This window comes from Gastrolobium bilobum, unplaced genomic scaffold, assembly GCF_033153095.1.
Source record: "Gastrolobium bilobum isolate Gb01-03AN ecotype WA unplaced genomic scaffold, APGP_CSIRO_Gbil_v1 utg7104, whole genome shotgun sequence".
Taxonomy (NCBI): domain Eukaryota; kingdom Viridiplantae; phylum Streptophyta; class Magnoliopsida; order Fabales; family Fabaceae; genus Gastrolobium; species Gastrolobium bilobum.
Window position 1 is genome coordinate 452,733 of NW_026898416.1, and position 68,255 is coordinate 520,987.

At 32.4% G+C, this 68,255-nt stretch overlaps 2 protein-coding genes and 3 pseudogenes across 2 annotated transcripts; 1 reads left to right on the top strand and 4 right to left on the bottom strand.

Moving 5' to 3' along the window:
* Positions 1–6,134: 6,134 nt before the first annotated feature.
* LOC133316084 (glutathione S-transferase T2-like) lies at positions 6,135–12,615 on the bottom strand. The gene is made up of 8 exons (XM_061517783.1): positions 12,549–12,615; positions 9,852–10,352; positions 8,887–9,000; positions 8,720–8,780; positions 8,501–8,554; positions 8,031–8,110; positions 7,203–7,408; positions 6,135–6,899 (listed from the first exon to the last, which is right to left on the bottom strand). Exons 1-8 carry the CDS (start codon positions 12,613–12,615, stop codon positions 6,678–6,680), a joined length of 1,305 nt encoding a protein of 434 aa, XP_061373767.1. The 3' UTR covers positions 6,135–6,677.
* A 2,027-nt stretch (positions 12,616–14,642) lies between these two features.
* On the top strand, positions 14,643–16,826 carry LOC133316075 (uncharacterized; annotated as a pseudogene).
* A 505-nt stretch (positions 16,827–17,331) lies between these two features.
* LOC133316085 (subtilisin-like protease SBT5.4) lies at positions 17,332–29,860 on the bottom strand (annotated as a pseudogene).
* Positions 29,861–34,713: 4,853 nt separating this feature from the next.
* On the bottom strand, positions 34,714–37,374 carry LOC133316086 (polygalacturonase QRT2-like; annotated as a pseudogene).
* Positions 37,375–65,676: 28,302 nt separating this feature from the next.
* On the bottom strand, positions 65,677–67,823 carry LOC133316087 (polygalacturonase-like; the record flags this gene model as incomplete). Its single annotated transcript, XM_061517784.1, has 5 exons — positions 65,677–65,901; positions 66,030–66,215; positions 67,168–67,347; positions 67,449–67,574; positions 67,662–67,823. Coding segments are annotated over 5 exons (879 nt in total), but the record flags the coding sequence as incomplete, so codon positions are not given.
* Between the last annotated feature and the right edge of the window lie 432 nt (positions 67,824–68,255).

Consider the following 68,255-nt stretch of genomic DNA (forward strand, 5'->3'; position numbering starts at 1 on the left):
GGTAGGTCCCACCCATTTTTGTGTGTGTTGCATGAGACAAATTTTCTAATGCAACATGAGAAAAATAAAACCCATATATATTTTCTTTAGGCTTTAACGCTCAATAATCTTGCAGCATTGCAACCCCTAACACCAATGACTAAACGTTAGTGTATTTCTTCCATAATATAAGTCATTCTATTGAATCATGACTATTTTTTTATATAATACAAATAGATAAGGTCTCAACCAAGAATATATGACCCGTTAATAACTAAATTATAACGTAACTAATTTTCATTTTCATGACAATAGAACTACAATAGTATCCACAAGCCATTCTTGGGTAATATATATGGAAATCACTAAGATTTCCCTTCAATAATATTCTGCTATATATAAATAAATAAATAAATAAATATATATATATATATATATATATAGGAAAATAGAAATATAATGTTTTAGGAAAGTTGTTAGGTTATGTTGTAGAGATATGGATTGTGGGACTTACACTTGGTTCTTATGAAAATCTGAAATCAAAAGTGTTTAAGTCAATTTAAGTTGAACAAAATAAACCTGGCTACCAGCCAAATTCAAATTTTATAGGTTTGTCCACATTCTTTAATTGGGTGTTGTAGTCGAGTAAAAACCATGATTACACTATCATGTATTACATAGTAGAAAAATCAGTGTAAAACCATAAAATATCAAAGGCATCAAGTCTTAAAACAAAACACATGCAAAGGCATAAAGAAAATCTTCATCCTTTATTACCACTTAACAATGTCTAAATTTCCAATGATGATATCTTCACCAAATGTCTTATTGCATTGTGAGGCCTTTGGAATTACACCATGTCTCTCTAACCCGATGAATTCACATGAGTGAGTTTTGTGCAGTTGTCGTTCTTTGTTTAAGAAGACTAATACTACATTTGGATTCTCTGTATGCACCAATAAAAAAACACCAGTAAGAAAACTCAAGTAACTATTTGTCAAAATATATCTGTTATGCATTATGCAGAGGATAAACGTGAGATAATGCATGAAATTGAATGACATATATACTTGCACAAATGAGCTGGTTACCTTCTTTAACCGAAGAACTGGTTTCGTGAAGAACGAGCTTTCTGTGCTGTGTGATGCACAATTTGGACATATTATCTTCTGCACGATCCAATGAGAAAACAGACATTATAGATATATATATATATATATATATATATATATATATATATATATATATATATATATATATATATGGATTTTATTTTGCTCATGTTGCATGAGACAAATTGTCTCATACAACACAAGTAAAAGTGGGTGAGACTCACTTTTTTATTTTCTTTCTTTTTTTTAGTAAGTCTCACCCACTTTTTCTCATATTGCATGAGACAATGTCTCATGCAACACAGAAAAAAGTGAGTGGGTAGGTCCCATCCATTTTTTTGTGTGCGTTGCATGAGACAATTTGTCTCATGCAACATGAGTAAAATAAAACCCATATATATATATATTTTCTTTAGGCTTTAACGCTCACAATCTCGCAGCATTGCAATCCCTAACACCAATGACTAAACGTTAGTGTATTTCTTGCATAATATAAGTCATTTTATTGAATCATGGGTATTTATTTTTTTTATTTTTGATAACAATCATGGGTATTTTTTATATATAATACAAATAGATAAGGTCTCAGTCGGGAATATATGGCCAGTTAATAACTAAATTATAACGTAACTAATTTTCATTACAATAGAACTACAATAGGATCCACATGCCATTCCTGTGTAATATATATGGAAATCACTATGATTTGCATTCAATAATATTATGCTATATATATATATATATATATATATATATATATATATATAGGGAAATATAAATATAATGTTGTAGGAAAGCTGTTAGGTTATGTTGTAGAGATAGAGAGTGTGGGACGCACACTTGATTCTTATGAAAATCCGAAATCAAAATTGTTTAAGTCATTTTAAGTTGAACAAAATCAACCTGGCTACCAGCTAAATTCAAATTTTATAGGTTTGTCCATATTCTTTAATTGGGTATTCTAGTCGAGTAAAAACTATGATTACACTATCATGTGTTACATAGTAGAAAAATCGGAGTAAAACCATAAAATATCAAAGGCATCAAGTTTTAAAATAGAACACATGCAAAGGCATAAAGAAAATCTTCATCCTTTATTTCCACTTAACAGTGTCTAAATTTCCAATGATGATATCTTCACCAAATGTCATATTCCATTATGAGGCCACTGAAATTACACTATGTCTCTCTAACCTGAGGAAATCCCATGAGTGAGTTGTGTGCAGTTGTCGTTCTTTATTTAAGAAGACTAATACTACATTTGGATGCTCTGCATGCACCAATAAAAAAACACAAGTAAGAAAACTCAAGTAATTATTTGTCATAATAAATCTGCTATGCATTATGCAGAGGATAAACGTGAGATAATGCATGAAATTGAATGACATATATACTTGCACAAATGAGCTGGTTACCTTCTCTAACCGAAGAAATGGTTTCGTGAAGAACACAAATGAGCTTTCTGTGCTGTGTGATGCACAATTTGGACATATTATCTTCTGCATGATCCAAAGAGAAAGCAGACATATATATATATATATATATATATATATATATATATATATATATATGGTTTTTATTTTGCTCATGTTGCATGAGACAAATTGTCTCATGCAAAACAAGTAAAAGTGGGTGGGGCTCACTTTTTTGTTTTCTTTCTCTTTTTTTAGTAGGTCTCACCCACTTTTTCTCATATTGTATGAGACAAATTGTCTCATGCAACACAGAAAAAAGTGAGTGGCTAGGTCCCATCCATTTTTTTGTGTGCGTTGCATGAGACAATTTTTCTCATCCGACGTGAGTAAAATAAAACCCATATATATATTTTCTTTAGGCTTTAACGCTCACAATCTTGCAGCATTGCAATCCCTAACACCAATGACTAAACGTTAATGTATTTCTTGCATAATATAACTCATTTTATTGAATCATGGGTATTTTTTTTATATAATACAAATAGATAAGGTCTCAGTCGGGAATATATGGCCAGTTAATAAATAAATTATAACGTAACTAATTTTCATTACAATAGAACTACAATAGTATCCACAGGCCCTTCCTGTGTAATATATATGGAAATCACTATGATTTTCATTCAATAATATTATTCTATATATATATATATATTGGGAAATATAAATATAACGTTGTAGGAAAGCTGTTAGGTTATATTGTAGAGATAGAGATTGTGGGACCCACACTTGATTCTTATGAAAATCCGAAATAAAAATTGATTAAGTCAATTTAAGTTGAACAAAATCAACCTGGCTACAAGCTAAATTCAAATTTTATACGTTTGTCCATATTCTTTAATTGGGTATTCTAGTCGAGTAAAAACCATGATTACACTATCATGTGTTACATAGTAGAAAAATCGGTGTAAAACCATAAAATATCAAAGGCATCAAGTTTTAAAATAGAACACATGCAAAGGCATAAAGAAAATCTTCATCCTTTATTACCACTTAACAGTGTCTAAATTTCCAATGATGATTTCTTCACCAAATGTCATATTCCATTACGAGGCTCTACATTTGTATGCTCTACATGCACCAATAAAAAAACACCAGTAAGAAAACACCAGTAACTATATGTCAAAATATATGTGCTATGCATTATGCAGAGGATAAACGTGAGATAATGCACGAAATTGAATGACATATATACTTGCACAAATGAGCTGGTTACCTTCTCTAAACGAAGAACTGGTTTCATGAAGAAGACAAATGAGCTTTCTGTGCTGTGTAAGGCACAGATTGGACATATTATCTTCTGCATGATTCAAAAAGAAAGAAGACTGTGTAGATATATATATATATATATATATATATATATATATATATATATATATATATATATAGGGTTTCTTTTTTTCATGTTTAATGAGACAATTTTTTTCATGCAACATAAGAAAAAGTGGGTGAGACCCACTTTTTTATTTTCTCTCTTTTTTTAGTAGGTCTCACCCATTTTTTCTCATACTGCATGAGACAAATTATCTCATGCATCACACAAAAAAGTGAGTGGGTAGGTCCCACCCATTTTTGTGTGTGTTGCATGAGACAAATTTTCTAATACAACATGAGAAAAATAAAACCCATATATATTTTCTTTAGGCTTTAATGCTAATAATCTCGCAGCATTGCAACCCCTAACACCAACGACTAAACGTTAGTGTATTTCTTCCATAATATAAGTCATTCTATTAAATCATGACTATTTTTTTTATATAATACAAATAGATAAGGTCTCAGCCAAGAATATATGGCCAGTTAAAAACTAAATTATAACGTAACTAATTTTCATGACAATAGAACTACAATAGTATCCCCAAGCCCTTCTTGGGTTATATATATGGAAATCACTAAGATTTCCCTTCAATAATATTCTGCTATATATATATATATATATATATATATATATATATAGGAAAATAGAAATATAATGTTGTAGGAATGTTGTTAGGTTATGTTGTAGAGATACGGATTGTGGGACCCACACTTGGTTCTTATGAAAATCCGAAATCAAAATTGATTAAGTCAATTTAAGTTGAACAAAATCAACCTGGCTACCAGCTAAATTCAAATTTTATAGGTTTGTCCATATTCTTTAATTGGGTGTTCTAGTCGAGTAAAATCCATGATTACACTATCATGTATTACATAGTCAAAAAATCGGTGTAAAACCATAAAATATCAAAGGCATCAAATCTTAATACAGAACACATGCAAAGGCATAAAGATAATCTTCATACTTCATTCAATTTATTTATTTAGCATAAAACACCAAGGTGAAAAAATGGAAGACACTTGCTCTTCTTAATGCAATTGATGTTGCCTTATAACCATTCACCCTGCCTCGTAAAAAAGGAAAGATTTGATTTGAAAAGATTTCAACTAGTCAAAGAACATGGTTGGTTATATAAGCAAGAAACCATTTGCACATAATTGAAATTTCTTTTGTAAACAAGCGTCATCAATGAGACAAACAATGTCTTCAACCATTTGGCATGTGTTACTTTCACTTCTTCTTTGCGTTACGATACAGGAACCTGCCCAAGCGATCAAACAGGCGAGTTCTTTCACTTCTGTCTTTGCGTTATTACTTTCACCAGTTTTCTTGTTTCTAAGAATGAAACATCTTGTTAGTTTCTTGCGAAAATACTCATCATGGTGTTGGTTGAAGTTCTCTAAATTTCATATTTCAATGTTTAAAAATGTGGCCTTATAATGATTCTTGTGTTGCTTTGTTAGTCCTATATTGTAATCTTAGGATCACATTCTTTTGGTACAAACCCTTCATTAGTTGATCTGGAAAATGTCACAAACTCTCGTTATGATTTGCTTGGATCTCACCTTGGAAGGTATATAATTTAACCATATATAAATACATGAAGTTCTCTGATCGACAAACCAATATGAACTCATTGTATGTATTTTTTCTTACATAGCACCGAGAGGGCCAAAGATGCAATCTTTTACTCCTATAATAAATATATTAATGGCTTTGCTGCAATACTTGATGAAGATGAAGCAGCAAAGTGTGCAGGTATATATGTCGTTCAACTTCATGCATTATCTCACGTAACTCTTTGGCCCTCTCAAGTAACTCTTTCTCAGACTCTCTTTTCTTCTCCCAATTTTTCTCACAAGTGTTTCAACTCACAACTGTTTCAACACTTTATTTTCTCACACTTTTCAATCACTTAGAGCCTGGTTCGATCGTGTCTCAACAAAAGATGGCGGAGATGATTCAACCTCAAATTCCAAAATTGACAAAGACAAACTATGGTAATTGGAGCACTCACATGAAGACTCTTTTGGGTTCACAAAATGTCTGGGATCTTGTTGAAACTGGATACTTAGAGCCTATAGATGCAGCCGCTGAAGCAGCTATGACAGATGCGCATAGAAGGACACTTAAAGAATCACGTAGGAAAGACAAGAAAGCTCTGATACCAATTGTTGGAATTTCAATTCATTTGATACCACTTGTTGGAAATACAATAATAAAGAACACAAACTAACAAAACAAAGAACAATATTATTATATCAAACTTTTACATATATAAAACACAAGTGTTACAACACTAAGACTAATTTTTCTCTCAAGATAACTCTTTCTCAAACTTTCTCTTTTTAACCCAATTTTTCTCACAAGTGTTTCAACTCACAAAAACAAGTGTTACAACACTATGACTAATTTTTCTCTCAAGTAACTATTTCTCAAACTCTCTTTTCTTCTCCCAATTCTTCTCACAAGTGTTTCTATTCACAACTATTTCAACACTTTATTTTCTCACACACTTTCAAACTTTCTATCCACTCATCTAATTCCTAACATACTACATATATGCAGATGTACATGGAAGATTTTAACTTGAACTTCTATCATAACAACCACACACTAAATACAACTTATAGTGATAGGATAAGATTTCCAACTCAGCATGGGTTGGCAATGGATAGAATTCAAGAAAGATTTGGATTCTTCTAGAGTCTTCAAGCTTCTCCAAGTCTCCACAAGCTTCCATGAGTTTTCTTCAAGCATCCATAATCTTCTACAACTTTTGACTTCTATCATATTCTAAACACTTCTAGCATCCATCCCGCCATCTTCCTGATTAGTTTGCTGCATCGAAAACTTCATTTTCAACTTATAGAGAACATTATGAACTTCATCAAAATGAGGCCTCGTTGCATTTCTTGTGCTCTCAATCCACTGCTGAACTTTCTTGTGGGGACCGAGAATACGATCACGATCCTTCTTATCTAAAAGCTGCATCCAAAAATCCTTCTTATCTAAAAGCTGCATCCAAAAAAAAAAGTCACTATCACGATTCCCTTTGAGGAGAGGATCAATATTCTGTCATGCATGTCACATTTGTAGGTAAATAGCTTTTAAGTAGGCCAACATTAACGGTAAGAAATATCTCCTTCCTTTAGCCAAACCAAATTCGAATAGATAACAAGTCACACTATGCTAACCAAAAAACTGTCTACAATTCATCTTTTTTGAACTCACAAGCAAAAATCTTGATCAAAAAAGTAAAACCATCCCCCATGTCATGACACAAAGAAATTTTTATGTTATAGGAACTCCCCCGTTTACCTCTAATTGCATAATTTCGCAAACCAGACTGAGATCGACTATGGACAGTTGCAGGCCACCAAGCAAGTACCGACCATTTCCCTTAAGCCATATGTTCTCTATTTTTGAAAGAGATGATATCAAAATGTTCTCAGCTTCAACAGCTGCTTGTCGGTTTAGTGGTAGACCCAATATCGGAGCTAGTACAGTATTTAGAACAAATGTGGCTAGAACAAAAATAAGAAGACTAGGTCATCAAAAGTGAGGAAGCAGGAAAAAATTTGCATGCAGAAGAAAAACAACATCTTCACCCAAGATCAAAGGAAATTACTCGGCAGAAATTAATACAAAGCATGACATTAAAATCACATGCACAAGAAGAATGTAAATCATTCTCAAAATATATGGCATTACCAGAATGATACAAACTCTAAAGCAAATAACTTTGCCACTGACAGGAAGTCACAAAGAAAGGCTGAACTACTTATATACTGTCATCTACAACTAATTAAATTGTCCAGAGTAAATAGTGCTTGAACATATTTTCTAAAGCTTAACCATTATTTTATAGCTACTTTTAGTCGTTATTTACTTGATTAAACTTCAGTATTTCCAAATGGAACAACAAATTCCACCAAAATCCCAGAATATAGAGCTATCCAATCCAATACACAAGCTAAACATGACATTAATCCCTGATTTATTACATTGAGATTACTGGAATGAGGCCAATATAAATATCAGTTTACGAATTTTCAGGTTAGACTGTTAGTTTCACTTTCAAGACAACAAAGAAATTTGATTACTGAAACCAAATAAACAAAAGGGTTCCATTGAGCTAAGATTCACCTGCCCCACGATGCAAATTCAGGTGATGCCAATCTAAGACCGAGTGAATTTTAGCTCTCCTGGAAATATCAGCTGGGTACCTAATGGAATGAATAGTACAAAAAATGTTAAAAAACAGACAACAGAAGTGTATGTCTTCACAAAATAAGGTATCAATATGTCCATCATGTATGTAACGACTAGCATACACAAAGGCAAATCTTACAGTATGATCCCTTGTTTAAGTTTCATCAGTTTAGTTACGACTAAACAAAGGTGAATATACTGTATGATACACATATAAACTATGTGACTAACATTAGTAGCCAAAGAACACCACTTCCTGAGGTTGCTATGTTAAGAAACAATACAACATATAGCTAATGAAACTCAAGCTCAACCCAATACCCTCCCTACCCTCTGTTCATACACATATCTTGAATTCATAAATAAGTTTGCAATTAAATTTTGTAAAGAAGTACAATACTAACCAATGGTCTGCAACTCCAGGAAAGGCAGAAGCAAGATAGATAAGAATTGCATGGCTGTAGAGAAGAAAAGAACACATACATAAATTAATATGAAAAAGAAGAAAATTCCATATCATGAAATTAGTTAATAATTAATTGTAGCCAGCAATAACCCAATCAAAGAAGCAAAACATAAAGACAATCATAATGAATATTCACATTATACATCAATTGAAGTACCTCTCAAATAGTTTGAACCTTCCATCAACAATAGCGGGGAGTTTCTTGAAAGGATTAATCGCTGAAGGGAAAATCCAAGAAGAGCAATTAAGTGGAAGATGAGTGTGGTGTTTGACAAGTTATGTGCAAAGCAACCATACTAATTAATTAATTAATAAATAAATAACCTTGAAATTCGGGAGATGATTGCTGACGTTTGGATATTTCCACTTTGATATAAAACACAAGTGTTACAACACTAAGATTAATTTTTCTCTCAAGATAACTCTTTCTCAAACTTTCTCTTTTTCACCCAATTTTTCTTACAAGTGTTTCAACTCACAAAAACAAGTGTTACAACACTATGATCTCAAGTAACTCTTTCTCAAACTCTCTTTTCTTTTCCCAATTTTTCTCACAAGTGTTTCAACTCACAACTGTTTCAATACTTTATTTTCTCACACACTTTTCAATCTTTCTATCCACTCATCTAATGCCTAACATACTACATATATAAAGATGTACATGGAAGATTTTAACTTGAACTTGACAACCTATTATAACCACTAGCCATCATCTTTGACCATTCTTGTAACTTTCTAGTCTTCAAATTGAATTTGACAACTTATAACAACCACACATTAAATACAACTTATAGTGATAGGATAAGATTTTCAACTCATCATGGGTTGACAATGGATATAATTCAAGAAAGATTTGGATTCTTCTAGAGTCTTCAAGCTTCTCCAAGTCTCCACAAGCTTCCATGAGTTTTCTTCAAGCATCCATAATCTTCTATAACTTTTGACTTCTATCATATTCTAAACACTTCTAGCATGATGGAGATTAGAGATGATGTGGCAAAATCTAAATTTTATTTCTAACAATATGTATGTTTAATAATGAATATTTTCCTAAGAGATTTTTCTCGGGCTACATTTTATGAAATCTAAGTTATCTCTTCCCTGCATAAGTTCTGTGACTTACAATAGTACACATTCAATGTGTAAGGCCAAAACTCAGAGGTACTAGAAACTTAACTTCTTATAATGGAAACTAAAAAAAAAGCTGATTTTTTTTCGTAGTCGCAAATTTTTTTTTTTTTTTTTGGTAGACAAAAGGCTCAAGGCCAAACAAAAAACAGAAACCTAACTAGGACTACGAACAATACGATCCCTCCCAACTGATGCAAGATCAGCCAGATATAACAGATGGATACCCCCTGGTGGTTCTTCAAAGAAGATCTGATTCGCTAGATCTGTATGATCCAGAAGATAGTTAGTCATCCAATCTGCACAAGCATTTTCCTCTTTATATTTGTGATAAATCCGCACCTCCCAATCTTTTTGAATCCATGTTCGTATACGAGATAACAAACGTACCTCACGAACTGTTGCACCCCCTTTGGTGAGCCCAGTGATTGCCACTAAGGAATCACTTTCAATAATGACGTGTTTGTAACCTGCATTCCAAGCCTCCTTCAAACCATGCCAAATTCCCCACAACTCGGCTCGGAAAGCTGTGCACCTCCCCAGCCGGATAGCATAACCTCGCAGCCAAAGACCTTGAGAATTACGTAACACTCTACCGCAAGCAGCTAATCCAGGATTACCTCTAGCAGCACCGTCAGTATTAATCTTCACATAACCCTCCTCTGGGAATTGCCAACTAACAGTCACGTGACTAAGCCCATTTCTACACTGCAGAAGTTGAGATTCGCGATAAGCATTATCAATATCCCTAACAAGTCGCAAATTTTATTTGCGATGGAATTTGATCATTTGTAATGGATATTGCCCGTCGTAAATAAGCTTTTTTTTAGTAGGGGTAAATTTTTTATGTTGTATTTAACCTGGGTATTTAGAGAAATTAATTCATCCTCTTAACTTGGGAGAACCAAAATATTATACTGATTGACACAATTTTATTTATTTCTGATAGTGCAATAAAATATGAAGTTAATTACAGATTTTATAGCTTGTACATATTTAACTTGAAAACTTTCTCAGAATGGAGCAGATCATAGAAAAATATCAGAGATCTACAGGAAGTCACATAATGGAACGTAATCATCCCTGAGTATTAGGCTCATGTGTTAATATTATGAAAATTAGCTTGCATGAGTTCAGTTATAAAGAAAAGAAAAAAAATTATATATATATATATATATATATATATATATATATATATAAAAGCCACCACATTTAGACTTGTTAATTATTAAATGAAGGATCTCAAAAATAATGTTAAAGATAAATTCTTAATTATCCCTTTACACTGAACAATCCAATAAAAAGATCCGCTATTCCCTTTCCTTTCCTTTTTTTTTTTAATAAAAACAATTGTTTCCTTCACTTAAAATGCTTTGAAGAAAGCAATGAAATTTCATTGGTACATTGATAAAAGTAACATTTTTTTTTAAAAAAAATTATCAAAATATTATGGTTTAAAAATCATTTGCCAAGAAACATTCATAACCATTGATGGAAGTATCATTTTCTCCGGAATACGACCTCATGAACCAGCCTTCGAATCAACTCTACTTTGTTGTTAATCTCTATAATGGATTTCTTTCCAAGAAACAAATATCTTTTTAAAAAAAATTAAAACTAATAAACACATAAACATTTTTCAAAGAACAATGTAGCTTTGAGTTTCTCAATGCACTAGAGAACTTAGAAGCAGAATTTTTCCGTTAATCTTAAAATAAAATTTTTATAATTTAGTTTTCCTTTCTTGTAATTAATTTTATTATTCATTTTATTTTATTTGAGTTAAGCAAATATTTTAAAATTATTAAAAAATTTGCACAACTAATTTTAGATAACCATTTTTTAAATGGATGTATCACAGATATAGTAAAATTAAATTTTCGTCCTTCAATGTGTATAATCAGATTCCCGAACCTTGCTTTATATTTTTAAAAAGACCAATTTGTAAAATATAAATAAATTTTCAATTTTTTTAATCAAATAAAAATTGTCACGACTCCATGTTTTTATCCTTTAAATAGATTTTGGGTCGTTACACACTCGTTAGCCACGAGAGTGCAAGTTTTTTTTTTGTTTTTTTTTCATATGAATTTTATAAATTTGGGCCGTCTCTCTCTCTCTCTCTTGTCGTTTTTTGTTCCAACTTCATCTTTTTTTTCAATATCTTCTCCTTCGATTCTCTTGTTACAAAGCATTTGAGGTATTTTATTAGTGGTTTTTTTTTTTTGTTGCTTTTATCATTCTTATTGTATAATTTCATGTCTCAAATATTTAGACTTCCGCTATAACATTGTATTTTTCTGAGAAGACTGGGACGGGACCATGGTCGTCCCTCCCAAAATAGAAAAAAAAATGACGGTAAGATAAAAAATTAAAAAGAAAATGATAGAAATGAAAGAAAATTTTTTATTTATAAAAAAGAACCACCGAATAAATGATACGCTCGGAGCATGTTAAATTTTTTCTATTTTTCTCGGCTACGGAGACATCAAGGTAAGGTTGTATTCTCTGTTTTTTCTTGGCCTGGATTCAATAGTTTCCATTTTGGTCTTGATGTGAATATCGGAGAAGAATTATGTTTTTTTTATTCATCTCTTGCTCCTTTGATTTTGTTGATCATTTAAACTGGGTAAAACTTAAAGTTTATCATCAACATATATATTTTGCAATGGAATGTTCAGTTTTGATTAGTCATGATGTTTTGGCCTGGCTTGTCTTGTTCTCTCTTGTGCTCACATTTTAATGGATATTCATCAGATTTATTTGGAAAGTCTATCGCTTTCATTTGTGTTTTGTAGTCATTAATTTCCATTTATTCTACTGAAAATGTGTGTTTATGTGTAAATTGGCACTCTTACCTGCAAGGATTTTCAACTTTATAAACTCTGTTGAAGGGGTTGAAAAAGATTCTTCTTTTGCACGCATTGAGGTGGGCATTTTTTTGTGTGATGAAGATGATTTTGATTCCTTTTATGGAGATGACGAAGGTCTAGATAGATGAATTAATTGCAGAGTATGATTGACAGAATGTTCAGACAGGGTGTTTTGACACTGATGGTAACTTATGAGGGAGTGAAGGAGATTTTTCAACAAGAAAGTGCTGAGGCTGAAAAAACTTTTTGTTTTTTCTTCGAAGATTCCAAGAAAGGAAACATTAATTATGAAGATGATGAAGGTCTACTTCCAGATGGTTTAAGAATTCAGGAAGAGTGTGTTGACCTTGATGGTGATTTACAAGGAGTGAAGGAGCTTTTTCAACAACTAAGTGTTGGGGTTAGCGATACTTTAAGTTTAGGCTGTCAACCTGGCATAGAGGACAAGAATAGTCTTGCAGGGGGCCACTCTATTAATACTGGTCGTAAAAAGGAAATCTGCCTTGTCTATATGTTGAAAAGCTGAAACCTTTTGGACATGGAAGTTATTTCTATGAGGACTTGAAGCAATGCAAGTGATTTGCGTGATCCATAATCACTTCTTTGTTCAATGGAGTTAAAGTTTGAAATTCTTTTGTTGAAATACCCTTAGCAAAGTTAAGTAGGTAGAAAAGGAGCTTCAAAGATTAGCAACAACAATAAATTATGGAGGGCCGAAAGGAATGAGAAGGCTTAATTAGGTTCTTTTGAAGTTTTTTGATTGTCTTCTTTGTTGAAGGCAAAGGTGTTGTTGTTGTTTGTTTATTTTAGTATTAGTTTATCCCTTTTTTTGTGTGTGTTTTGTAGGGTGAGTTTCCAAAGAGAGTTTTAGAGCATTTGTGGTGGCTTCCTTATCTGTTTTCTCCTTGGGTTATGTTCTTTTTCCCCTCAGTTTTGTTGTTTGTTTTGGAGGATCTCCCTTTTATTTTCTCCTTCCTATCTATGTGTTTGTGTTCAAATATAGAGTTTTATCTTTTATCTTTACCAAACAATTTACAGCTTCAAAATTGGCCTGTTATCGCAGACCATTTCTTGTTTGCTTTTCATAATTTAAAATTTTGATGTTAATCTTTTTTTCCTGTAGATATTTATTGGCAGCTCCATAACATTCTTATAGAGCTACATAATTTGAGTTACGCATGCTCATATCCTGAGACAATGTTGGGGGGCAACAATAGTAATTCTGTGCTTCCTGTTTTATTGGATGAGACTTAATTTCAGTATCAAACTAATGCAGCATATCAGCTGCAGTTGTTTGTAAATAGTAAGTTTCTCCTTCATTTTGCCATGCAATAATGAAATTAGACTAGGGTATCTCTTCCTTGTTTGTTGGACTTATGCTTTTTTTATTAGAATATGTTTGTCTTTGCTGTTTCACTGTTTATAATGTTGCTTGCTATAATTTTCTTTGCCTGTATTCTTACACAAATACTACTTTATATATTGTACTTAAAATACTGTCCACCTTTAGCCTTATATTTGCCACAGACATGATTATGGCATATTTCCTCTGAAAAAGGAGGAATGCAAGATTCTGGATTATGACTTCTTGTTATTCCATATGTAATTTTTGTGCTTGTGCGATATGTGTGGGCCTTATGTTATGGGTAATGGTAAGTACTGATTTCTGCACCTACTTATCATGCACCTTTAGCCTTATATTTGACACAGACATGATTATGACATCTTTCTTCTGAAAAAGGAGGGAATGCAAGAATCTGGATTATGATTTATTGTTATTCCATGATCCATGTGTAATTTTTTGCTTGTGTGATATGTGACGGCCTTTTGATATGGGTAATGGTAAGTACTGATTTCTGTACCTACTTATCATGCATCAGCTCTAATAAATATTGATATTGAAAATTTTAAACCTCAGAATTCTAATGTGCCCTTTCCATGGCATTTTATAAGCCAAAATGAATGTAACCGAAGGTCCTTCTTCTTGCATGAATCGTGTACAATGTCAAAAGCAATCTCAAATTAACGATGAAACTGAATAACTGATTGTTATTTTCCCTTTGAACCAATCATCCTTAGATGCCTCGTTACAAAGATGAGCCCCCAAGGGTTCGCGTCTACACCGTCTGCGATGAATCCATGTCACTTTCTATTAAAATACCCTTCTTTTCATTTACCCATCAAACTCTTTTTTTTTATTTTTTTCTTTTTCCTTTTCATTATCTCATCGGTTGGAAGCTTATTGTATTCTTTGGTTTGAAGGGTGCAGATATTTGACTGTGAAGAACGTTCCAGCATTAGGTTGTGGGGATGATTTGCTGCAACTGTTTTCATCTCATGGAGAAGTTGAAGAGTAAGTTCGTTTCCTCACCTCTAAAAAATTGCTTCTTACATTCATGTTTTTTGTTTGAATCTTTTTTCTGTTTCCAGGTGTAAGCCAATGGATGCAGAGGATTGTGAGCCATTCACTGATGTCTATTGGATCAAATTCCGCCTTTTCAGCAGTGCGAGGTTTCGTTCTGTGTTTTTTTGCCTTGCCAGATGAAATAGCTATGTTATAAATTTGAGTGTAGGGTATGTTATGTTTGAGATGGTTAAGTTGAGGGAGCATCCTATTGCCATCTATAATTTCAAGTTTGCAAAAAGAAAATTGGATGATTTTGTTTTCCTCGCAAATTGACTGCAGGTTTCATATGCTCCCCATTTCGAGAGCCTCTCCGACACAAAGGATAAATTAGAGGGAAGAAGAAGGGAGGTTTTAGTGCGATTGAACCTTAAGTTAAAGCCTGCAATGGTTGCATTTCAAAATTAGGCATATTATATAGGACACATGTTGGATTCATGTAATCAGACTCGTGCAAATATAAACAAGGCTGCATGTTATAAACCCTGCCCAGAGTAGGAGTTTTATAGCAGCAGGTTGCCTTTTTATATTATATAGGATACACAAATGTTTATTATATGAATTGCTATTACGGCATTTTTATCATTATCTACTTATCCATGTGTTCCTCATGATATCAGCTAGAAGATGCAAAGAGACTACAGCCTCAAGCTCTAGGCCTCTGATTGCCTCAGAACATTTAGATCCTAATGAAAGGTAATTTATTTTCTGTCTGCACACTGCGACTCTGTGCTTTCTGTTTAAGGCAACACATATAGGTGATTCTCTTTTCTCACTGCAAGGATGTAGAATTCCAAGGAAGGTCACACAGTGGTAATCTTCCAATAAGAACGGTTTCCTCTAGTGAGGTTTGTTGCTTCTTTGCCATGCACATACTAAAAATTTTACTCTGATCTACTTACTCTCACTTTTGAATTGAAGGAAAAAATTTGGGTGGGGAAATGAACAATTTTTTTTCTTGTGTTTAATGTTGCTGGAATATTTGCCAGGGCATTTTGAAGTTAATCGAGTTTCTTGTCTTTATTAACCTTGTCTCTGAGGACCAATTGGAAGAAACCTATATTCTGTAGTATGTTTTAAATGTTCAGCTATCTTCATATTTCTGATGGAAATTAATTTTTCACAGTAGTAGTTTTTGTTGCAATCTGTTAGGACCTGGATTGGTGGATCTGATATTATGGTTTCCCCTGTCATTAGATCTCTAACTTGGATGTTATGTGCAAAGCGAAAAGAATAATTGCTTTTTTATCTATTACCTCATACTAACATGTTCTATAAACAGGAATATTTTGCTTCGCCTTCCATGAATCAAACAGTGAGGTTTGTACGGCATAAGCTTGATAAGGTGATGTATTCTACTTCATAATATGTTTTTGGAGTCTTTGTATGGTGTTGAACTTCGAAACAATTTCTTCTTCTCATCCAGATTCGGTTTAGTGGCGAGCATCTACCAGCTGGATCTGCATCAAAGAAAACACGAGTTGATAATAGGAGGAGGATTTAATCTGTGAAATTGGAAAGCAGTAAGTAATCGTGATGTTCTTTCGGTGTCATCTACCAATGGCCATTTAACAAGTACAGCTTCTTTGAGAGAGCCTATTAGATATAGTTGTTCTTGGCGAGTGGTTTTTCAGGCTTCATTCTTGTTAGATCAAAGTTTTCCAATATTTCAAAAGCTGTAGTTATCTTGACCTTGACTCAGATAATCATTATAGGATCAAATGTTTTAGTAACCCGAAAGTTATAACTATTAAATAGAATCTTACTAAAGCAGGATGCGTAGTTCTTTTAGTTGTTTTCTTTCTCTACTGTACAAAAAATAATGTAAGGATTCCATTCCAATGGTTGCCCATCACAGCTTGAGATTTAAAGCGAGATATTAGTCAAAAGGTGACGCTTTTATCATTTGTTTCGAAGCTTGTTCATCTGTTCATCACGTTCAGAATGAGAAAGAGCAAAAATGTGACCTTGAAAAATAAAGAGAATGACAAAGATAGTACCCATGGGGTTCGAGCTAGAGTGATTAAATGTGAGCAAATTTTAATTTAATTTTGATAAATGTTTAAATATTAAATATATTTATTGAATATATAGCCGGATGCTTAGCATTATCTTTTTAAAACATTACCGAATATATGCATTGTAACGTGTAGGATACAAGTAAGTACCCATAATATATATATAGTAAATCAGTAAACCCAAGTAATTTAACAAGATATTTTAGCTCATTATGCAATATGCAGCATTAAATAAAGCAACAACTGGAAACATGTAAGATAAGTAAGTTCATTGATATATTCTCTTGTCAATTTTCAGAGACCTAACAATAAAACCCAAGGTAAATGTAGCATATCAACCTAAACCTTACATTTGTGGAGGCCCAACATCAATAGGGCTCCTGACACGATGATGCTTGCCATCGGTCCAATCCAACAACCCAAAGACATAAACAGCCTTATACTTAGTTAGCGACCTCCTGCTCAATGTAACTCTGAATTCCCTTTCTTCACCCTCTTCTTTGCGATTAATTTTCTCATTTTACATGAAAATATTTTCTCATGTTACATACATAAACATAATACATGAACGGAGTTCACAAAAAAGTGACAAAACAAAAAAATCAAGATGGGTCTCACATTTTAATTGTGAGTATAACATCATGTAAAATAAGAAAACTATTTCCCTTTCTTTCTTTAAAGCTCAGTGTGTTAGGCTCAACTGAAACTAGAACCCCTTGAGGTGCCTTGAATCCTTGATGCGCACTCTATACATGCTTGGGGACCCAACATTGGTAAGAGTACGAGTTACATTCATAGAATGGCGAAGGACAAACTGAGGAATCGTGATTGCTGGATAATTGAAATCTGCTAAACTGAACGACTTTAAACAAATGTAAGGCTTGTCATACAACAGCTTAATCTGGGAACTGTTGTAACCACGAGCACACAAAAGGTTCAAATAATCAACAATATTTAGGTCATAAACAAGTCCAGGGTCCGCAGCACGACCAGGTTGAATGTGCCCTGCACCATAGGCAAATGGATTTGCCTTTTTCAGTGACGAATTCATCATAGAACTTCCCGAGTTATCTTTTATTCTTGCTGCAAAAAGGCATGAATTTAAAGGGTGGTATAAGAAAATAAAAGGCATGCATAGTCTAAAAGGTGCGGAAACAATCTACTTTACCAGTGGTCATGATTGCTGACTTAAAAGCAGCTGGACTCCAATCAGGATGAAGTGATTTGAGCAACCCAGCAAGGCCAGAAACATGAGGACATGCCATCGAAGTTCCTGACATAGTAATGAAAGGAGTTATGCGTTTGTCAGATGTTTTTTCTGTTGCATATGCGGCTTCAGTCAGCATAAGCAGCAATGATGTCAACTCCTGGTGCGGTGATGTCAGGCTGAAACATAAAACAAAAATTGACTATTGCATCTTCACTTCAGATTTAAGAAAGGTGATTCTATTATAATGATCTAAACAAACATTAAACCTTGAGGATAGTTGGCTAGAGAATATTAGGGCCCCTTGATGAAAATGCAGCAACAAATGGAGCTGGCTTTATACCCAATTCAGTTTTCAACTCTAGAAATTCCAGCCAAAGGAAACCTGCAACATATTCATAATATAAAATGCATTGAATAAGCTCAAGTATGGAATAATTAAAAACTAGGGAGCATGAGGAAGAAAATTACTTGGTGCGGCTGATGTAATTAAAAATGTAATTTCCATCCTCAAAGTTAACATGTGCAACAGGAAGCACATGAAGGTCAGCATCAATTTGATACCCCGAGTCCTTGTCATTAGCCAAAATCATTCCAACAGCGCCTGCACTACCAGCTATGTTGAGATATATAGTCCTACATTGGTTGTATGTGCAACTAATGTGGAGTTTATAAGGGCACTCTCACCCTTTGAGCTAGCTTTTGGGGTGGTGTATCCCAAGGTTCTTTACATGGTATCAGAGTCTCGCCGCCCCCCACTTTCTCTTGTGGCGTTTCTTAGCACAGGTAGGCGGGCCTGTTGCATTGTCCACTCTTCAAGCCCAATGGGCTCTCGTGTGAGGGGGCGTGTTGAGATATATAGTCCCACATTGGTTGTATGTGCAACTAATGTGGAGTTTATAAAGCCTTGAGCACTCTCACCCTTTGAGCTAACTTTTGAGATGATGTATCCCAAGGTTCTTTACAAACTACCACACCTTTTTCAATCTTTTCAAAACCACCAGAGAGACAGACCAATATTTTTCCCTTCGCCTCCTTAGGATCAAGAGTTCCTTTATCGCAAAGGAGGCTACAACAAAACAATTAACAAGATTATAAGATAATATCCTCAATAGAAACGGTATTCGAGAAGATCAACTTGATATAATTATTGTTGCATCAGTATCATCTCTGGCATTAGCATCACTGATCAATGGGTACAACTTATTAGATGGTAAGCCAGACTCAGAAATGCTTGCTCCCAAACAATAACAGAACGAACAGGAGATAGGTTAGATGCCACGTGAGCCTCTTAGGCTCAGGATGTAGATTTTTCTTGTACTTGATATTGGAAATGTTAGCAGCAAAATTCCCATAAGGAGGTTAATAATGTGAAAAATGATGAAGAGGTGAATTCGGTAGAGATTGATTCTATGTTGCAACTTAATGTCAAGCACCAATTCAATTCAAAATCTTAAGGCATAGGATAAGGTTATATTAATGATTTTATATCTCTCTAACATATCTCTTTTAAGGTTTTGAATTAAAATAATTCTTTACACTTTACAAAGAAATTAAAAAAAAAAAAGACATAAGTTTTTATATAACAAGAAAGATAAAGTGTAAAAGAAAATATACCTTGATGATTTTATTCACCAAATGTAACATAACTAGTGAACTCTCTATCAAATGTGTTTGCTTTCATCTAATAAATTATAATCGTTGAATAAATTATAACAGTTGATTGATGGAAATTGGTTAGAATCTAAAATGATATATGATTATATATCAATTAAAAGGAGGGGAAGGATATTGTGACAACCAAATTGTGTTACTACCAAGTGACTACCAATCCATCTCACCGTTAGATCGATTATGTTGATCCAACGGTTATATTTATTTCCATCTTTGTATGATCATGATTCCCCATATTTAAAGTGAAAGCATTAAATATGGAAAATCATAACCATACAAAGGTGAAAATAAATATAAAGTATTAAATTTGGGAAATCATGACCATACAAAGATGAAAATAAATATAACCGTTAGATCAACATAATCGATCTAACAGTGAGATTGATTGGTAGTCACTTGGTAGTAACACAACTTGATTCTCACAATATCCTTCCCCTTAAAAAGGATAGATATTTTTCCTATGGATTTCATGCTGAAGTCACTACAGTTATGCCGCGCGTTGGTAGCTGCATGGAAGGACCTTGTGGAAATACCATTTTGAAAATATTCAGAGGGATAATCAGAACCCAAAGAAACCGAAAGCACATCAACGCCATCACTCATGGTAGCTTCGAAAGCAGCCAAAATGTCTGCATCATAACATACACCTCCCGACCAGCACACTTTATAGGCAGCAACACGTGCTTTTGGTGATCCACCACTTGCTGTTCCATTACCATAGCCAAATACACATGCTCCAGCAACAAAATTATCCCAGCAGAAGATAAAGTATATAATGGCGAAGCATTAATCAATTGGCTAAACAGAAAGAAGAACGAACAGAAGGATTGCGAGAAAATAATATTCTTCTTTTCTTATTTTTATTTAACAAAAAACAACTTTAATAATAGGATTCTCCAAGCCTTAAATAGGCAAAATAAAATAACAAAAAAGTAAATAACTATAATAATGTGCAATCAAAGGAGATAAGACACAATCAACGCACATTCAAATATAATCTAAAAATAACAAAAAGAAAAATAATTAAAAATTATTGGAAAGTCCTAAACTATTGAATAAATTATAAAAAAGCTCAATCCAAGTTAGTCAGCTCGGGTGCATTATCTTCCCTCGCTAGGAAACAATGCACACTCAAATATAATGCACAATCAACACACAGTCAAACATAATCTAAAAATAACAAAAAAAAATATAATTAACAATTATTGAAAAGCTCTCAACTATGGAATAAATTATAAAAAAGCTCAATCCAAATCAATAAACTCAAGTGCATCGTTACGTGTACCATGACCTTCATAATCTCGTGCACTAACGAATGGGTCAATTAGTGCTTTACCATTAGATGCCAGAAATCCTTTGTAAAAATATCTTGCTCCAAAAAGTTAGAGAATAAATTGTGAAGCATGATCTCTGTTGATTAATGTGTATACCAAGAAAGAACTGATCTCAAGAAAAATGATCTTTTTCTGAACACAAGCACCATACTTACCCATGTTTTCTAAGAGCATATCCCAGATTCCCAATTATGCATCAGGCGAAATTTGATGCTCAAAGAACTCCTAAAATATGAAGAAGAAAGAGAGAAGGTTTTTACAAATAAAAAAATCAAATATTTAAAGGAAGTATGGTCAAATAATGAGAAAGAAAATTGAAGAAAAGGGACATGAAGAGTAAGGAACCGGCACATGAGAAGCCTTGACATGAGAAGTTTTAGGTCCATATCTTTCATTCTCAACCGTAAGGTTGACCCACTTGAGTGCCTAGAACTTGGATAGATAATTTGATGTTCTGACATAGAGATTACAGATCTGATCAGTTCAAGTTATAATTTAATTTTTAGGGCTGCATGTGGTGGGGATAGATTTCATTTTCAACCACATATGTGATATGTATGTTTGACAATGAATATTTTCCTAAGAGATTTTTCTCGGGCTACATATTATGAAATCTAGGATATTTCTTCCCTGCATCAGTTCTGTTATTAGACATGAGCTCCTTACAGTTTGAGGACTTGACTAAACTTGAAGAAGAATTGGAGAACTCTGTTGCAAAGGTTCGAAATCGTTAGGTAGCATCACTCTATCTTCCTTCTTCTAATAGATTTTATCTTTTTTCCTCAGCTATGATTTGTCTTTGTTCAACTTTCTTGTTAGCATCATTTTCAGCTAGCCTTAGTTATGAGACATTAAAAATTACATAATTTAACTTTTTTTTATTCTATCACCTAAACTTCACCGGATTGTGTTACAAAATAAAGTTTGTGTGTGTGAAAATTAATAATGATTGGAAAATTACTCACGAATTTTCACGATTTCATCTTCAACAAATTGTTTTACAAGATTATTTTTCGTGCAGAATGAGCTCTTGCAACAGCAAATGGAGAATCTGCGCATGAATGTCACATATATAATAACTCTTTTTTATTTCATATACGTTCATACAAGTACAATGGATATTATATACATTCACATATATAATTAATATCCATGATTATTCTATCTCTTCGTAATTTAGGGAAGAATTTTGGAAGATGAAAACAACAATTTGTCCACTTGGTAAGAATATGTACAAACTAATTTAAGTGCAGCTTGGAATTTAGAATCATACTATACATAAAGAAAATCTTCACAGTTTAATGGATGGTGACTTTGTGTTTGTTAACACTCACCAAGATTCAGGAGCACCGGGAAGTGTTGGAGTTTGAGAAGGCTGCAGTGGAAGCAAATAAACCAATGCAGCATCAGCAAGTAATGGATGATGATCACTTCCCATTTTTTGAAGAGCGTAGCATCCTTCAACTTGCTTCCCCTATCCTTCCACACCTTCAGTACACATATCTACAGTTGGCGTAGCCCAATATTCAAGACTCATGAAAATGGTATTTATATGTTAATCGCTCATGCTAACGCTAATTGTGGTTTGGGTTCGATTCTTAGTTTTTCCTCTTTAGTAGGATATATAATTCCAGTTTAAATCCTCAACGAAGTTGATATGGTCTTTTGTGAGTTTAAGTAATGCTCAAGTAATATTAATAGAGGATGATTATATTTACAAACTTTTTATTTACAAATTATACTATGTCTGACCGGTCATACTTGTAATTTGTATAAAAAAAATTGTAAACGAATACTTTAATATATATATATATATATACCATAATACCATTTGTAAATTATTGTTTTTTTCCTTAGAAAGAGAGCATATTGCTTGTTGAAAGTAACTTGTCATATATATATATATATATATATATATATATATATATATATATATGGGATCGTGACTGCTTGCAGATAGATGGAGAGGTGACTTAATTAATGATATCCGCATATAGGCATTTCCTGCTGAGGAGAATATCATGCTGCCATATATATATCCAGCTTGAAGTTGACATTAATACATACATCAAATTAATTTCAGTTGTGTGTTGAACAAATTAATTGAAATGCTTATGTTTGTTTGCATGATCCAAAGAGAAGGCAGAATACTATTGAATGGAAATCTTAGTGATTTCCATATATATTACCCAAAGAAGGGGTTGTGGATATTATTGTAGTTCTATTGTCATGAAAATTAGTTATGTTATAATTTAGTTATTAACTGGCGATATATTCCCAGCCAAGAGCTTATATATTTGTATTATATAAAAAAAAATAGTCATGATTCAATAGGATGACTTATATTATGGAAGAAATACACTAACGTTTAGTCATTAGTGGAGGGTTGCAATACTGCGAGATTGTGAGCGTTAAAGCCTATAAAAAAGAAAAGATAAAAGATATAAGCCACCACAATTAGACTTGTTAATTATTAAATGCTTCTAAAAAATAATGTTAAAGATAAATTCTTAATTATCTCTTTACACTGAACAATCCAATAAAAAGATCCGCTATTCCCTTTCCTTCTTTTTTTTTAATAAAAACAATTGTGTCCTTCGCTTAAAATAAAGCAATGAAATTTCATCGGTACATTGATAAAAGTAACATATTTTTTAAAGCAGCCAAAATGTCTGCATCATAACATACACCTCCGGACCAACACACTTTACAGGCAGCAACATGTGGCTTTTGGTGATCCAACACGGCTCATTAGATAAAGTATGTAGTGCTGAAAATACTATTTTTCTTTTCTTAATTTTATTTAATCAAAAATAATTTGATAATAATAGAATTTTTCAAGTCTTAAATAGTCAAAATAAAATAAAAAATAAATAACTATAATAATGCACAATCAAATGAGATAACGCACAATTAACGCATATTCAAATATAATCTAAAAATAATAAAAAGAGAAATAATTAATAATTATTGAAAAGCCCTAAATTATAGATTAAATTATAGAAAAGTTCAATCCAAGTTAGTCAGCTCGGGTGCATCATACTCCCCCGCTAGGAAACAACGCACATATCCACTAGGATTAGCCTAGTGGTGTGGGGTGTGTGTTAGGTGTTTGTAGTATAGTGGTGTGTGTTCAATTCCCATGTAATGCAAAAAAACAAAAAAACAAAACAAAACAATGCACAGTCAATTATAACGCACACTCAAATATAATCTAAAAATAACAAAAAAAATTAATAATTATTAAAAAGCCCTAAACTATGAAATAAATTATAAAAAAAAAAACTCAATCCAAATCAATCAACTCAAATGCATCATTGTGTGTATCATGACCTTCATGATCTCGTGCACTAACGAACGGGTCAATTAGTGCTTTACCATTAGATGCTAGAAATCCTTTGTAAAAATATCTTGCTCTTATAAGCTTCCTACATTTAATGAAAAAGTGAATAAAAATATCAAACAATTGACGTGTTTACAGAAAAGGGTCCTTTTTCGATTTTTCCTAAATTTGTATGTGTTTGTCTTACAAGAAAGTAACTTCTTTTATATGTTTATTAAATGGGATAAGATAGTGCAGAGGAATTTGCACGAGTAAAAAGAATGAACAGTGAAATTTATCATGATTGTTATTGGCTCCTTCAGAAGACCGAGCACGCATTTTGTAAAAAAAATTGTGTGTTGGATACCGACACATTTTGACACGTGTTCGATATGCTGTCAATTTTTTTCAACACGCGGTATCAAAACGTGTCCCAACATATTAAAATATAATATTTTTTAAAATTAACGTGTCGACGTATCATATCATATCCCGTGTGGATATCGATGCATCATAGTTGACCCCATCCCTTTGTCACTAAAACTCTTCGATTCAGGTCAAACACCTATACAAGTCACATCATTTATTACAGAGCTAATAATTGATGGAAGAACATTCTGAGCCTCCTCAAAATATCATATTAACTATTATAAAAAGCAAGAAAATTAATTTAGTTACAATGGATTATGTGGTGACTGATAAAATACAAAAGATGTTAGCACGCAAAGGAAAATAAAAATACTGCAAAATAAATCAATAAATAAAGTTGATGACTTCACATGCTTCATTCAAAACTACATTATTTGACAAATAGAATCTTACTAGATTTAATTATTAAGTGATTAAAAAAAAACCCTCTAAGAGAACAACTATTTATTTAGACGTTATAAGTTCAAAATAATAATTTGTGAAACATAATCTGGATATGGGACGAGGCCAAAACAGGAGTACTAACTCCCTGCTTGTTCCGCTCGTCTAAGTAGGAAGGAATTTCGTTCCTCACATAAATTTTTCAATTAACCTTTTTTTTTTGGAAATAATTTTTTTTTTTTTCAATTAACCTGAACTAACCTCGTCCCATTATTGATGTTTTATATTAAAAAAAACTTATAAACAATCAAAAATAGTGTTACTTCGTATTAAGATCATATTTATAAGAAAAATAAAACCAAGTTAGTAAGATTGGTTCTTATGAAAATCCGCAATCAAAATTGATTAAGTCGATTCAAGTTGAATAAAATCAACTGGCTACCAGCCAAATTCAAATTTTATAGGTTTGTCCATATTCCTTTTTCTCTATGCTTCGCACGGGTACTGCACTAATTAAGTATTAAAATAGAACACATGCAACGGCATAAAGAAAATCTTCATCCTTCATTACCACATGCCAGTGTCTAAATTTCCAATGATGATATTTTTGCCAAATGTCTTATTCCATAATGAGACCATTGGAATTACACCATGTCTCTCTAACCCGAGAAAATCCCATGAGTGAGTTGTGTGCAGTTGTCGTTCTTTGTTTAAGAAGAATGATACTACATTTGGATGCTCTACATGCACCAACATTAATAAAACTCAAAGTAACTATTTGTCAAAATATATGTGCTATGCATTATGCAGAAGATTAAACGTGAGATAATGCATGAAGTTGAACGACATATATACCTGCACACTTTGCTGCTTCATCTTCATCAAGTATTGCAACAAAGCCATTAATATATTTATTAGAAGAGTAAAAGATTGCATCTTTGGCCCTCTAGGTATTGTGTAAGAAAATACATACAATCAGTTGATATTAGTTTGTCCATCAGAGAACTTCGTGTATTTCATGCACTTTCATGCACATGAGCTAATTGACTTGGATTGGACTTTTCTATAATTTATTCCGTAGTTCAGAGTTTTTCAATAATTGTTAATTATTTTCTTTTTTGTTATTTTTAAATTATGTTTGAGTGTGCATTGATTGTGCGTTATCTCCTTTGATTGATCATGATTATAGTTATTTACTTTTTTGTTATTTTATTTTGCCTATTTAAAGCTTGAAGAACCCTATTATTATTATGTTGTTTTTGGATAAATAAAATTAGAAAAGAGAAATAGTATTTTCTCGCAATCCTTGTGTTCGTTCTTCTTTCTGTTTAGCCAATTCACTACAAGAAAACCGGGTTTTCGGGGCGGTTTACTCGCGGCCTTCGTTTTAACCGCCTCTGTATTATTTAAGCTTAACGCATTTTGTTCTGATTTTAGTTGGGACTTAGAAGATAACGCATTCAACCACTATATTGGATGAATAATAGTAGCCAAAACTCAAATCAGAATTTAGGTTCTCGTTTCTCTTTCTCTTCTACCTCTCTCTCCCCCTCTCTCTTGCTCCTCGACAAGCACCGAGTCTGAGACAGTCTCAGACTCACTGATCTTCTGATTCCTTTTCGTCTTGGTTTATGAGGTTTATTTTTTTTTCTTTATCTTCTTCTGATATCTTTGATGTGGTTTTGTGTTTCTCGTTTCCCAGATCTGAACCTTCGATCGATTTTTGAATTTTTCTAACTATTTCCCTTTATTGTTTCACCGAACCTGCAATTCCCTTTAGGGTTAGGGTTACGTTATATTTGAGACTCATATACTTCGTTGTTCACTCTCTGTTGATTGCTGCCTCAAGGTCAAAGCTCGAAACCCTTCCAAGGTTTCTCTCTCTTTCTATTTCTCTCCTATTTTCCTAGAAAATGCACAGAATCTTTCTATGAAAGTTCAATTTACGCCTACTAATCTCAAAATTTCGTAGCTTTTTTATGATGCAATTTGTGATTGGTTTGTGTAGGTAAGTAATCAATCGGTGGTTCAGAATGGTGGAGAAGGGCAAGGGTAGGAAGGAAGAGGTGGTTACCCGAGAGTACACCATCAACCTCCACAAGAGCCTCCATGGCTGGTAATCTATTATTTTTCCTGCATCTTATTCATTAGGTTGTTGTATGCTTTTTTTTTGCATTGTAAATCGCTATTTATTGGATTGAACCAACCCCATTTCTTTATGCTTTAATAATCCCTTTAATTTAGTTCATGGGTTTAGTGCTAAAGCCTAAAATTTATCATCATATGGAGAGAGAAAAAATAGTAACCAATCCTAGCTAAATGGATCTGAGATTTTCGTGGTTATAGAATAAAAGATTTTAGGAATTTTTTGCTTTTCAAAAAAAAAGATTTTAGGAATTTGTTGTATCTTATTGGGGGATTCAAACGCTGTTGTACAATATGGAGGAATTATTCCCAAAAAAGCCACCACTCATATCTAAGGTACGTGCTTGGGGGTTTCTGTGGGTACATTTGCTTGCAACATAAGCTTATACACTCAAGATGGTCAATGCCCATGAATATTTGATAATAAGTGCTCATTTAATTTTTCTTTCAAAACTTATATTTTATGCCAGGACCATGAGCGGACTTACTTTGATTCTGCTGATTGGGCACTTGGAAAGGTACTTCTGGAAAACATTCCTCTGTAATAGTTGCATAAACTGAATTTTCTGACTCTCCTCTTTGCCATCACATGAAACAGCAAGGCGGTGAGAAGCCTAAGGGACCACTTCTGGTACATGAATATAGTAAGATATACTTAGTATCATTTCTCTCACCTCTCAGGCATTTAATTTTCAATACTCTATGATTTTAAATTGTTGAGCTTATTCGATTTTTTTTTTTTTTGTTGGGGGTGGTGTTGGAATTTTCTGTTCTAAAGCAAGAGATTCTCGTAGAGTAAAATAGAGAACATAATTGAAAAGGGGAGGGAGAAGTGAAACCAAAAAGGGACTGTAAGGGAGGTTGGCTGATGTAAAAAAGCATTCCTTTTGTACCTTTTTTTTGGATTAACGTGGGATGATTCCTTATTAATTCAAGGAATCATAAAAAGGAAACACTAATTTATTCCTTAAGTATGGAACTGCAAAAGAAATAAGCTAATGGGAACATGAAAAGTAAACACTAATAGGCAGTTCTCACATAATAGGAAATCTGAATTACTACTCAAAATAAGTCATAAAGGAAATTATATATTATATACAATGATTTTTAGGAGAAGAACTTGTAATGCACATTATATACAATGACAAATTATGTGCGCTATTTTAGAAATTTAAAATATATATTATATTATATTATATTATAAATATATATATATATATATATATATATATATATATATATATATATATAAAATACAGTGGGTTCGGCCTTATACACGGCTCTTGATTTTGAACCCGACAGAGCAATTTGTGGTGTTGTTGAATTTGGCAAAGTAGTGGTGTTTTCTAAAGCTTATATATGCTTTAATTAGCATATAAATAAACTGAATAGTTATACCTTAAATAAAATGTCTATTTAGTTGTGACGATTTGGTTGCATGTCTAATAAGAACAAATTGTGATGACAGTGAAAAACAATGAGGAAGCTAAAGTTTAATGAGAAAAAGCTTTTGAAGAAGGTTAATTTTTTGGAATGGAAGAGAGAAGGGGGTCACAGAGAGAACCAGATTATGCAGCGTTACCATCTTACTGGACGTGATGATTACAAAAAGTATTATGCATAATTCATGATATTTATATTCTGATGTCAGTTGATTTCCTTTATTTTAGTTTGGCTTTTAGCTGACAAATTTATATTCATGATATTTCAAGATCTTTAAGGGCAACCTACAAGTGATTGATAAGAACGATGTGGGTTCAATTGCTAAATGGACTATTCAATACGAGAAGATCAATGAGGATGTTGAACCTGCATATGGCTACTTGGATTACTTAACCAAGGTTACTAAAGACTCTGATGTTGAACCTGCATACGGTTCAAACCGCCGCTAAGATTAAAATAAACCAGCCGCTAAAACCCGGTTTTCTTGTAGTGATAGGTTAGTGTTTTGGCATTAGTATTTATATATGATTAAATTATATACCTTCCAAGGTGAGATCCAAGCAAATCATACCGAGAGTTTGTGACATTTTTGAGATCAACTAATGAAGGATTTGGACCAAAAGAATGTGATCATAAGATTACAATATAGGACTAACAAAGCAAAACATAAATTATTATTAGGCCACATTTTTTACACATTGAAATATGAAAATTGGAGAACTTCAACCAACAGCATGATGATTATTAATATAGCTATAATAAAATGCTTTGCATTTCCACAAGAAATTCGTAACCGGTTTCATTCTTAGAAACCAGAAAACTAGTGAAAGTAATACATAAAACTTCAGACAGAACTCGCTTTTTTGATCACTTGCGCAGGTTCCGACAGCATAACGCATAGAAGAATTGAAAATAACACATGCCAAATGGTTGAAGACATTATTTGTCTCATGGATGATGTTTGTTTACAAAAGAAATTTCAATTATGTGCAAATGGTTTCTTGCTTATATAACCAACCATGTTCTGTGACTGATTGAAATCTTTCCTTTTTTAAAAGGTAGGGCGAATGGTTACATGACAACATCAATTGCATTAGGAAGAGCAAGTGCCTTCCATTTTTTCACCTTGGGGTTTTATGCTAAATAAATTCTACACATACAAATTCTATTTAGTGCATGTTTAGGAGCTTATTTTTTGTTTCTATTCTCTCCTGATAAAAAAAAGCTTAGTCAAACACAATTTAAAAAAACTCTTATAATAAAAAGAGTTTTTTTATAATGAAAAAAAAATAAAAAAGTTAAAAGCTTCTAGAAAGAGCTTTTTTTAAGATATATTTCAACATTTTGAAATTCTCATATTTAATTTTTAATTTTACCCTTTTTATTAACTTTTATTCATAAATTTTATTATTTACCCTAATAACAAATTAAAGGAATCAACAAAAAGTTCACCGCATGTTAAGGCAAAAGGAATGCAACAGAATAAACTATAGGGAAAAAAACAATTTTAATCAAAATAAATTATTATAACGAGACTAACAAAATAATACATTCACCTTTGGACAGAACGCACATACCAAGATTAAAGTCTCAGGTAAATCAATCAATGAGTATACACTAACTTCAGAGATCTGTCTTTTTTGGGCAGACAAATCACCTAGACCAATGCACCCTCAATAACTTTATTACATATAAGCTTCCAATTAAAACACACAGCTACCCTTGCTCCCTCCAATTCATGCAAAGCACAATTTGGCAGTTTCGGGCTTTACATAGGCTTTTGATAATATATATATATATATATATATATATATATATATATATATAAGAAAAATTAAAAATTCAATCACTGGACCGTCCAGTGCACTAAGTTCTCCCGCGAGAACTTAGTGCAATAAATATTATAATGGTGTTCTTCAGGTGTTCTCCCGGGAGAACATAGTTATAAATTTTACTATAACTGTGTTCTCGCAGGAGAACTTAGTGCATTGAACCGAATCTTACATCCAGTCACTGTACACTCACTAAATCCATATATATATATATATATATAGTTAGGGACAAAAGACTACAAAGAAAGAAAACTAGGGTTTGAGATATGGGATGTGGAATGATTGAGATCAAGAATCCACAACACCACCACTAGGCAAGTTACCTTCTCTAAACGAAGAACTGGTCTCATGAAGAAGACAAATGAGCTTTCTGCGCTCTGTGATGCACAAATTGGACTTATCATCTTCTCCCGCACTGGGAAGCTCTTTCAATATTGTACTGAACCCTTGAGGTGTGTATGCATAATGTATATATACCTTCATTTCATTTCTCAGATCCCTTGCTTGTATAATTTAACTTTTCATGTAGTTTCTATACACCTTTCATTCTACAATAATTAATTAGTGGCTTTCATTTTTGTGTTACTTTTTAGAATTTTGATTGATTTCTATCCTCAAATGTACTAATATATATCACTATATATATACATATATATATATATATAGTGTGTGTTTCTTTTTGTGCTTGTGATAGAAATTGATATTAAATCAAAATCTAAAGAAATTAAAAATAAATCAACTTACCCAAAAAAAAGTTAGAGAATAAATCGTGAAGCATGATCTCTGTTGATTAATGTGCATACCAAGAAAGAATTGATCTCAAGAAAAAGGATCTTTTTCTGAACACAAACACCATACTTACCCAGGTTGATGCACCTATCATAAGAGTGAGCACTCAAATATAATAAAATAACAAAAAAGTAAATAACTATAATAAAGCGCAATCAAAGGAGATAATACACAATCAATGCACACTCAAATATAATCTAAAAATAACAAAAAAGAAAATAATTAACAATTATTAAAAAGCCCTAAACTATGAAATAAATTATAGAAAAGTTCAATCCGAGTTAATCAGCTCGGGTGCATCATTCTCCCCCTCTAGAAAATAACGCACAATCAACGCACGTTCAAACATAACTTAAAAATAAAAAAATAAAAATAATTAATAATTATTCAAAAGTCTTAAACTATGAAATAAATTATAAAAAAGCTCAATCGAAGTCAATCAAATCAGGTGCATCATTATGTGTACCATGACCTTCATAATATCGTGCACTAACGAATGGGTCATTTGGTGCTTTACCATTAGATGTAAATCCTTTGTAAAAATATCTTGCTCTTATAAGCTTCCTACATTTAATAAAAAAGTGAATAAAAATATCAAACAATTGACGTGTTTACGAAAAAGGGTCCTTTTTCCTAAATTTGTATGTGTTTGTGTTACAAGAAAGTAACTTATTTTATATGTTTATTAAATGGGATAAGATAGTACAGAGAAAATTGCAGGAGTAAAAAGAATGAACCTGTTGCAGTGAAATTTATCATGATTCTTATTATTAATTTGACAGATTCCACGCTACCTTTTTGGAACCGGCTCATCCCTTCATCACTAAAACTCTTCAATTCAGGCCAAACACCTATACAAGTCACATCATTTATTACAGAGCTAATAGTTGATGGAAGAACATTTTGAGCCTCCTTAAAATATCATATTAAGTATTATAAAAAGCAAGAAAATTAATTTAGTTTAATATACATTGGATTATGTAAAGGGTGACTGATAGAAAACAAACACTACAAGAAAAAATCTTATTAGTGTCACAAATTTCGTCACTACATATGAAATTTCGTCACAAATTTCTAAGTCGCAAATTTATTTGTGACGAAATTTGATTATTTGTGTCGAAAATTGTCATTTGTGATGAAAAATTTTGTCACAAATAAACTTTTTTCTTGTAGTGAAAATATGTTAGCACGCAAAGGAAAGTTAAAATACTGCAAAATAAATCAATAAATAAAGTTGATGACTTCACATGCTTCATTCAAAACTACATTATTTGACAAATAGAATCTTACTAGATTTAATTATTAAGGATTAAAAGAAGGGTTCGTTTTTTCTGCAGATAAGTTATCTGCAGTAAGCCCAATACGACGTCGTTTTGGGGCAGAAATCATGGTGTTTTTGTAATTTTAATTTATTTCAGGGTTATAATAGTCTTTACATTTATAATTTTTTAAGATTTCAATACCAAAACGGCGTCGATTTGGGAAAAAATGCAGATAAATTATCTACAGTAACTGCAGAAACATTTTTCCCTTAAAAGAAACCCCTCTAAGAGAACAACAATTTACTAACTCCCTGCTTGTTCGACTTGTCTAAGTAGGAAGGAATATGAACAAATTTTTCAATTAACCTGAATTAATCTCATCCCATTATTGATGTTTTATATTAAAAACAAAATTATAAACAATCAAAATAGTGTTACTTCGTATTAAGATCATATTTATAATAAAAATAAAACCAAGTTAGTATGATTGGTTCTTATGAAAATCCAAAATCAAAATTGATTAAGTCGATTCAAGTTGAATAAAATCAACCTGGCTACCAGCCAAATTCAAATTTTATGGGTTTGTCCGTATTCTTTTTCCTTTATGCATCGCACGGGTACTGCACTAATTAAGTATTAAAACAGAACACATGCAACGGCATAAAAAAAATCTTCATCCTTCATTACCACGTACCAGTGTCTAAATTTTCAATGATGATATCTTCGCCAAATGTCTTATTCCATAATGAGGTCATTGGAATTACACCATGTCTCTCTAACCCGAGGAAATTCCATGAGTGAGATGTGTGCAGTTGTCATTCTTTGTTTAAGAAGACTGATACTACATTTGGATGCTCTACATACACCGACAGTAATAAAACTCAAAAATAACTATTTGTCAAAATATGTGCGCATATGCCAAATGGTTGAAGACATTATTTGTCTCATGGATGATGTTTGTTTACTAAAGAAATTTCAATTATGTGCAAATGATTTTTTGCTTATATAACCAACTATGTTCAGTGACTGATTGAAATCCTTGCTTTTTTAAGAGGCAGGACGAATGGTTACATGGCAACATCAATTGCATTAGGAAGAGCAAGTGCCTTCCATTTTTTCACCTTGGGGTTTTATGCTAAATAACACCCTATTCTTTGTCCCTGCAAAGATATATTAGGACAACTTAATTTTTATATAAAAATTTTAAATACCTTATCGTAGATAATATTTTCTCTTGTACTAAGAGGCCTTTAGGTTGGTTATTGAAATAAATACTTTTTATATTTAAAAATTAACTTTAATATATTAAACTATAATTATTTTATTTAAATTTATGTCAAATTTAAAAATAAGACATATATAATTAATTAAAAAACTTTAAAATCAAAAGAATACAAGTTAATAAGTCTCTTTTTATGGTAAATATAACAAATGATTAAATTTCTTAATGCTGGACAGAATCCTATCAAAACCAAAAAAAATCTCTATTATAATAGGCAGCTAAACTTTAAAATTATATAAAATCTCTTGCTTTAATTAAGAAAGTTACAATTTTCTGAGAGAATCACAAATTCCTTAATTTTAAGTATTTAAGATTTCGATATATTTCATCGATTATTACCCAACAATATGTTTATTATGCTTGGAGCATTCCTTTTATCTTTGTTATATACATATTTTCTTCAGCAGTTTGCTTCTTCGCATCTCGATCCATTCATTGCAAAACTAACATTAGAAATAAAACAAAACAAAAAGACCATAATTTATTCAAAAAAAATTAGACTAGCAACACGAATATGCATTGGTGCCCTAATTCTAAATAACTTAGTTGGAACTTACTAATCAATAATAAATAACATAATAGGAATTTAAATTTGCAAATGCAAACAACCACATTATTCCTTCTTTCTTTAAGATGGAACACATTGAGGGTAAAGCTTTCCTCTGTTGACATATTGAACATTCGCACAAGAAGCCTCGATGTCGCCACCGTCTACTGGTGTTAAAACAACGTCTTGCATGTAGAGTCCTTTGCAAGGGATGCTTTTGCTGCATTGAAGTTTTATTGCTACTTTTGAGGCACTTGTTCCTTTAATGTTTTGATACCGCACGTCGCTCAATTCCACTGCAGAGCCCTGTCATTCCAACAAGATGGTCCTCATTATTATGATGACAAATTTCATGCAATGCTAGCTATATATCATATATAGAAACAATTGCTCTATATAAAGAACATGCAGTTCGAGAACATTTAGTAATCACCTGCTCTGGGCATGGAGTTGACTGGTCACAGTAGTTTTGATTTATGATCATGGGATTAGTCACATTTGCATCTCTATGTTCATAAATCTGATGTTTCTTGCATAACCAGAACCTCCCTGTGTTGAGATAGAGAAAAAAATAAAATAAATAAGATACATAACATGAATAAAACACCTCTCATCTTTCAAAATAAATATACCCTTCACATGTAACAAGTGAATTAGGAACAATCTTTTTTAATTTTATTTGTTTAGTGCAGATTAAATTTATGCACCTATGTATGGAAAAAATCTCTTACAGGAAACATGTTTAGTATTAAATGCTTTAGGCATTACATTATAGAAAATGCAATATGACTTATGTGGCATTGTGCATAATGAGTTTTTCTATTTTCAACAGTTTGGAATGATATAGAGTGCCAAATAGCAAAGTCAAACACTTACCTGCCAAGTCTTTATCCTCACTCCATTGTCAGTTCCTATTAAGGTGGAACTGTTCACTAGCACATCAAAGACTTCAGCTTCGGAATTATCAGCCCCTAAGCTTCCGATGCTGCACAATAATAACAACATCAACATTTTTAACCAATCAATTAAAAATTGACCTAAACAAAACTGCAACTTAGAGATGTTTGTGATATAAATCATAAACCTGATTCCATGTCCTGGTCCGCAAGTAATATTTATAGCTCAAACTTGTTGGGGCCCACTTACTATGGAAATACAGTCATCACCTTCAATAAAGTAGTGGGAAAAAAATTAGAAATTTTAAAATTCAAGTGAATTTTGTTTATTTCATTTATTTTTTCTGTTGATCTTCAGTTTTACCTGTCATAATGTTACTGTCGCTTATGATAATATCTTGGGTCTCCGTGACATGAATACCATCAGTGTTAGGGCTGTCCTCTAGTGCTGTAATCACCATATCCCTAACCCTAACATTTTTGCATCTCTGGATCCGAACATGCATTTGCTGTGCATTTTTTGACTTCAGATTTGCCACTCTCAAGGAGTCGCATTCAACGAAAGTCACAGCCTATGCAACATATTTTCCAGGAAAAAAAAGTTAGTATGAAAATATAGCACCATGCATCCACTTGTTAAATTAAAATAGTTAAAAGCTTTTTGTTACGAAGAACATTGAGTACTTACAGTTGGCGCATCTTTGCATGGCTGTGAAACAAAAAGGAGGAGAGTAAAGAAATAACGGTCAGTATTGAAAATCAATAAATTAAAAATCAAGAAAGATTTAAATATGGGATAGTTATATATGTGTGTTCTTTAAAATTCAACATTTATTGCAAAAATAATAATAATAATTATCGATGGTTATTCAAATATTAATTATTCTCTGATTTAGCGGATATAAATCCAACAGAATAATGTAAAAATGGAATAGTATTTTTAGTCAATGGAGTCAAACTTCAATAACTTACAAGGTTTTTGTTGATTTTGCAAGAGTTCATCAACCATTTCTTGCCATTCCCATCGATGAGGCCGCCTCCATCAACTCTGAGATTCGTGATACCATCAAACATAATCCAATATTTGAGGCTACTTTTTCCTGTGTTTTCGTATGCTGACATATCAGGCCATGCAATGATTGTTCCACGGATCTAACATGAAGAAGCAGGAAACACATAACAATTAGAATGAACTACGTACCAGTGATAAACAAATGATTTATCAATAAACATTGTTTTTTATCATATATCTCACCGTAAAGGCAGTATTTGGTTTACATGGGCCTGAAAATGTTATTGGCTTTAGATAATAGAAACTGTTTTCAGGGACCAAAATAACACTCCCTGTAGAACATGCCACATTCCATGCCTTCTCAAATGCCTAAAGCAAAATTAAAAAAAAAAGGTTAAGAGATTGAGAAATGGACTATTGAATATATATATATATATATATATATATGTCATATTTATCATGTTGTTCTTACGTTACCTGGGTGTCATCTCCATCATCATTAGGTTTGGCTCCAAAGTCATTCACATTAACCATTCTTTGAGACACTACTGCAGATGGGGTGAATAGACTTTGAGACAAAGCAGATGGGGTGAATTGACTTTGAGACACTACTGCAGATGGGGTGAATCGACTTTGAGACAATGAAGATGGGGTGAATCGATCAGCCCAAGTGGTGAAGCCAAAACGTTCATATTTTGGCTTCTCCAGCCTCCCAGGCCACGAGTAACGTGGATAACCTGTTTGAAACCGTGGGTACTCCAGGAAAGAGCCAAAAGACAAGCCGCCAAATGAGACAAAAAAGATGAGAAATGGAAGAACTAAACTTTGAGACATGTTTTCAGATTTGTGGTAAAGAACAAACTTGGATGAAAGACAGATTTGTGGTAAATGTCATAGGGAAGAGCTAGCTATATATAATACTGATGGGCAAGTTAGAGAGCTCGTTTTCTAGGGCTAAAGTACGTGGGGATTGGACAGAGAGAATGTAATTAGGTATGGAAGAAGCAACATAATCAGTAATTAATTGATTTGCATCATGTATAAACAATCATAAATTTGATTGATTTTAATATACGATAAAGGAAAAAAGTTATCATAAATTCTATAATAATTGCACTAATCCCACATAAAAGTCATAAAAGAATATGTAATAATTAATGATCATTGCCAATATGAAAACGTACTAAATCATATGAATTCATATGAGAAACTAGCACGGAAGGTACCATAATTTGGAATCAATGATTTTTTTTCTTCTTTTTTCCTAATCCAAATGAGGGGGAAAAAAATCAAATTAAGGTTATCTATTTATAGTAACAACAATCAATAATTTTTTATTGAACATTGCTTTTGCATATTTTTTACACAACATGCGTATGCAATAAATGATTGGCGGAAAATGATAACAGTTAATTGGCATATTTTCCATCATCATTAGGTTTGGCTCCAAACTCATTAATTAATTATTAATTCGCAATAAATGATAACCGTTGATTGGCGGAAATCAACGGTTAAGATGTGGAAGTAACATTGGTAGTAACATTGGTAGTAACATTATTTGGTTGTCATAATATCCTATCCCAAAATGGGGAAGGATATTGTAACAACAAGTTATGTTACTACCAAGTTACTACCAATCAATCTCACCGTTAGATCGATTATGTTGATCTAACGGTTATATTTATTTCCATCTTTGTATGGTCATGATTTTCCAAATTTAATACTTTATATTTATTTTCACCTTTGTATGGTTATGATTTCTCATATTTAATGCTTTCACTTTAAATATGGGGAATCATAACCATACAAAAATAAAAATAAATATAACCGTTGGATCAACATAACCGATCTAATGGTGATTGATAATAACACTACTTGATTGTTTCAATATCCTTCCTCATTCAATTATTCATTTTATATGATGCTTGGCCAAAATTATAGGAGACCAGATTCGGGTTTCAAATTCCAAAAAATATAGGGCATGTTTGAATTGCGTTTTTAAAAATAATTTTTTAATTTTGAGACGAAGAAAAAATATTTGTTTGATAACGTTTGTTTTGTAAAACTAATTCTAAAAATTATAAGGGATAGGATATTGTGACAACCAAAAAATCTTACTACCATATCTTAACCATTAATTTCCGCCAATCAACGGTTATCATTTTTCAAATCAAACTCATTAGTTAATTATTAATTCGCAATAAATGATAATTGTTGATTGGCGGAAATCAACGGTTAAGATGTGGTAGTAACATTATTTGGTTGTCACAATATCCTATCCCAAAATTATGGGATAATTGTTTTTTAGTTTTTATAATAATATTTAAAGAATATATAAGTTATTTTATTTTATTTTTGACTTTTAATTTTCAAAAGGGGAAGGATATTGTAACAACCAAGTTATGTTACTACCAAGTTACTACCAATCAATCTCACCGTTAGATCGATTATGTTGATCTAACGGTTATATTTATTTCCATCTTTGTATGGTCATAATTTTCCAAATTTAATACTTTATATTTATTTTCACCTTTGTATGGTTATGATTTCTCATATTTAATGCTTTCACTTTAAATATGGGGAATCATAACCATACAAAGATGAAAATAAATATAACCGTTGGATCAACATAACCGATCTAATGGTGATTGATAATAACACTACTTGATTGTTTCAATATCCTTTCTCATTCAATTATTCATTTTATATGATGCTTGGCCAAAATTATAGGAGACCAGATTCGGGTTTCAAATTCCAAAAATTATAGGGCATGTTTGAATTGCGTTTTTAAAAATAATTTTTTAATTTTGAGAAGAAGAAAAAAAATTTGTTTGATAATGTTTGTTTTGTAAAACTAATTCTAAAAATTATAAGGGATAGGATATTGTGACAACCAAATAATGTTACTACCATAACTTAACCATTGATTTCCGCAATCAACGGTTATCATTTTTCAAATCAAACTCATTAGTTAATTATTAATTCGCAATAAATGATAATCGTTGATTGACGGAAATCAACGGTTAAGATGTGGTAGTAACATTATTTGGTTGTCACAATATCCTATCCCAAAATTATGGGATAATTGTTTTTTAGTTTTTATAATAATATTTAAAGAATATATAAGTTATTTTATTTTATTTTTGACTTTTAAATTTCAAAAGGGGAAGGATATTGTAACAACCAAGTTATGTTACTACCAAATTACTACCAATCAATCTCATCGTTAGATCGATTATGTGGATCTAACGGTTATATTTATTTCCATCTTTGTATGGTCATGATTTTCCAAATTTAATACTTTATATTTATTTTCACCTTTGTATGGTTATGATTTCTCATATTTAATGATTTTACTTTAAATATGGGGAATCATAACCATACAAAGATGAAAATAAATATAACTGTTGGATCAACATAACCGATCTAATGGTGATTGATAATAACACTACTTGATTGTTTCAATATCCTTTCTCATTCAATTATTCATTTTATATGATGATTGGCCAAAATTATAGGAGACCAGATTCGGGTTTCAAATTCCAAAAATTATAGGGCATGTTTGAATTGCGTTTTTAAACTTAATTTTTTAATTTTGAGAAGAAGAAGAAGAAAAATTTGTTTGATAACGTTTGTTTTGTAAAACTAATTCTAAAAATTATAAGGATAGGATATTGTGACAACCAAATATGTTACTACCATATCTTAACCATTGATTTCCGCCAATCAACGGTTATCATTTTTCAAATCAAACTCATTAGTTAATTATTAATTCGCAATAAATAATAATCGTTGATTGGCGAAAATCAACGGTTAAGATGTGGTAGTAACATTATTTGGTTGTCACAATATCCTATCCCAAAATTATGGGATAATTGTTTTTTAGTTTTTATAATAATATTTAAAGAATATATAAGTTATTTTATTTTATATTTGACTTTTAATTTTCAAAAGGGGAAAGATATTGTAACAACCAAGTTATGTTACTACCAAGTTACTACCAATCAATCTCACCGTTAGATCGATTATGTTGATCTAACGGTTATATTTATTTCCATCTTTGTATGGTCATGATTTCCCAAATTTAATACTTTATATTTATTTTCACCTTTGTATGGTTATGATTTCTCATATTTAATGCTTTCACTTTAAATATGGGGAATCATAACCATACAAAGATGAAAATAAATATAACCGTTGGATTAACATAACCGATCTAACGGTGAGATTGATTGGTAGTAACATGGTAGTAACATAACTTGGTTGTTACAATATCCTTCCCCTTTTCATAATACAAAAAACACAAAATATATATTTTATTAATTATTTTACAAAATAATTTTAAGAAAGAAAGAAAAATATTATCGTGGGGGCTGTGCAAAAATATACAAATTTCAAAAGAATGCCTTCATTTATGTCAAATACTAACGTGTTACACGAAGTCGTAATATAAGAATTTCTTCCAATCCAGTTTGTGAAATATGAATGCTTTGGGATTAACGTTACAGTAGTCATTATTAGTTATTTTATATTTAAAATAGATTATAATAGAAATATTATTGAAAGAATTTTAAAAAAATTCCTAAATTAAAGCTAAACATCAGTGAATTCAGGTGGACAGATTAACATGCCAATTTCTCGCTTAAATTTTTCATAGCTAAGTAATAATAAGCAAAAGGGTGTAAATCGATCAGGTGATTTAAGAGGGGTGTATATCATGTTAGATTCGACTTATTATATATAGTCAAATAATCAAGTTTTTAAAAAAGTCTATTCAAAAAGCAGATCATAGGCTTTCTTTTACATGCCAGACATGTAAGTCTGCAGGTCGGCCTATATCATATTATTTATTTGTAATAAAATTACTATTTTAATGATTTTAAATAAAAAAATACTATTGCTTTAATTATTTTTTTAATTATTGAACGTCTAATAAGCTTAAACAGGCTACTAGGCCAAGATTTTTATTTTTTAAATATAGGTCAAGCCAAATTTATAATTTGGTTCTACACAAGGTTAATAGACCAGGTCAAATCTAAATTATTTTACACAAATCTAATCTATTTAAGACAAAGCTCAGCCCCGTTAAGCCTATTTACATCCTTACTAATCAGTAAACAATATAAGAGCCTAATAAGGACGCCAAAAAATTAGCAACTACATATATCATATGGAAGAAATATTGCATTCGTCAAGAGCTCTACAAAAGGAACCCAAGAAATGAAATTTGGGGTGAAATTGGGCCGAACAGGATCATACACCTCAGCCTATATTAAGTCAGACCTGACCTAGTATATTTCGTAAAATAAGTCAGACTATGGCTTTTGGAAAAGTTTATATCAGGAGAGCAGTTGACTCCTTCCGTGATCTTCTGCACTTTAAGCCCTGGTTGTGTAATGCATTAATATATGAACTATTGAAGCTTAGATGAAATATTGGCTTCAAGACTTTGTGTTCTTGGTTGATCCGGTGTTAATTTTTCCGGTGTTGTTTTGAACATGCTCTAGTTACAACAAATATTTCAGTTTCGTCCGTATGCTTATGTTTTTACCGTATTGTTAAATGTATACAAAGATCATGTTTATTTGCATGTAATATAGGTTGACGTGAATGGTGGCAATGCTGATCCACAGAGGCGGATGGAGGTAGACCAGAAGGGGGGCAAGTGTTCACCCTTAAAATATGATGTAAAAATATAAAAATATTTTTTTTCTTAAAATTCAATTTTTTTCAATTTAATTTCGGGGTAAGATATTATAACAATTAATTAGAGTTACTACCAATCAATTTTACCGTTAGATCGATCATGTTCATCCAACGATTATATTTATTTTCATATTTGTATGTTATGATTTTTTATATTTAATACTTTATATTTATTTTCACCTTTATATGGTTATAATTTCTCATATTTAATGCTTTTACATTAAATATGGGGATCATAACCATACAAAGATAGAAATAAATATAACTATTAGATCAACATAATTGATCTAACAGTGAAATTGATTGGTAGTAACCCTAGTTGGTTGTTACTATATCCTGCCCCTTTAATTTTTCTCCTTCTAATTTATTTTCCCGTGAGTTTTTTTTTTTTCTCCTCCACCTTCATTATCTAAACCTAAGAGCAGAGAGCTCTGTTCCACACCCATCATTTGCATATCTCAAACCTCAATCTCCGTTATTGGAAGTTGGAACATTTGAGTCACAATTCGTCCAGATCTAGATCTAAACTAGACTCAGTCAGCCGATAGCTGCTCGCAAGTCGCGTTCCAGACCAGATCTAGATTTATATGTACCTGAACTTGTTGAGTGCCTACCCTTCATTAATTTTCTGGATCCGCCAGTGCTGATCCACTCTACAAGTATCTAAAATCAAGCAAAGGTGGACTCTTCGGGGATGATATCAAATGGAACTTCTCGAAGTTCCTTGTTGATAAAAACGGGAATGTTGTTGAACGTTATGCACCCACAACTTCTCCTCTAGGCACTGAGGTAAGACAATTTATATGACGGCACCAATAATCTTGCCTAAACATACTTGAAATTTTCACACAAACAATTTTTCCTTTGCTGGTGTATGCAGAAGGACTTAGTGAAGCTGTTGGATGCACCAATAATATGTATTGTGGATGTTGGTGCAATTTCCTCCTTTTCGTATGTGTACCGAAACAGTTGTTCCTGTATCTCTGATAATAGTTCATCTTCATGAAATTGTGGACTTATTACTACTATATGAGTGTAAATGATTGCTTAGGCTTCGCTTAGCCCTACGCAGTGGTTTGCTTATTGGTCAAACTTAGACGCAAAAATTTGCCCACTTGTCTTGTGATCTAGAAAAACTCATGTTTTAAAATAATTTCTGTTTTTTTAATTTGTTAAGATATATTGTAATTATCAAATGAAAAAATGGTTCAAGTTGTTATATAATAACATAATAAAATTTATATTTGGTATATAATAAATGAGAAAAAAAAATTCTATCACATTTACATAAAAGAAAATGGGTTTCATTATAATGAAAAGAGAGAGAGAAAAAATTAATGGGACATGATGAGATTTATTTATTTTTATATGACTGTAACAAAAAAAATTATAGCAAAAAAAAATATAAATAATTAAATACTTTTCCCATTATGCATACCAAAAAAAAAAAATGAAAAATTATAATTAATAAGTTATAACTTATAATGGCTTAATGGTTGGTGTTACTTGTGAAAATCAGTCTGGATCGATCGGGTTGACTCGAAATTTGGTAAACCGGTTATCTGACCGATCCAGTTATCACATTGGATCAGTCAAGTATCAGACCCGGCATGATCCGGTGCGACCCGGTCGGTTTTGATGAAAAACCGGTGACCCGGCCCAGGTTTTAAATAAAAATTATTTTCAAAAAATAAATCATAATTGACATATTTGAGTGATCTGTTACTTATTGACTTACATAAGTTATGTACCTACAATACTAATATTATCTCAGTTATGCACTATGCAATAAATTTTGATTTGATAGTTAGAGATGTCGTTTACCGAACTTGAAACCAGTGTTATTAAATCCGGTCCGGGCATCGACCCAGTCAGGGTACTGGGTCACTGATCGTACCGGTGGGTCACTGGTCGGATTGACCCGGATATATATAAAAATATATATAAATATGAACATATAAATTCAATTATATTCTTCATATCTAAAATGAATTAAATAAGGTTATTAAATAAACTCAAAAACATGAAGCATAAATAAATAAAAATGCATACTATTACTATGTCAATTTAAATTGCAACTCATAATTCGCATAATCATACCTCTTAATGACATTAAAATCATATTTTTCAAATTCAACTACATTAAAAATGACATATGTCACAATCTCTTAATTGATTATTCTGCAAATTGCTTCGGTATTGAAAGCTGAAATTTGAGGTCATTGTAGAAGAGTATACTAACAAATAAAATTACAAAAAAAATTAAAATGAGTTCTACATTTTTTTGACAAGATGAAACAATTTTGATTTTTTGATTTTTTTTTTAAATACATGACCCGACTAGGTCACTGGGTCACCGGGTTTGGCCGAGTTTTGACCGGATCGATGCATGACCGGTCCAATGCTTGACCCGAACCGGTCTGGTCACCAGGTCACCGGGTTCCGGGTCAGGCCGGGTTTTACAACAATGCTTGAAACACTAATATAACAAGCATTATGTGTTTGTTTGATCCTTTATTGGACAATAATGTAAATTTTTTATTTTTTATATTAAAATATTTAGAATAAAAAATATATTTAGAATTTATATTATTTTTTTCAGCTATTTGAGTATATTTATATTTTTTTAATATAAATTATGGATTTATATATAATCACCGAGTCATGCGGTTGAACCAGTGATCTAGTGATCCGGTATCTCAATCGAATCATTGACCGAACCGATTTTAATAACATTGGTTACAAGTTTCTTCGCATCCCGAACTTCCACTGGAAAAAAAACCTCCATTAGGTCATCTTTCACATTATTATATCAACCAGCGGTGTTAAAAATTATGTTGCATAACCTACTTTTCGTTTCAGAACTTATTATCTAAAACGTGAAAATTATTAAATCATGTATACTTTAATAAAAAAGGGTTAGGATAATTTTACATCAATGTAAATTATAGTTTCAATCTTAACCATTGAACTTACTTTTATCTAATAATTTTAATTTTTTGGTTATGTGAGTCAATAACCAAGAAAGAATGCAACACTTATTATTCTTACACTAATATAAAAATAAATTCTTCCAAAAACATATAGTTTTATGCAATGTTGTGAAAATCGGACCAGACCGGCCGGGTTGACCCAGAACCCAGTGAACCGGTCATCTGACCAGTCCGGTTAGCACATTGGATCGGTCAAGTATCAAAATCGATGACCCGGCCGGTTAACCAGTGACCCGGCCCGGGTTTAAAAAAATATTTTAAAAAACAAAATGTTTTCCAAAAAAAAATCATAATTGACATATTTAAGTGATCTGTTACTTATTGACTTACATAAGTTATGTACCTACAATACTAATATCATCTCAGTTATGCACTATGCATGAAATTTTGATTTGATAGTTAGAGATGTCGTTTACCAAACCTGAAACATCAATATAACAAGCATTATGTGTTTGTTTGATCCTTTATTAGACAATAATGTATAATTTATTATTTTTTATAATAAAATATTTAGAATTTATATTATTTTTTTAGCTATTTGAGTATATTTATAATTTTTTAATATAAATTATATATTTATATATAATCACCGGGTCATGCAGTTAAACCAATGGCCCACTGATTGAACCAGTGACCCAGTACCTCGACCACCGGGCCAGTTTTAATAACATTGGTTTTATGTGTTGATATTCTTTACTCTTTCAAAAAAATATTTAACGATATTTATTCTGTTTTAAAAAAATAGTCTCAAAATTTGGAGAAGCTCCTAGGTGCTAAAAGATTTTTGAATAGGGTAATGCATGTTCGCAAAGATGCAGATCAGATTGCTCATCCACCACGCATGGTTTGAATTTGTGTCTTCGGATGTAAAAGTCGTACGAAAATTGTATCCACAATTACGCTTTCAAATAATATGGAAAGAAAGTGTGCAGATTCCGTATATTTCGTATAAAGGATGAGAGAGTAAAAATTAGAATTATAAAGAATAATTATGAATCATTAGATTTAATTTTAATTTAATAATAATAAGATTAGTTGTAAGGGTGATGATAAGTATAACCGTCCCCTTATTAAAATAGTAGTAGTTACATTTAAGATAATATGTTTATTATTAGATCTTTTTCAATCTTAAAATTGAATAAATTTTTTTTTAACTTGCTGTTTTGTGCTTTGGTATATCAGGAAAAAAAAAAATCGTTTATCTTTATAATTGTTTCAGAATATTATCTAACAAAATTTATTAATCCAAGAATATTAAAATTGATTATTATAACTTATTTATGGTGAGACACATGAACCGATACAAAAGGATACAGCTTACACTAATAAAGTAACACGCACTATCTGTTGAGTTTCGGTGGCTAAAGTCAAAGCGGTGTTGAATTCAACGGAGATTGAAACTTGAAAGGATGATGAGGAAGTTAAAGGCCAAAAGGTGTATGTAGAATTGTAGATCGCACGTCCCAGCCTCTCGGGCAGTTCTTAATTATTTCTTTTTCTCTCTTAATAAGTGTATTTAGAGATAAGACAAAATAAGAAAAGAAATAATTAATATCTTTTTATTTTTGAAAGTGACAAATAAAACAAAAGATATATTTTATTCATAACTATTAATATTTAAAATGAAAGGAATAAACAATAATGTATAAATAACTTTTAAGGGAAAAATTCAGAAATCTTCCTATGATTTTGTTTTGAATCTCTCATCCCCTTATGCTATTTTTTAATCACTTATCCCTTATAATTTTTTCATAAAAAATATCCTTAATTAATACCGCTATAAACTTAATCAATCCAAATATTTTACCATTTTTAAAAGAAGACAATAAACTAATGATAAAACAGAAAAAAAATTAGAATAAATATGTTGAAAACTTATAACATTTACAAAAAAAAAAATCAAAATAGAAGAAAAAAAGATTAAATATAAATAAATCAAGAAGAAGGAAATAGACCCAAAACAAAACAAAAAAATAGAAAAAAATATGAACAAATATTCTAAAAACAAACAATAGTGACTGAAAAGACCAAAAGTAAAAAAATGAAAATAATCTTTAAAAAAGAAGAAGAAAAAGAAATTAGTATTGTAATTTTTAATATATTAGGTCTTATTTTTTTTATATTTTTTTTTACCTCAGTTCATTTTCTTCTTTTTGATTTAGATATATTTGTTCTTTTTTCCTTCTATTTTCATTTTTAGTCTTTTCTATTACTGTTAAAAGGAATAGGAAAAAAAATAAAGACAAAAAATATGACAAATAATAAATAGAAAAAAATAAATTAGTTTTGTAAGTTTCCAACATAATTTTTTCGTCTATTTTTTTGTGCTCAATCTATTTTCTTCTTTTTAGATTTAGACACATCTGATCTTATTTTTTTCTTCTATTTTTCTTTTTGTCTTTACTCTGTTTTCTTCTTTTTGATTATACTATATTCATTTTTTTTACTTTTACTTTTTTTTACTTTTAACCTCAATTTATTTTATTCTTTTTAATTTAGATATATTTGATCAATTTTTTTAGTTTTAATCTTTTATGTAAGTATTATAAGTTTTCAATATAATTATTCTTTTTTTTTTCTTTTTTTTCTCACTTTATTTTTTTCTTTTAAGAAGGATGAAATAGGGAAATTACTTAAATTTCTAACGGTACTAAGGATGAATTTGGATAAAAAAAATCATAGGAGAGTAAATAATAAAAAAATAGGAAAATAAATTATCAAAACAAAATTATAGGGGATTAAAGGGTTTATCTTTTTTAAGCTTCTAAGCTAGATAGCTTCAACCACAAGTTAGCTCCTAATTCTTTACTTTTGTAACTTAAATGCCTACAATGAGTGGTCATTCCATTTCAATTACCAATTGAATCACCATGATTCTCAATCAAATAATTACACGATAAAGTGAGTTATTCACTTACCAAAATCCTTATGGTCGAGGACTAAAGGCAATCCAAGAGAGCTCTAAGAGTCAATTCACTATGATTGGATCCGGGGGAGGAAACCTACAGTGATCACACATACACACACTTGCTCAACAAGTCACAATAAAGCAACACAACACCTCCCACACTATACGCTATGTTGGGGGTGTTCGCGGTCTGGATTGGATCAATTTTGGAATCAAAAATCATCCAATCCGATTACTTCGGTTTGATCATATAATCATCCATTCGGTTTGGATTTTTTTTAAAAATCTGATCCAATCCAATCCATTTTTTTTTTGGTTTGGATTGAATCGGTTTTCGGTTCTTTGAAAATCTTAAAATTTATTTCATGATTATTGTGCAAATAAGATTTTTTGTATATATTGGCTTTGTAAATTTTTTTTTTTTTGAAATACAAAAGCATTAGTAAACTATAATATAGTTTTTTTTGGGCAATGAGATATGAAGCTCTACAAAGATAAAAATTTGTTGATGAGATATGACTAGATTTTTTCTTGGATTTAGTTGATGGGTTAATAGGCCTTGGGTTTAAAAATTTTTGGGCTATGATTGGGGAAAGACCCAAATAGGTAGAGGGGAATTAATCATGGTTATCAAAATCGCGAGTTAACTCGTAAAATCGTACGATTTTACGAGTTTACTTTGTTTGACGAGTTAAATCGGTAGTAAAATCGAAATTCTGATTTTGCACAGTAAAATCGCGATTTTACTGTGCAAAATCGCAAACTCGTACGATTTGGGACGAGTTAGCGATTCATGGGCAGTGATGGCAAAAAAAAAATTTTGGACAAAAAATCGATTTGGCCCAACCCAGTTTACTCAATAGCTATTTTCTATAAAAAATAAACCCTAATCCCCATCGCGCGTTTGCAAGAGAAAGGGCAAACAATCATCTTCCTTCCCCACCATTGCACGACACTGCCACCTGCAACGGCTGAAGACCGACGACCCGACCGGCGACTGGAGCACCGTGGTGGTGCTGTTTTTTTTATGTGGCGTGGTTCTGTTTTTTTATCTTGTTATTTCTCTTTTGCTATTAGTAATGGTGGTAGTGGCATGGTTCACACAAAGAGAAGAAACCGACTGACCACGAAAAAATTGAATGATGTTGTTTTTGTGATGGTTAATAGAAAATTGGCCAAGAAGAAAAATAATAGAAAACCTCTTATCCATGATCTTGAGGATCTTCCATCGGACGAAGATTGGGTTGTTGAAGATGAAAATGAAACTAACATGGAAGGAGACTTGGGTTTGGATGAAGAACAAGAGGAAAACTTGGATTTAGAAACTCAAATTGAAGAAAACATGGTGGGAATCCAAAGTGGAGAAAACATGGTTGTAAACTTGGAAGTAGAAGAAATGGTTGAAGAACAAGTACAAGTTGTCGTGGGAGATGACGACGACGATGCTAACTTTGAGAATTTGATGAACTTTGTACTCTAAGCACTTAGTCTCTAAATTTTTTGTTATGAGTTTGTGTCTTTTTATTTATAATGTTAGTTGGATATTATTATATTTATTATATATTTTTAAAAGTAAAAACTTACGATTCGTGGCGATTTTACGATTTACGATTTTACTATCCCCTCACGATTTTACATAAAATCGCGAGTTTGACAACCTTGGAATTAATATATTGGATTGGTTTGGATTGGATCGGTTTTCATCAACCCATCCAAAAATCGATCAAATCCAATTAAAATTTGGGGTTTTTTTCGGTCTTTGATTTTTTGATTATCGGTTTTTCGGTACGGTCACCGCAATTTGAATCGGTTTGGGTCGATTAATGAACACCCTTACACTAGGTCACGACCAAAATCCCAAAATATCACCCAATGTGTCTTAATTACAACCAACCATTTTCATGGCTACATCAACCTCTCATAACACTATTTCAATCCTTATTTACCCTAAATTATAATTTAGCACCATCCCCCCCCCCCAAAATTACCTCACAAGGTTGAGAAGTGTTTTTCAACATTTCAATGATTTAGGGCACTTGTTCAAGGTCATCAATTAAGTCACCAACACACTACACTCAATGATTACAAGCTCTAAGCAAATTTTAACACATTTCCCTAATTTTAACCTAAATGGCCGAGGCATTCAAGGATGGGGGTCTAAAGGATTTCTCTCTCAATCCACATGCATTATACTCTCATTTAACCTTATAATTAATGATTCAAGTCACCATCAATTCAATTACATCATTCCTCAATAACTTCTTTTGCAAGTAACCTAAGTTCATCCATCCAAATTTTGTCTAAATTGAAATTTCCAAAAGCCTTAAAATTTCATTGCATTTTCCTACACAAGACATCATTCTAAACAACATTTATCAAAGTCATATGGCCATCCAAGGCCTCTAACTACCACAACCAACTTAAACATATGCTTAAGTCATAGAATTTCGATCCATAAAAAAATCAAGAGGAGAGGAGATGAGATGAGAAAACTTACCACAAACTAACTCCAAGACTTCTCAAGAGTGATTTCAAAGCAACCAAGCTTCCAATGGCTCCAAACTTCTTCAAAAATGTCCAAGGTGTCTTGAGAATGATCTTTCTATCCACTCACTTTCAAGGAAAACGAACCACTAGAAAGTTGTTCACTAGAGGTTTTAGATCAACTTTAACGTTAAGGGTTTTGTGATTTGGTGGCTTGAATGGGTGGAATCAAGAAATCAATTTCTTGCTCTTGGTTCCTATGGAGGCCGCCGATTAGGGCTGTGCAAGGAGGGAGAAGAAAGCTTTCAAACTTATTTGGACATGTGCTCTTTAATTCACTCAAGTGAGAGGCCCTACAAGTGCTACCTCCACTTAAACTCACTCATTTAACCTACTAATCTCTAATTAATTAATAAATTATCCATTAAATAAAAAACTTAACATTCATCAAAGTCTTTTAATTACACTATAACAGATGAATCCAGAATATTTTGGTAATTTGGTAAAATTACTATTTTACCCCTAGTTGTGCACTATCAACACGTTTTCCCAAAAAAAATCACTAAATATTTCAAACAATCGTTTTTCTTAACTCTATATACCTCTTTCAACATATATCCAAATCCTAGATCAATAATCTTGTTTCTGGTTTACCCGGTGGAATTTACACTGCAGCATTTTATTCGATAAAAATTATTATTCATCAATTTTTCAGAAACTTGTCTATCCACTCCAAATTTCGTTCTGAATCTATTTTCAGTATTATTTTCCTCGTATAACGTCTACTTTCATAATTTAGGGCTCGTTTGGTGGACATGATAAGACAAGAATGGATAGGATAAGAGAGTTAGATAATGGTAGGATATGATATGGGGCTGATAAACTTATATCATGTCTTGTGTTTAATTAAGCTGGTTTGGAAGGGAGGTAGCGTGGGGATATATTGGGTATCCAATATTGGTATCCTATCCTGTTGAATCTTAACCCAGCTCTCCCATAGGATAAGAAATCATGTATTGGATAGGATAAAATGAGACAATAGGATAAGTTATAATCATATCATGTTGACACACCAAACAAGAGATTAAAGTAGGATATGATAAGTTATCCTATTCTATCTTCTTTACCAGGTGCTCCAAACAAGCCCTTAATATATTAAGGTACGTATTTGTCAATTACCGTTTTATCCTTTGTGTGTATTTTGACCTAAAACTTAGGATTTTCACTAAACAGATTCTCTAACCCATAACTCAATTACTGATATATATTATTTTAAATATGTAAGGTGTTATACTAGACACATCCTAGTGGCTTCCTTCGATTATTTTCAATCAAAGGTAGTTAAACTACCTCAATTCATCTTTGCCAATTGATGTGCCTCTGGCAAGTGTAGTTTTCTATGTTAAAATTGATAAGAATTGAGTCATAAAGAGCAACTTAAATATATATTTGCTAATTATATTGATTCTTTCTTTTCAATAATATTTCTCACCTATTAGTTGTGCTTTTACAGGAAAAGAAGTGAAAATTATAAAAAGCCTGTTAATGCAATTCCACACGGGTGCAGCACACTACAAACTCCAGAAGAATGGCACGGACCGGCACCACACTGGCGCGAACCCGCGCCAGTTTACGAACTCTGAAGCGAACAATTGCAAATGGCGCCAACTAGTGCCAAAACATTGAAGCAAAATGGAGCCACTTATGGAGCAAACTAGCGCCAAATCCAAGAGGAAAGTGGCGCCAAGTGGCGCCCGAAAAGGTGAAGGATGGCGCCAACTGGCGCCAGTTTACGTGCAATCAGGTCTGACTTTTCTGAATTGGACAGAAGCGTGGTGCGAAGTGGCGCTAAACCAGCGCCAACTGGCGCCGGTGTGCGGGAGAATAATATCGTGTTGTCCTGGGGGTATTTTTGGAAGAAGGAAAAGAGGCATATAAATAGGATCCTTATGACAGAATTAGGTATTCAGACCTATTCTTCTGAAGAGAGACGACGTCGGTGCTCAGAGAGGATTCCTGGGATCAAGTTCTTCTTCTACCTTCTCTTTAATTTTATGCTTTCATTGAATATTGGAATTTTAGCCATGATTATGTTTGGCTAGTACTTTTATTGTAATTAGGGTCACAAACCCTATGTGAATCCTTGTTACGCGGATTGATTTATAATTGCTCATTTATATAATTATCTTTATCTAGACCCTGTTCGTATTTTATATTTTCTTTATTAGAATTGATCACTCTAATAGTTGATAATAGTCTGAGGGTTAGAACCCTAGATAGGAATATTGGAGTTTTCATCCTGAAATGGGGTAGAATAACGGTTCGTATGCATGCTAGGAATATATGTGTATTGAATTGCGGATGCCTAAATTATTGAGTTCATCGCTTAATTTTCATGAGGGGTTGCTAAGGGATTAGGATTCCAATTGAGATTAAAGGGTTAAATTGTCAAGGGATTGAGATTTAACTAATTATTTTAGATAATAATTTATCCGAGTAATTTTATAAATGAATATTGTAAATCAATCCAAAGTAATAAGTGGGGATCATAAGGTGAGTGCGCTCTAGCTACAATGCTTTTCTCATTTTTATAAATCAAAACTCATTTTCTTGTTCTTATTTTTATTCTTCATTACAGAAAAATTACAAAAACAAGTCTTTATTTTCAGTTCTCAATTTCACAAAATTCGACAATATTTGTCACAACCTTTGAACTCTTCCATTCTTAAAAGGAACAATTAATTGATATTCGACCCAATCCCTGTGGAGACGATTCTTTACTTACTATTATATTACTTGCGCGATCAGTATACTTGCCGGGAAGCATCAAGTTTTTGGCGCCGTTGCCGGGGATTGGCGCGTCTGATATCAATTAATTTTGATTTTTAAGATTGGAATTTTTATTTTTATTTTTATTTTTATCTTCGATTTCTTTGTCATTCTTGAACAGTGCTACTAATATCTTTTCTGAGTTGTATGCGAGGTAAAGATCCAGAATTCCCACTTGATTTGGAGATTACAAAAACAAAAAAGAGGAACAGAAAATTTGCTCGGAAGAAGCTTGCTTTCAACGAGCTAGAAAATCTGTTTGAAGAAGCACACAAGATGGCAGGGAACAAAGAAGACAATCCGCACATGGATACCATTCTGACTCCATCGTTCAACAGGCCCAATGCGGGTATTGTGCAGCCAAATGTTGTCAACAATTGGGAGCTCAAGTCTTCCCATATTAATTTGGTGTAGAGAGCTTAGTTTGGAGGAGAGGATAGTGAAGATCCTCAAAGGTTTATTGACAGATTCTTGATGATCTGTGATTCCACGAAAGATCCTCAGGTGTCTCATGATGCAATCCAATTGAGGTTGTTCCCTTTTTCTCTTAAGGGAAAAGCTCTTAGTTGGTTGGAAAGGCAGCCTGCAGCAAGCATCCCAACCTGGGATGATTAATCACAGAAGTTCTTTGCTCAGTTCTTCTCGATGGAGAAGTACAACCAGATGGTGAATGATATCATCAATTTCACTCAATCTGAGGGTGAATCAATGTGTGAAGCATGGAACCGGTTCAAGGATTTGATGAGAAGGTTTCCTCAGTATAACTTGACTGCTGGTAATAAAGTTAGAATCTTCTTCAATGGTTGCAAACCTGAGATTCAGATGATGTTGAATGGTGCAGCAGGAGGCACTATTAAGACTCTGAGAGCAAACGAGACTCTTGAGCTGATTGAGAGGATGGCTGCCAACGAAAACCAAGTGTTGTCAAAAAAGCCTAAGAGAGGTATCCTTCAGCTGGAAGGTAATGATGCAGCACTAGCTGAAAACAAATGTTCAAAGAGGTCAAAATTTTGCTCCTGGAGGAAATAATTATCAACGGAAGATCCAAAACACAGGCCTTGATTACAATTCAAACAACTACTTGCAGCCTCCACCAATCCCAACCAAGGAACCTTCTGATTTGGAGAGACTAGTGGGACAAATGGCTCCACACTCCAATGCCTTCATGGAAGAGACTAGGGCCAATACTAAAAACATGAGTGCTTCTATCAGGAATTTGGAGAATCAAATTGGCCAGCTGGCTAAGCAAGTTGCTGATAGAACTCCAGACACTTTCCCTAGTAACACAGTTACAAATCCCAAGGAGGATTGTATGTTTGTCACAACTAGAAGTGAAAAAGTCGTAGCAGCTCCAGAAAAGCCGAGAATAAATGTGGAAACTGAAAAGAAGCTAAAGGAGCCAGAAAAAGAAATTGAAAAACCTGTTGAAGTGGAGAAACCAGTTGAAAAGAAGAAGTTTGAGCTGAGTCCTGAATATGTGAGAGCCATGGCACCTTATCCTGACAGATTCAAGAAGGAGGATCAGAAGCAACAATATGGAAGGTTTCTTGATATATTCAAGAAATTGCATATCAATATCCTTTTTGCTGAAGCCTTGGCTAGCATGCCAAATTATGCCAAGTTCATGAAGGACTTGTTGTCAAGAAAGCACAAGTTGCAAGAATGCCAAACGGTGACACTCACTGAGGAGTGTAGTGTTATTATTATAAAGAAGTTCCCGCCTAAGCGTCATGATCCAGGGAGCTTCAATATTTCTGTTGAAATTGGTAACACCGAAATTGGCAGGGCATTATGTGATCTAGGGGCTAGCATTAATTTGACGCCCCTTTCTATTTGTAATTCCTTGGGGATCACCGAGTTGAAGTCTACTTCAGCATCTCTTCAACTTGCTGATAAGTCTTTGAGGAAGCCTAGTGGAATAATAGAAGATGTTCTTGTGAAGGTGGACAAGTTCATCTTCCCTGCTGACTTTGTGGTGCTGGACATGGAAGGGGGAGTTGAGATGCCTCTTTTGCTGGGTAGACCTTTCTTAGCTACATTTCGTGCCATGATTGACGTTGAGAATGGGAAGCTAGAGTTAAGGATGAATGATGAGTCCATTACCATCAATGTCTTTGACTCTATGAAACAATCTTCTGGCAAAGGCGATTGGTTTAGACTCGAGCAAGTGGGGAAGGAAGAAAAATCTTCTAGTGAAGAGCTTGATGAAGAACTTGAGGCGCATAAGATTGTTCCTGCTAAGGAAAAAAAGAATGTAGTGTTTGAAGTTCTTGAGAAAACAAATGATGAGAAAGAAGATGGTTCCCCAAAAATAAAGTTGAAAGAGCTTCCTGAAACTCTGAAACATACCTTCTTGGGTAATAAGGAGGCAGTGATTGAAGTACTGAAGGAACATGAGACTGCCATAGGGTGGTCTACTTCAGATTTGAAAGATAAAGGTCCTTCTTCCCGTACCCACAAAATTCTCAATGAAAATGATGACAAACATGGGAGAAAACCCCAAGGGAGGCGTCATCCTATACGGAAGAAGGTACTGAGAAAGGAAGTGGTGAAACTCTTTGATACGAGTTGGAAGAGACACCGGGAGCTGAAGTTTGACAAGAGACACCGAGACTCTATCTCTCAGAAAAATCAAAGCTTCAAAGAGTTCTTAACATGGCTTCATGGTTTGGAACAAATCTGGGAATGGTGGTCTCATACACCAAAGCATCCAATACCACCGGATCTTCCATTTGCTGAGTCATCTCACGCTGCTGAGGGGGATGACATGGATGATTGATATCTCCTTGCTGATAGAGATTTTGTATATTAGTTTATTTTTCTGTTTCGTATTTTTAGTTGTTTTGTGTTGGTATATTTCTTTCTGATGTTTTAATGTGCGCATTATAGTTTATCCTATATGCCACTGTTTGTTCCATTGTGCAAGTTTTTCTTCCTTCTTGTGGTTTAATTATTGCTGAGGACAGCAATTCTCTAAATCTGGGAATGATAGGCTTGCATCTTAGAATTGCTGCAATTCTTCTATCAGGGGAGATATTCTAACTCTTAATTTTTTTTTATAGTTATTTAGAATTTTGTGAAAAAAATGATCTGTTTTTCAAGCAATTCTCAGGTTTAAATGTGCTCCCTCTAGTTAATGTGCTTGACTGAATTCTTAGAAAACATGTTTTGTATGAACTTCTGGCATGATATTGTATGAACATGAGTAGATTTCATGATTGCTCGTTTGTCTGAATTTTGTGATTGAATGATTAATGATGCCTGATGTTTCTTGTGGAAGTCTAGCTTGACATCATAGCTGGTGAGGTTTTGTGCTTAAACACTTATTTTATTCTGAGAGACCTCACTGTGATAGCATTCTAGAACTTGCTCTGTTTCTTTGTTATGCATGCATTGGTTGATATGATAAAGGCATTTTGTTCTTGTTAGCTATTGGCCAAAATAACCCACCTGTATGAAATTTTCCATTGCTAGCCCCTTTGAGCCTAAGCCTTTTTGTTCATAATTCCTGATTGATGGCTTAGCCTATATCCATGTGACTTACCTTAATTGAGATTGAATTACTGATGTGTTGAAAAATAAAACAAAGAAATTGAGGTAAGCTCCACAAAGGTCAAGTAATTAGGGGAGGTAAAATTTCATCTGTGCCCTTAAAACAAAGGGAGAAAAAGAGAAAAGAAAAGAAAAGCAAGAAAAAGAAAAAGGGTTAATGTAAAAAAAAGGTGGTTGATAGGAATTAATTTCCGAAATTCTGTGGGAATCTGAGTGGAGAAAAACCATTGAGTTGAATGTGTTAAAGTGAAATAATATCAGTTTTTCAATCTCATTGTTGTTTGAGCTACTGTCCATATATTCCTACCCATTAACCAGACCAAGTTACAACCTGTGAAGTCCTTTTGATCAATTGATGCATGTGATTGATTCTTCATTTTTAAGAATTTTTTAGAATATGATCAAGCTTATGGTAATGTTATTGTTGTGATGGATTGAGTGATTGTTACTCCCCCCAAACACTTGAGTGCTGAGCATTATATGTTTTGTCTTGGTGAGGGGTGTTCAAGCTAGATTTTGACATTTTTACGAGAATAAAAGGCATTGTTAGGAGTTCTTTGCATTGAATCAGTCATGCTTAGCATAGTGATCTCTTGATTGTTTGTGTGATGTTGTGTTGGAATATTGATTGTTTCCTGGATTGAGTCTTGTACATTGCTGGGGACAGCAACGTTTAAATCTGGGAATGGTTTGATGTGCCTCTGGCAAGTGTAGTTTTCTGTGTTAAAATTGATAAGAATTGAGTCATAAAAGAGCAACTTAAATATATATTTGCTAATTATATTGATTCTTTCTTTTCAATGATATTTCTCACCTATTAGTTGTATTTTTACAGGAAAAGAAGTGAAAATTATAAAAAGCCTGTTAATGCAATTCCACACGGGTGCAGCACACTACAAAGTCCAGAAGAATGGCGTGGACCGGCACCACACTGGCGCAGACCCGCGCCAGTTTACGAACTCTGAAGCGGAAAATTTCAAATGGCGCCAACTGGCACCAAAACCTTGAAGCAAAATGGCGCCACTTATGGAGCAAACTAGAGTCAAATCCAAGAGGAAAGTGGCGCCAAGTGGTGCCCAAAAAGGTGAAGGATAGCGCCAACTGGCGCCAGTTAACGTGCAATCAGGTCCGACTTTTCTGAATTAGACAGAAGCGTAGCGTGAAGTGGCGCCAAACCGGCGCCAACTGGCGCCGGTGTGCATGAAAATAATACCGTGTTGTCCTGGGGGTATTTTTGGAAGAAGGAAAAGAGGCATAAAAATAGGATCCTTATGACAGAATTAGGTATTCAGACCTATTCTTCTGAAGAGAGACGACGGCGGTGCTCAGAGAGGATTCCTGGGATCAAGTTCTTCTTCTACCTCCTCTTTAATTTTATGCTTTCATTGAATTTTGGATTTTTAGCCATGATTATGTTTGGCTAGTACTTTTTATTGTAGTTAGGGTCACAAACCCTATGTGAACCCTTGTTACGCAGATTGATTTATAATTGCTCGTTTATATAATTATCTTTATCTCTACTCTGTTCGTATTTTATATTTTCTTTATTAGAATTGATCACTCTAATAGTTGATAATAGTCTGAGGGTTAGAACCCTAGATAGGAATATTGGAGTTTTCATCCTGAAAGGGGGTAGAATAACGGTTCGTATGCATGCTAGGAATAGATGTGTATTGAATTGCGCATGCCTAAATTATTGAGTTCATCGCTTAATTTTCATGAGGGGTTGCTAAGGGATTAGGATTCCAATTGAGATTAAAGGGTTAAATTGTCAAGGGATTGAGATTTAACTAATTATTTTAGATAATAATTTATCCGAGTAATTTTATAAATGAATATTGTAAATCAATCCAAAGTAATAAGTGGGGATCATAAGGTGAGTGCGCTCTAGCTACAATGCTTTTCTCATTTTTATAAATCAAAACTCATTTTCTTGTTCTTATTTTTATTCTTCATTACAGAAAAATTACAAAAACAAGTCTTTATTTTCAGTTCTCAATTTCACAAAATTCGACAATATTTGTCACAACCTTTGAACTCTTCCATTCTTAAAAGGAACAATTAATTGATATTCGACCCAATCCCTATGGAGACGATACTTTACTTACTATTATATTACTTGTGCGATCGGTATACTTTCCGGGAAGCATCACCAATTATTAAATACAATAAAACAAATCCCAACAACTCCATCCATCCTAAAAAAAATAATGGAAATGTTTTGCTAACGTAGTGAGAGAATATAAATGATTCTAAGACATTTATTATCATTTATATTCTCTTTGTTTATTTTTTTCCTTCAATATTGGTAGATATAATTCAGTTGGTAGCATGTGTTATACAGTGGAGGAACTTTATATATAAAGAACAAATACGCCTAGAATTATATATTTAATCTACTACAAATATAGCTAGCAAATAACTATAGGCTTTTTAACCATTTGAATGTCATCTTTATTAAAAAAATTACCAAAAAAATTCAAAACTAAAAAGAATTACCAAAATAATGCTGTAAAACATATATTTGGAGGGTGCACGTCTAATATTAATTGAAACAATTGTTGCCAAGTGGCGTAATCTTAATTAACTATGGTTTTTCCCATAATTTAAACGTGGCTAAAACAATCATGCACCCAACGCATGCTCGATTGGTCAACGTAGCAAATTACCCAATTCTCATGAATAAACATTCACGGCTAAATCATAGCAAAATGGTCATGGCTAAACAAACACGCAACCTTCCTATGCGCGTTTAACTGCATTATTTTGGTAATTCTTTTCGATTTTACATTGTTTTAGTATTTTTTTAAATAAAATAAAATTATAGTGGAGAAAATGCCATTACTATATTATGTATTGTTCTGATCAGTATAACATGCTTAGCATGTCCACACTTAATTCACATAGTTCAGATCCAAAAGTCATACTAACATGTAACAAGAAATAGTTCAATTTAGATTATAGCTCGTATTAATTTATGGGGGAAATATTTATCCTTTTAAAGAATGGTTATTTTAGTTAAAATTACTATTTTTTATTTAATATTGAAATTAAAAAAATATCTCACTTTCTGCTATCATTATTTATGTTTCTCTCATCATAAAACACATTAGTTTTGACTAAAATGACATAATTTTATATCTTTTAAAAAGGTAAATACTAATCTTTTAATTTATTTAATTGATACAAATAATTATTAATTATATCGAGTACATTGCATGTAATATTTGAATAGAGTCAAAAAAATATTTATTCGGTGAAAGTTAAATAATTTTTTTTTCCAAGCACTCACCTTACAAAACTTCACTTTCTTGGTCTTGATAACCTATGTTCAACACTATCCAGGGAAATAAATGTCCATGCATCTTGGGCACCATAGAGAGTGCAAATTGTCTTAATGATACAATTAGGGTGTTCATCAACAATCCAAACCGATTCAAACCGCAATAACCGAACCGAAAAACCGAAAACCGAATAAACCGAAAACCGAACAACCGAAAACTGAAAAAACCCGCAAATTTTAATTGGATTGGATCGGTTTTTGGATTGGTCAATGAAAACCGATCCAATCCAAACCTATCCAATATATTAATTTTCCTCTACCTACTTGGGTTTTTTCCCAATCATAGCCCCAAAATTTCTAAACCAAAGATTCATTAACCCAAGAAAAAATCTAGTCACATATCATTAACAAAATTTAATTTGTGTAGAGCTTCATATCTCATTGCCAAAAAAGAAAAACGATATTATCGTTTAATGATGCTTTTATATTTTAAAAAAATAAAACTACAAAGTCAATATATACAAAAGATGTTATTTGCACAATAATCATGAAATAAATTTTAGGATTTTCAAAAAATCGAAAACCGATCCAATCCAAACCGAAAAAAATTGGATTGGATCGGATCGGATGATTTTTGCTTCCAAAACCGATCCAATCCAGACCGCGAACACCCCTAGATACAATGTCTAACATTGTGCATTGTGCTTAGATTTTTTTCTTATTGCATTCATATATTTTTGTACGGTATGCTTTCACTTTGTGCAGTTTCATGTTTCATTTGTGTGTATTTCATGAAACCATAAGTATTATTGAATGGATTTCTCAAACATAGATCATACTCTCATAATTATTTTTTATATCATTTTCTAATATTAATTTGATGAAGTTTTATTTAATTATTAATCTCAAGTAAAATTTTGCATTTGCCTTTATTTAACATTTAAGAATTTTAATCAAAAAGAGTAATTAAAAAATATTGATGTAGATATTTTTTTATATAGTTATACCTAAATTATTAATACTATTTATAAATTTTATTCGTTTAGTTTAATCCTTAAATTTTATTATTTTCTGCCAGTACAAAATAATTGGATGAGAAGATAGATTTGAAATCTAATTGTAACAAATAATTGTTTGTCATTTTACCATAACTGAGCTTTGAACGTGGCATTAGACAATTCAAGGGAGCATACTTTTAAGTTGAGAATACATTTATTATTAATTTAATTTAAAATATATAATAATTTTATTTAATTAAACATATAAGAATAAATATACAAGCAATTTTTACTATTTAAAGGGATTTATAATCTTTTAAGTAATCCATATATAACGTTACATTGAAATTATAATAAACACAATAAATTTGATAGGGTAAGCCAAATCCCATATCCGGATATCACATAACCGGATACTTCTCGAGCACATATCCGGATATTTCAAGACAGAATGCAGAAACTGCATTTCGTGAAGATATCCTTCCAAGGTTGGGTTTTTACCGATTTTAAACACCTAAACATGCATTTCTAGGTGTGTTTGACCAACCCCAACATTAAGTTATCATCTTTTAACCTTTACATGCATCAAGGTTCCATTTTTAAGCTCAAAGACTCAAGATCAAAGGTGATGAAGCTTACCAAAGCTCAAACTCAGAAAAAGGGTGCTCTTGGAGCTCACACAACAGCTCCAAGGTTCTGACTTCAAGGGTGCACGAAAATGGTGGTCAAGAGTGATCCTTTCACATAAAAGTTCACTCCTTGAAGCTCCGACAACCAACACAAAGACCCAACCACACCAACACAAGAACTTAGCCCCAAACCTTGACTCACACCAGCTCCCACAACTCAGAAGATGGGACCTCAACCTCCCAAGACACTCACCCAAGTGTTTACTCAACCAAAGAGAAGAAGAAATGGAGCATAGGTGGCAACTTGGCTCACAAATGGAGGAGAAAGGGTGGCAAATGGGTGGCTGACTTCAAGCGCAGCACACTCACGTATAGAAAATAGTGGCACCTAGGGTTTAGTGCCAATCATGAGGCTATATATAGTGGTTTAACAATTAAACGCACAGTATTAACTTTAATTGCTCGCTTAGCATTTTAATCCCAAACTTTGTATTCTTAACCTACTCAATTTTACAAGAAATATCATATTTTTCTTATAATTTTCTGAGCATCTTTCCGGTACGCGCTTTTCAAAGCCAGTACCGATTTCTAGCACCAGTTCTCATTATTTGAACTTGAAACTCGTTTTACAAGTCCTACATATCATTCTAGTAATTATCATGCACTTATTATAATTTTCCGGGATACTTTTTCAGTACGCATTTATACCAACTAGCAGAACCGCTATCTGCACTTTTCTTCCGAAAAGCGACTTTCAGCATTATTACTCACTTACTGTAATTATTAAAGCCTCATAATAATTATTAGGGTCAATTATGAAATCATTTCCTATTTTCTCATAATTTATTAATTAAATTCCTTAATTAACGGTGCGGGTTCTTACAATGTGTAATTTATTATTTTTATATTATAATATTTGAAATTGGAATCATTTTTAGGCAAAAAAATTAATATAATATTATTTAAATAGAAAATTACGAAAACATAGCAGTTTGAAACCAATTTATAAATATATAGCAGTCATTCGCGCCTCAGGTAGGCGCGACTCGTGTGGAAGGACGCGCCCCACACAGGCACAACCTGTGAAAAGTCACGCCCCACACAAGCGCGACTTTGCACCATTCACATGCTGACACGTGGCTCACAAGTCAATATTTTGACTGTAAAACTTCGGAAGGCCATAACTTTTGACTCGGGTGTCTGAATCAGGTGATTTTTTTTATTCCACATAATTTTTTGAGATCTACGCAATGACATCTCATTATAGAGGATTCGGACAAAATAATTTCCAATTTTTTTTGAATTTAAGATATTTTACCGTAAATCTTCAGAATACCATAACTTTCAAGTCGGGGGTCCGAATCAGGTGCTCTCTTGTTTATTCCATATAATCAAAAAAGTTACGTGGGAAGATTGAGCTCATGTAATCGATTACAACATGGACTATTACTCGGATGTCCGAAATATGTACCTGATTCGTACATCCGAGCCAAAAGTTATGGCCTTTCGTAGTTTTATGGTAAAATATCTTAAATTAAAAAAAAGTGGAATTATTTTGTTTGAATCCCCTTCAATGAGATGTCATTGCATAGATCTCAAAAAATTATTTAGAATACAAAAAACACCTTATTCGGACATCCGAATCAAAAGTTACGATTTTCCGAAGTTTTACAGTCAAAATATTGACTTTTATGCCACGTGTCAGCGCGTGAATGGTGCAAAGTCGCGTCTGCATGGGGCACTACCGGTGGCGCTGTGTGGGGAGCGCGACTTGTTGCGTCCAACGGGGGGTAACTCGGTGCAATGGATTCTTAAATTGGATTAAAACGACTATATTTTCGTACTTTTTATTTAAATAATAATATATTATTTTTTTGAACCTCTCGCTGGTTTTTGGAATTCGACATCAGGAAGTGTTTTCACACCATCGACCGACATCGACTCATCCCAAATCTGCCGCTAGCTCTATTAATGTATATATAGGTTACGGATCTAGTAAGATATGCCGCTACCCCTATCTAGTTCTAGTAAGGGCTTTGCAGCCAGCTTAGAAAAAAGGGTTCCTTATTTTTTGCAGGTATTTAAGTATATTTATAGTTTTTTAATATAAATATATAGATTTACATATACTCATTGAGTAATGCGATTGAGCCAATGACTCACTAATTGAAAAAGTTCTTTATATAATGGAGAAAAAATAAAAAATATTAAAAGCTTCCAGAAAGAGCTTTTTTTAGGCTATATTTCAACATTTTGAAATTCATATATTTATTTTTTAATTTGACCCTTATTTTAAAATTTTTTTCATAAATTTTATTATTTATCCTAATAACAAATTATTTAATCTCCTTTCCTTCGAAATTCTAAAACGAACTTTATATAATTATCAAATAGCTTAAAAAAATTGAACTTTTTTTTTTGGTAACGATTTTTTTTTTTTTAACTAACTTGAAAGTAACTTTTAGGTGTCATTTGGTAGAGAGATAAATTTTAGATTCCTAGGAAACTCACATCAAAAATCCTAGTTACCCGCGTTTAATACAAGGATTCTTAAAAAATTTCTGAGAAAATGAGATTTCTTGGTATTAAAATTGTGAATAAGAATCCCATGAAATAATGCCACTATGGGTGATATTCTTGGATTCCCAGCTGGTGGAAGACTTTTATACAATTTATAGGACATAAATAACACAGTTTTAATATTTTCACTTGTTTTAAACAAAATAAAAATGAAATTAAGAATTATTGATAAAAGTTGCCGTTATTCTTTTGTCCGTGCTAAGATATATTAGGACAAATTAATTTTTATATAAAAATTTTAAATACCTTATTGTAGATAATATTTGCTCTTGTACCAAGAGGTCTTTAGGTTGGTTATTGAAATAAATATTTTTTATATTTAAAAATGGTTCACTTTTTCTGCAGTTACTGCAGATAAGTTATCTGCAGTAAGTCAATACGACGTCGTTTTGAGACGGAAATCATGATGTTTTTGTAATTTTAATTTATTTTATATTTATAATTTTTAAGATTTCAATACCAAAACGACGTCGTTTTGGGAATAAATGCAGATAATTTCTCTACATTAACTGCGGAAACATTTTTCTCATTTAAAAAATCACTTTAATATATTAAACTATAATTATTTTATTTAAATTTATGTAAAGTTTAAAAACAAGACATATATAATTAATTAAAAAACTTAAAAATCAAAAGAATACAAGTTTAATAAGTCTCCTTTTAAGGTAAATATAACAAATGATTAAATTTCTTAATACAGGACATAGTCCTATCAAAACAAAAACAAAAAATCTCTATTAGAATAGGCCGCTAGATTTTAAAATTATATTAAATCTCTTGATTTAATAAGAAAGTTACAATTTTCTGAGATAATCACAAATTCCTTAATTTTAAGGATTAAGATTTCGTTACATTTCATCCATTACCCAACAATATGTTTATTATATATGCTTTGAGCATTATTCATTTTATCTTTGTTATATATATAACTATTTTCTTCAGCAGTTTGCTTTTCGCATCTTGATCCATTCATTGCAAAACTAACATTAGAAATAAAACAAAACAAAATGACCATAGTTAAATAAAAAAAAAAAAAATTAGACTAGCAACACGAATATGCATTTGTGCCCTAGTTCTAAATAACTTAATTGGAAACTTACTAATTAATAATAAATAACATAATAGGAATTTAAATTTGCAAATGCAAACAACAACATTATTATTCCTTCTTTCTTCAAGCTGGAACGCATTGAGGGTAAAACTTTCCTCTGTTGACATATTCAACATTCTCACAAGAAGCCTCGATGTCTCCACCGTCTACTGGTGTTAAAACAACATCTTGCATGTAGAGTCCTTTGCAAGGGACGCTTTTGCTGGAGTGAAGTTTTATTGCTACTTCTGAGGCACTTGTTCCTTTAATGTTTTGATACCGAACGTCGCTCAATTCCACTGCAGAGCCCTGTCATTCCACCAAGATGGTCCTCATTATTATCATGATAAATTTCATGCAATATCGCTATATATCATATATAGAAAAAATTGCTCTATATAATAAGGACGCGCAGTTCGAGAACATTTAGTAATCACCTGCTCTGGGCATGGAGTTGACTGGTCACAATAGTTTTGATCTATGAATATGGGATTAGACACATTTCGCATCTCTATGTTCATATATCTTATGTTTCTTGCAAAACCAAGGCATTTGAGAAGGCATCGAATGCGGCATGTTCTACAGGGAGTGTTCTTTTGGTCCCTGAAAATAGTGTCTATTATCTAAAGCCAATAACATTTTCAGGCCCGTGTAAACCAAATACTGCCTTTACGGTGAGATATATGTTCAAAAGCAATGTTTATTGATAAATCATTTGTTTATCACTGGTAGTTCATTCTAATATTGTTCTGTGTTTCCTTCTTCTTCGAGTTAGATCCATGGAACAATCATTGCATGGCCTGATATGTCAGCGTACGAAAATCCTGGAAAAAGTGGCCTCAAATTTTGGATTAAGTTTAATGGTATCACGAATCTCAGAGTTGATGGAGGTGACCTCATCGATGGGAATGGCAAGAAATGGTGGATGAACTCTTGCAAAATCAACAAAAACCTTGTAAGTTATTGAAGTTTGACTCTATTGCCTAAAACTCCTAATCCATTTTTACTTTGTTCTGTTTGATTTATCTCCGCTAAATCATAGAATAATTAATATTTGAATAACCATTGAAAATTATTATTATTATTTTTGCAATAAATATTGAATTTTAAAGAACACATATATATGACTATCCCATATTTAAATCTTTCTTTATTTTTAATTTATTGATTTTCAATACTGACCGTTATTTCTTTACTCTCCTCCTTTTGTTTCACAGCCATGCAAAGATGCGCCAAACTGTAAGTATATATGTTACGAAGAACATTAAGTAGGTTACACATATATACTCACAGTTGGCGCATCTTTGATCTATGAATGTGAAACAAAAGGAGGAGAGTAAAGAAATAACGGTCAGTATTGAAAAACAATAAATTAAAAATCAAGAAAGATTTAAATATAGGATAGTCATATATATGTTCTTTAAAATTCAATATTTATTGCAAAAATAATAATAATAATTATCATTGGTTATTCAAATATTAATTATTCTATGATTTAGCGGAGATAAATCCAACAGAACAATGTAAAAATGGAATATGAGTTTTAGTCAATAGAGTCAAACTTCAATAACTTACAAGGTTTTTGTTTATTTTGCAAGAGTTCATCCACCATTTCTTGTTATTCCCATCGATGAGGCCGCCTCCATCAACTCTGAGATTTGTGATACCATCAAACATAATCCAATATTTGAGGCCACTTTTTCCAGTGTTTTCGTATGCTGACATATCATGCCATGCAATGATTGTTCCACGGATCTAACATGAAGAAGCAGGAAACATAGAACAATATTAGAATGAACTACCAGTGATAAACAAATGATTTATCAATAAACATTGCTTTTGAACATATATCTCACCGTAAAGGCAGTATTTGGTTTACATGGGCCTGAATATGTTATTGGCTTTAGATAGTAGAAATTGTTTTCAGGGACCAAAAGAACACTCCCTGTAGAACATGCCGCATTCCATGCCTTCTCAAATGCCTAAAGCACAATTAAAAAAAAGGTTAAGAGATTGAGAAATGGACTATTGAATATGTCATGTTTATCATGTTGTTGTTGTTACGTTACCTGGGTATCATCTCCATCATCATTTCGTTTGGCTCCAAAGTCATACATTTGCCATTCTTTGAGACAAAGCAGATGGGGTGAATCGATCAGCCCAAGTGGTGAAGCCAAAACGTTCATATTTTGGCTTCTCCAGCCTCCCAGGCCACGAGTAACGTGGATAACCTGTTTGAAACCGTGTGTAATCCAGTAAAGAGCCAAAAGACAAGCCGCCAAATGAGAAGAAAAAAAAGAGAAATGGAAGAACTACACTTTGTGGAGACATATTTTTAGTTTGTTGAAAAGAACAAACTTGGATGAATGACAGATTTGTGGTAAATGTCAAAGGAAGAGCTAGCAATATATAATACTGATGGAAAAGTTATAGAGCTGGGTTTTCTAGGGCTAAAGTACGTGGGGATTGGACAGAGAGGATGTAATTCAATATGGAAGAAGCAACATAATCAGTGATTAATTGATTTGCATCCTGTATAAACAATCATAAATTTGATTGATTTTAATATACAATAAAGGAAAAAAGTTATCATAAATTCTATAACAATTGCACTAATCCCACATAAAAGTCATAAAAGAATATGTAATAATTAATGATCATTG

Excerpts from the sequence above, each read along its gene's own strand:
- LOC133316084 (XM_061517783.1), bottom strand. The coding sequence starts at position 12,615 with ATGCGTGCAAAAGAAGAATCTTTTTCAACCCCTTCAACAGAGTTTATA. Across the intron at positions 10,353-12,548 it reads AAAGTTGAAAATCCTTGCAG|AGGAGGGTTATGTGAAGATT; the intron begins GTAAGAGTGCCA and ends GGCAATTCCCAG. Across the intron at positions 8,781-8,886 it reads ATCATCTCCCGAATTTCAAG|CGATTAATCCTTTCAAGAAA; the intron begins GTTATTTATTTA and ends TTTTCCCTTCAG.